Source organism: Octodon degus, unplaced genomic scaffold (assembly GCF_000260255.1).
Source record: "Octodon degus isolate 3935 unplaced genomic scaffold, OctDeg1.0 scaffold00012, whole genome shotgun sequence".
In the NCBI taxonomy this organism is placed as follows: Eukaryota; Metazoa; Chordata; class Mammalia; order Rodentia; family Octodontidae; genus Octodon; species Octodon degus.
Window position 1 is genome coordinate 12,198,230 of NW_004524588.1, and position 55,264 is coordinate 12,253,493.

Genomic DNA, 55,264 nt, shown 5'->3' on the forward strand with positions numbered 1-55,264 from the left:
ATAGCTTAGATAATTTTACTACTAATTTCTGTTGGTTTATTGAAAGGAACAGTTAAAGTTTATTTTGTTTTTTGCATGTTATTTTATTTGAAGGGAAGAAGAGGAACAGATATTTTTTCAAGTGGTGAAATGTAGGTGACCTTTTATGCCAATTTTATGACCTTCTATGGATCTAATTATTTCAATTTTTTAAAATTATGAAGTACACATGCACATTATATAGAGAAAGAGACAAGTCTTCCTGACATTTACGTCTACTATTTTCTTTATAGACTTATCAAATATTTGTATCATGACCCACTCCCCTGATCCCTTTCCAGCCAGTGACCAGGACCAGCATGTGAGTGAGTCTTTCCACATGCTCCCCCGCTTGTAGATCCCTTTCCAGCCAGATCCCAGGTCCAGTGTGTGTGTGGGACCATATATGTATTAATGGAAACCTCCTGCAGCAGACAGACCTGATGTGGAACCCTGTGGTAAAATTCCCTGCAGAAAGGCTAAGGGCCAGACCCACCCAGCTAATACAGGAGGAGAACATCTTGCCAAAGGTGCACAGAAGATTCTCTTACATGGGCTGCAGCAGGAAGAAGCAGAGCACAGCAGCCAGACCCAAGCTAGGCCCACCTGGATGAGGTCTAACTTGGTAGATCCAGACCAAGTAAGCTGAGACACTACAAAGACGTAATGGTCTAAAATACAAACCCATTACTTACAAAAGTTTGTCAACTGCTAAATATCACTACACATTGTTACTGTTCCTAATTGTGCTTCTATAAATACAAAACTGTACTTAACCATATAATCTCTTTTGCATAAGAATATTGATAGGTGCTAAGATAATAACTGCACCAAAGTGCTACACCTAAGGTCAGGGAACAGTGCTATACAAAATGACAAAGAGAAGGAGCAAAATGCATTCTCAGGCCTCAACCCACCGAGAAAAAATGCAAGAGACACCAGTATAGTAGAAGTTGGAAATCAAACACCTGAAATTTCTGAAATAATAGCATCTGAAGTAAAGAAACAACTGAAGAAAAGTATAGAGGAAATCAGATCTGAAATAATCTCTGAAGTAAAAAAAGAAAGGATAACTATAATGAAAGAACTAATAACTGCTTCTAAAGAAGACACCAATTTAAAAAACGGAGAATACAAAAATGATGAAATCCTTGAATGAGCAATATAGAAAAAAAATTGAATACATGAGGCAGATTCAAAGAGATATACCATAAATTAAAACCTCACTCACAAGGTGGTAAAACCACTTGAATGAAAGAAAAGATAGAGTTTAAGACCTTGGAACACTATTGTAGCTAGTGAAAAGGTAATAAAAGATCTCTTAAAAACAACTAGGATGCAGGAAAAAATAATTCAACATCTGCAAGATAATGCAAAGATGAACAATGTAACACCAATAGGCATCAATGAGAAATAACGAGTCAATACAAATGATATAAAAAGAATATGAGCAGAAGTAATAGCAAAAAAGCTTCCCGAATATGGGGAAACTATCTCACATTCAGTTAACTGAAGCATATAGAACTCCAAATAACATTAACCCAATTAAAAACACACACAGACATATAATAATCAAGATCACAGAAAACCATCACAAGGACAATATATTAAAAGCTGCTAGAGAAAAGAAACAGATCACAGTTAAAGGAAAACCCATCAGAATAATGGCAGATTTCTCTTTACAAACCATCAAGTCAAGAAGAGCATGGAGCAAAGTACTTCAAGTAGTCCAAGAAAAAAAATCCCACCCCACACTGCCATACTCTACAAAATACTTTTTCAAGTTTGATGGAGAAGTGAAATACTTCCATGACAAAGAACAATTAAAGAATATAATGATGACAAAGTCATCCCTACGCAGATGACTAAAAGATATTGTAGAGAGGCACCAAAATGACCACAACTTCAGGAAAGAGAATGGAAAGAACCCATCAAGAAAGGCAAACAACTAAACACAGGAAAAAAGAGGTATACAACAACAGGAAATAACGTGTCAATCATAAGTCAATACATATCAATAACAACCATGAATGTAAATGGACTCAAGTCACCAAATAAAAGAAATAGACTGGCACAGTGGATTAGGAAGTAAAATCCAACAATATGCTGTACACAAGAGACATCCTTAACTCATAGAGAAATTCATAGGCTGAAAGTCAAAGGATAGAAAACAATACCAAATGCCCCAGTACCTCAGAAAAAAGGAAAGATAGCAAACCTGTTTGCAGTCTGAACTTCAAACCAAGAATGATCAAATGAAATAAAGAAGGCCACTTCATACTGGTTAGGGGAAAATTCAAGAGGAAGAGATAACAGTCAAGAATCCCATACAAGAACCCCATAAATACATGGATATTAAATAACACCCACCTCAGCAACCAATGTTTTGCAGATGAAATTAAATAAGAAATTAAACAATATCTACAATTTAATGAAAACACAAGCACAACTTACCCGAATTTATGGGATGCAGTGACAGCAGCTCTTAGGGGGAAATTTATAGCTGTGAACTTACGTATTAGGAAAACAGAATGGACACATATAAATACCCTCATGCTGCACCTCAAACGTCTAGAAAAAGAAGAGCAAACCAAATCCAAAGCCTGAAGATGGGAGCAAATTATAAAGATTGGAGCAGAAATTGATGCAATTGAGACAAAGAAAACAATACAAAGAATTAACAAATCAAAAAGCTGGTTCTTCAAAAGATTAAATAAAATTGATAAGCCCATAACTAACCTCATTAAAAACAGGAAAGAAAAAACTCAAATTTAAGCAAAAGTAATGAAAAGAGTGAACTTACCACAAACCCTGTGGAAATTCAGAACATTAGCAATAGTTTCGTTGCTGTTTTTTCGGAAACAGGGATTGAACTCAGACCCTTGTGCTTGCCACTCCAGCACCTTAATAGCTATTTTGAGAATCTTTACTCTCACAGAATTGAAGACACAGAAGAAACAGACAGATTCCTAATAGGATACTAATTATCAAAACTGAATCAAGGAGATATAACAACTCTCAATAGCTCAATAACAGCCAATGAAATTTAAAATGTAATAAAAATATCTAACAACAAACAAAAACCCAGGTCCTGATGGATTCACAGCTGAATTCTACAAGAAATTTACAGAAGATATAATCCCAATACTACTCAAACTTTTCAATGAAATTGAAAAGGAAAGAAGTCTCACAAAATCATTTCTGTAGGCAAGTATTATGCAGCCACCAAAACCAGAGAAAGATTCAACTAAAAAAGAGAACTACAGGCCAATCCCCCTCATGAACAAAGATACAAAAATTCTCAGTAAATCCTAGCAAATAGAATACAGCAAATCATCAAGAACATTATACACCATAACCAAGTAGGATTCATCCCAGGGATGCGAAGATGGTTCAAAATATGCAAATCTGTAAATGTAATACACTATATCAGTAGAGCCAAATCCAAAAACCACAAGATCATCTCAATTGATACATAAGAGGCTTTTGACTCTCATTCATGAGAGTCAACACTCATTCATGTTCAAAGTCCTACAGAAAATTGGAATAGATCGCCTCTACTTCAATCTGATAAAAGCCAACTATAAAAATCCCACTGCTAACACAATTCTAAATGTGCAAAAACTGAAATCTTTTACTTTCAGATTTGGTACCATACAAGGATGTCCTCCTATTCAATATAGTTCTGGAATCATTAGCTAGAGCCATTGGACAAGAGAGAGAAATAAATGGAATTTGAATAAGTAAAGAAGAAGTTAAGATATCATTATTTGAAGATGACATGATACTCTACTTGGAAGACCAAAAAAACTCCACCTAGAACTAATACACAAATACAGTAGCATAGCAGGATACAAAGTCAGTACCCAAAAGTCAATAGCATCCCTCTACACAGATAACAAACACACAGAGAAATTAGAGAAACAATACCTTTTACAATAGCACCAAGGAAAATGAAATACTTAGGAATTAATATAACTAAACAAGTAAAAGATCTGTTCAATGAAAATTACAGTACTCTGAAAAAAGAGATTGCAGTGGATTTTAGAAAATGGTAACATATTCCCTGCTCCTGGTAAGATATTCCCTGCTACTTCAGGAAGAACCAACATTGTGAAGATGGCCATACTCCCCAAATTGTTATACAGATTTAATTCAATCCTTATCAAAATACCACAAACATACCTCACAGACCTAGAAAAATCATTCCTAAAATTTATCTGGACACTGAAAAAACCTAGAAAAGCAAAGGCAATCCTGGGCAACAAAAGCAAGGCAGGAGGCATTACAATTCCTGACTTGAAATAATACCACAAAGCTACTGAGATAAAATCAACATGGTATTACCAAAAAATAGACCTGAGGATCAATGGAATAGAAGATGCAGATGCAGCTACAAATGCACTCAGCCATTTTATCATCAACAAGGGGGCCAAACATGCTTAATGGAAGAAATACAGGCTCTTGAACAAATGGTGCTGGAAAAACTGGCTCCCTATGTGCTGAAAACTAAAGTTTGACCCAGGTCTATTACCATTCACTAAATGAAAGTCAAAATGAATTAAAGATCTAAGCATAAACACAGAAACACTAAGTCTCCTAGAAGAGAAAGTGGGTGGAAATCTTGAAGACATAGGGGTAGGCAAAGAGTTCATGAACAGACATCAAATTGCACAGGAAACAGTTGAAAAAATTAACTGGGATCTGCTCTTACCGAGAAGTTTTTTCACGTCAAAAGAAATTACCAACAAAGTGAAAAGACAGCCCACAAATTTGGAAAAAAATCATGACAAATAAGTACTCAGACAAAGGTCTGCTCTCTAGAATTTATAAAGAATTTAAAAACACTAGGGTCCCAATTTGCAGACCAAAAATTAGACAGATTGATGGGATAAAAAGATAACCAATATTTTGGCCCTAGCCCTCCAAGGTCTGTGAGGACTCAGGACATAAGAGAACCTCTGCTATGACATCCTGTAACTCAGTGGTGTTCCAAATTTTCTGATCAAGGAGATTATAATGTCACAAAGGAAAGTGACTGATGATGCATAATGTGCTTCAGAAGAGTCACCTACACAGAAAAATTTCTCTCAGGCTTTCACAGAGAGCAAATTGGTCGAGTAATGGGCGTGAGTCATCCAGATGGCTGACACTGATGAAAGATCCACAAGCTGCTGTACATGGTTCCAGGGTCAATCCTGAGGGGTTTTGACTGACCTTATCAGATAGCAAAAGTTACATTTTTAGTTATGTAGGTCTTGTTTTAACTTGGTCTTAACCACCCAACAGAAAAGTATAACCACAATGTATAAAAAGTAAAGCTGAGTAATATGCTGAGCTGTAAAGGGCTCAATTCAAGAACTTCGGTAATTGCCAGTTGTGCTGGTAACTCACTACTATTATGGACTATTGGACTATATTGACATATTTTGCTGGATTCAAGTAGCTACAATATTTGGATTGGCATCAAGTATGAAAAGACCCTTTAAAGACTTCTCCAAATACAGCTTCAACAGCAATGGAAGACCCATCCCTGACAAAACAAAACAAAAAGGAGGGATATAAATAAAGGAAGACCCATCTCTGACAAAACAAAACAAAAAGGAGGGATATAAATAAAGGACCATTTTGTAGTGAAAAAAATATATTTGTACATACAAGAAAGTTAGGCTAGATATACAGCTTTCTCTTAATTCAATGAGAAGAAAGGTTTGTACTAATAGTGTTTAGACAAGATATGTGTACATCTTGTCCTCTGAATAACTACTATGAAGACAATAATATGCAATGTATTAATTATTGTAACTGTCCTACTAACCTGTTTTTGAAACTTTTTCATTGCTATTTTATCTTTTTTTCTCATTAAAATGAATAAAAAGTAAAAGAAATATTTGTATCTCTAAACCATTTTTGCATATTTACTAGTTTAGGTCCATAGAAATATTTGGCCTGTTGTGAATTCTTCTATGATTTTTTGTTCAACATTGTAGTCCTAAGATCCATCCAGTTTTTAATGTATTTTTTTTAAATTTTCAGTATTTCATAGAGCACTCCAATATCTGACTATACAATACCACAGGTTATTTGTCAAATCTAATAATGACTGACATTTGCCTTGTTGCCATTCAATGAATAATGGTACTTTAAATATTCTTGTACATATTTCTGAATACAAAGAAGCTGGAATTTCTGTAGTTCACATAAGAGTAGAACTAGTAGATTATAAAACAGCACATTTTCAACTTGGCCAAGTGCTACCTTGTAGAGACTCAGAGTTTGTACTAATTATTTCTCACCCCAGTAGCATACAGGCATCCCCATTGTTCCATACTCTCACAATGCTGGAGAAATTCTCACATATTTCTTTCCTTTCCTGGTGAATATGAAATAATGTTTTTAAAATCCTTTCTCATCACTTTAAAGGATTTCTGTTCATATTTCTTAGATATTACTGCATTGTTGGTCATGTGTTGCAAATGTCTTCTCTCAGTTTATAACTTACTTCTTACTTCCAGCATGATTGCTATGGTTTGTGTTTGGATGTCCCCCCAAAGCCTCATGCACTTTTAAATGGGACTCTTTGGAGGCAGCTGAATCTAGAGTTTATGATTGATTCATGGTTCTGTGCTAGGATTAAGGATGCTGGGAAGAATAGTGAGTGATCGCTGGATCAGTCTACAGATTAAATCGGCACTGTCCTAATCCCAGAGACTGGATACAATACAAGGGGCAAAAAGAGTCTTGTTTCTTCTCTCTTGTTGCTTCCACTGTCTTCTGCCACCATGAACTGCTGCCCTCTACCATGTGCCAGTCTGCCTTGGAACCAGCTGAGTATGGACCGAAACCTCTACAAACTGTGAGCTCAATAAACCTTTCTTCCTTTAATTTTGGGTGTCAGGTATTTTATCTCAGCAACAACAGAAAAGTAACTAAGACAAGGATGGCTTTTCAAGAATAAATATACCTAACTTAATGTCAAATTTTGTACTCTTACCCTATTTGTTCTTTTATACTTTAAGTCTTCCTATTTGAAGCCACAAAATACTTTCTTTCTGAAAATTATATAGCTTTATTTTTCCTGGATTGTCTTCAGTTGACTGGGACAGCTGACCATAGTGTACTTAGAATCTTCATCTGACTTAGCCGAAGGAAATACTGGGGCTGGAGAGACTCTTTGGAATATTGTTAGCACAACTAGGAAGGAGAATAAAGGGCTTAGACCAGAACCACTGAAAAGAGTATCAATATGAAAAAACACTCAGAAAGAGAACAGGAAGAATTCAGCAACACAGGATGAGTACAGCTGACCCAAGATTTATTTTCTTCTTTACTTGTTCCCAACAACTTTCCAAGTTTTTTCAGGTGTGTGTTCCTTCTCTGCATAAGCCCAGGCTGTGTAAAGAACCCGGCTCCATCCCAAGCAGCAGCGAGTAGCCTCCACTCATTCTGTGAGCCCATAATGTGCCTCCATTCCTTTTGCGAGGGGTAACTGGAGAGATGGACAAATACAGAGTTCCTGCCAGAGCGTGGAGAGGTGGGCTGTCACTATTCTCATATGATTACTACAAAGACCTACTAAGATAAGGCATATGAAGTGCTCACCATGAGCAGGCACTCAGGAAACTGACTAGCCACTTCTCGATTCCAAATCAGCAAATCAGTAATGTAGGTCCAAACAAAAATATCTTCACAAACCTTAAGTAACCTCAGGTTTAGCAGTGCCTTTGCAAAACAAGAGATCAATAAAGAAGGAGCTAAAGTAAACAGTAGGGAGCACACAGGTTAGAAGGCATGGTGTCATGGGGGTGAGAATTGGCAGGTTGAGCTAAAAGTAGGATTAGACATTTTTGGAAATACTTAAACAGGATTGCAGAACATCAGATGGGATGATCAGCAGGCAGTTTTAAAAGCAAAATCTTGACGCCGGAAAGATGGCGGAAGAAGAGCAAAGAAAAAAGATCCCCTTGGTTCCAGAAAATCTCCTGAAAAAGAGGAAGGCTTATCAAGCCCTCAAAGCCACCCAGGCAAAGCAGGCACTTTTGGCAAAGAAAGAGAGGAAGGTAAAGGAGATCAGATTTAAGCGACTGGAATCCTTCCTTCATGATTCCTGGTGGCAGCGGCCTGACGGGGTGCGTGTGGAACGACTTGAAGTGAAACCTCGCGCTTTGGAAGCACCTGATGAACATTCCTTGGCCTTCGTTGTCCGCCTCCAAAGTATTAACGGGGTGAGTTCACTAGTACAGAAGACCATTGCAAGACTTCGCCTGAAGAAGCTGTTCAGTGGTGTCTTTGTTAAAGTCACCCCCCCAAACTCTCAAAATGCAGCGAATAGTGGAGCCTTATGTGACCTGGGGATTTCCACATCTGAAGTCTGTCCGGGAACTGATTTTGAAACGTGGACAGGGCAAGATTAAGAATAAGACCTTCCCGCTGACGGACAACACTGTGATCGAGGAGCACCTGGGCAAGTTTGGTGTCATTTGCCTGGAAGACCTCATCCATGAAATCGCCTTCCCAGGGGCGCATTTCCAGGAGATTGCCTGCTTCTTGCGCCCTTTCCACCTCTCTGTGGCCCGGCACGCTACCAAGAACAGAGTGGGCTTCCTCAAGGAGATGGGCTCACCTGGCTATCGGGGTGAGCGCATCAACCAGCTCATCCGCCAGCTGAACTAGTTCCAGAGACTGGAAGGAAGTATAAGGGAATCGGCGTGGCAGGCACCTCTCAGCACTGCCCAGTTTCAAGGAAGAGTTCCGTTGTTCCCCATCATGCCACGGCTGAAATCAGCACTTGCTGTGGAGGAAGAGGTCCTGTTTTGCTGCATCTTCTGTCCTGGGGCTCACTGTGGGTGAATGACTCAGAGCTGTGGACCCAGCCCAGAAGCGTACTTGAGTCTGGAGCCCCAGAGCTCTTTTGAAAAGACTGAAAATACAGTCACAACTGTCTGGAAAACAAGTGTTCAGTTGTGTCTGTCAGGAGGCCAGGTTCCAGCTTTCAGTGATACGGCTTTGTGAGGTCTCAGACTTGCGTGGCCCAGGTGGCTTTTGTACCTTAGCTTGGAACTGACTCAGTTTCTTTTCTCTACCTCAGAATTTGGGAAGGGAACCAGGCATAATGGCACACACCTGTAATCTGGACACTGGAGAGTCTGAGGCAGAAGTATCACTGAGTTTGAGGCCAGCCTGGGCTATAAAGTGAGTTCAAGGCCTGCGTGTACTGCATAGTGAAACCCTGTTTCAAAATGACATAAATAAGAATTTGGGAAAGGAAGAACCTCCTTCCTAAAAGCAAGGCGTTCACTCAAGTTTGTTGGAAATTTCAGGGTGTTCCTGGAGTCCTCTTTAGGACCTGTGCATCTTGTATTAAAAAAAACAACAACAACACTATCAAGACCAGGTGTGGTGGCGCACAACTGTAATCCAGCACTGGGGAGGCTAAAACAGGATCACTGGGGATCAGAGCATAGTGAGACCCTCGACCAAATACATAAAATTTTAAAACAAACAAAAAAAAAAAAAAGCAAAATCTTGAGTAAACCACCTTTTTTTCCTTGTTAACACAAGCACCATATTTGAGCAGTTTTTGATACTGATTTTAGTGTTAAGTGCCAGATTTGTTGGCATTAGGAAGCACACAGGAAGATGCCAGAAGAATACAGAGCCTCACAGTTTTTAGATGCTGTAATAAGGGGTCAAGAAACCTGGGATGTGAATTCTAATAACCTCTAAATCTGTCAACTAAATAAAGAGTAAAATCATGTAACTGCTTAACATCTTGTAAGAAAAGCAACTTGGTATTTTTGTTCAACTGGATGGGTGGCTTTGACATTACCTACAACTAACTTTAGTTGTTCTTGTTGCTGAAGAAGCCCAGGTGTCAGTGCTTGGAAATTTGTGGCAGCCAGAAATCCAGGCACTAAAAGAAAACCTAGCCATGTATCAGTAAGCAGGGACCTGAGCAAGGCCTCAAATTCGTGCTGTGGTTAAAGCTCTCATGGTCAGACTTTCATAGGTCATTTCAACACTGCAGAGAAGCCACAAAAGATATATAATATGTCCATTGCAACTTCAGTAAATATAAACTGGCCTCATTGGCTCATCACTTTGGTGAAGATTTCTGGATATAAAAGAACACATTAAATGACAATTTTAGATGCCATAATCATATTTCCTGGTTATAAGGGCTTGGGCATTATTTCTTCCAGTTGAATAATTCTCACTTTGAAAAACACAGGTGGTTGTTGGCAGGTCTTATACTATCCCATAACACATTGTTAGAAACTGAAACACAGTGATTCAAATTCCCTGACGACAGTGAGCCTTCACTGTGCTCAGCAATCGCCAGTGTTTCAATAAAGTGTGTGGCCCGGTCCTTGGATCAAATTTCTCTTGGATAGAAGTGAGTGGAGAGGTGGAGGGGTAAAGATTTGGGAATCTGAGGTGAAGGATTATTGCTTCCTCCATCCTCCTTATTTTTGACTTCTGTAGTAGTAAGACTGGAGGTGGTAGGTAACTTAATTTTCCTAGAAGATAAGGCCTGGGAGTCTTCACAGAACTATGGCAAATACTCAAAGCAATCTTTGCAGAGACCAAAGACTCTACAAATGTGGACACTTTATTATTCACTTAGTGACAGTCACTGTGCCTTGTATGAATTATCTCACTTTAGCCCTGAAAAAAAGATCCTAGGAAGGACCACATTATAGAAGAGGAAGCAAAGGCAGAGGAGTTAAGGACCTGGCTCACCATCACACGGCTAGTTCATTGGCAGATCCAGGACTTGAACCGAAACTCCGTTGTCTTAGATTCCAAAGTCAACATTCTTGACCCTACACTGAATCATTCTAAGCATATTGCCAGTGGATGCAGAGGGTTGTAAAACTGAGAATGACAAGTAACCCTGGGGCCTCTGGGTGCCTCTCAGTGCTGGGATACAGATCTTTAGATCATGTCTGTGGCATCCACAGCGAGCTGTAATCACAAGGTTAGCTTAATAAGGGATTGCCTTTCAGCCTTCACACAGGGATAATGCAGCAACATGAGCTCTGAGAATCCATCACCTGCTTGCCAAAAACTTTCAGAAACTAGCTGGAGGAAGCCTTAGATGGTTCAGAGATCCAAAGCTCACAACCCCACAGTGCAGACAGTGGCAGGCTCTCTGGACAGCCTCGCTCATGAGCGCCTGATATATTTGCCTTCCCAACAACTGCTTTTCTTATTGTCAGCTGTAGTGCCTGATTCTGCTCCTACCTGGACTGCAATAGACACATATCTGACCCTTTCTGGAAACTCACAGTCTCCTTTTGCTCCTTCTCAAATCATGCAGAGACCTTTTAATCTTCTTGGGATGAGCCCTTTTACCTTCGGTTCTTTGGAAAAGAAGATTCTATCATTTTTTTTTTCAGTCTTCCTTTCAGAGGTGGACGTAAGTTCTTTCTATTCCAACTTAAAAATGGTTTTCCTGGAGTTTAAGCTCTTTCCTTCTCATCCTGCTTGCATTATTATTTGGAAATTGGCTCCAGGGGAGGAGGGGGTGGCTGCACAAGGTAGAGGTGCTGTGTGGATAGACTGAATCCTGACTCAGACCCAAATTTTTACAGGTTGACAGCTGCTCGCTTATTAAAAAGAATGTTCTCCTTGTATCTCTATTTTTATACCCTCAGAGCATCACAGATCTTCATTGGAAGGGAAGCCAGCTCTCTCCCAAGGTGGAGCAACACAGAAAAATCATAGAAGTTTTAATCATTTCAGTTGGCTAGAAATTTTTCTTTTAGAAACAATCTTGCTTTCGAAACAGTTAATTGAGAAGCATTTACATTTATAACACCACAAGAAATCATCCAAGCTCGTGTGCAGTTGTGACAGCTGGAAAGCATTGTTCAGCCTTCTTCTCACATCAGATTGATGGAACCTTGTTGCCCCCTCCTTCCAGCCCTGTAAGCCTATAAACTACATCTTCTCCTGCTGACACAGCAGCATGAACTCTCCATAGCCACTTATTCCCATTTCACCTGTTAATAATGCCAAGAGTAATGTGTTTAGCTCCCTGCATACTGTGCCAAAATGTTTATATGATTCAGCTTACTTCAGAGTTTAAAGACAAGACATAAATCTTAAACTAGCTGTGTCTCTTCCAAATACTTGGGGAGCTGATTGCAACATTTTTGTGGGGAGAATGAGGCCGATTTTTCCCAACTATTTTTAATAAAGAGTGGGGTAGTCCCCAGGGGCTGCTTTGCTAGCTGCTCTGGGGTTATCAAAAGTGAACTGTTTTTGCAGAATGGGGCCAAGTATAAGTGCACCTTTTCAGTGAACTATCAGCTTTATTAGCAATGCCCATAGAATGAAAACTAAAACTTCCAAACTGAAAATTAGTTCATGGGGGGACAAAAGAAAATTAGTTTGTGTAAATACCTAAAGATTACATTTATGATCATTGTCTGAACAATAGGAAGCAATACCTGTATATCATAGCTTATAATTGTAGTTTGTATATATTCCTACGTCACTAAATTCTCATGAGAATTCTATGGCACACAGAAGAGCACCTACATTTTATAACTGACAAACTGACACCCACACTAGGTGACAATCTAGCTGAGCTCACACAGCTAGTAGGTGCCAGAGCTGGGGTTTGTCTTCTGATGTGTTTGCTTTTAAAGCCATGGCTCTTTCAATGGCACCACTATTTTATAAGATGGTGTAGTGCAAACATCAAATGTGCAGATATTAATAAACATGTCTAAAAGGGATTTTCTGTGGTTATCTGTGGAAACTTGATGTTATATTTTTCTCTTCAGTAGTTATAATACATATCAGCATATTAAAGCTCTGAGAAGTCCTGCAATAAAAAAAATCCTATTTAGTTTGATACAACCCTAGAGTCTCCAAACTTACTTGAGCGTGGTGCACTTTCCCCCTAGTGCATCCACAAACAACCAGGGGCACATAATCTGGAAATACACACATGGGAGACACCGTAAAGTCAGGTCACTTCCCATCTAGTACCAAATGTTCCTGGGGCTGGCTCCTATTTCCTCTTCATTTGAGTTTCCAAATGCTTTATATATGCATTTATACAAGCATTCTCGCTCTTGTCAGCTAGTCTTAATTCATTCACTCTATAATTCTTTGATTTTCTGAAAGAGATTATTTTTCCCCTTCTGCATATTGAGATGTGCAATGAAATGAAGCCTGAATTAATCAAAGCTCAGCTGGTTCATTCAGGTCCCTAAACACCACATTTGTGTCTGAAAGCCTGTCTTCAGTCCAGCAGAAAACTCCTCTCCACTTGATCCAACATCTTCATGAGACCCCACATAGTGACAAAGCCAACTGAATTGGTCACTTCCTTCAGAAAGTGTTTAGATGGTCTACATCTAAAATGATAATCACTTCTGGGTAAAAATGATCCAATGAATAAAGAATTGTGAATAAAAATATTTTCAGGAAAGACTATTGTTTACTAAATAGCTGAGCACTTAAAACTGAAAAAATAACTCTTGCTTACCCACAATCCAAATATTTGAAAATCACTTAAATTCTAACTTGAATATCCAATTTTCTTCCAAATACCAGCAATGTAGAGACACAGGCAGGAACTTTGAGTCATTAACTTCTTCCCTTTGTTTCTTCAACTCCTGCAGTTCATATTATGCTAACCTGAGTGCTTTATATTATGTAGACAACTTAGCTCTTTTCCAGAGACCTTTAGCTATAAATGTGAATAATCTTTTTATGGGCAAATGAGAAAAATAGAAACTAGACAAAACCAAGAAAGGATTAAAAAAAACTTGGAAGGTAAAAGTTGTTAAGCAATATAAATTTCTGTCTTTCTCTTTTTGTTTTTCACTGCTAACTACATTGATAGTATTTTTCTTTTCAAGGAATCCGAAAACAGTATTCAAATGTGACAACTGCAGAACCACAGCGAGGTGCATGCATCCCAGAAAAATCTTCTGAGACTCTAAATCCATGTGACATGAGTAGTTAAGAAATCTGAAAGGGTAAAAACGACCTCCTAAAGAAAGACATCTGAGAATTCCTACATACCCGGCGAAAATGTCAAAAACTTGCAGCTAGGAGTAAAAGATAGAATAAGATACAGGGTTGCCTTCTGGGGTAGGATATCCTCCAGGTCAACAGTGAGTCACTAAGAAAAATTGGAGCCCACAAGTCCCTCCTTCCCAACGCGCTGCTCTTGCCAACAGCTCTGGCTCCATCACCTCTGCAGGGTGTGGCCGCCAGTGTGAGGATCAGAAGCTGAGTCTAGCTGCGCTGGGGTTATAGTCCTGAAGTTTGCATTTCAACCTCAGAGGGAGGGAGCATAATTCAAATGTGAACATTTCTTAGAGATCAATGAATCCTGAGTGTTTGTAGAAGAACAAATGCTGAAGCGCAACAATAGTTTTCTTATACCGAGAACAAAATGAAATTCTGTCAACCAGCTAGACTAGGAAGAAAACGATCCAAGCCACATAATATGATAGTAACATAACTACATGCTCTGATGATTGCCCTGGTCATTTTACCTTCAGGGTGACAGTGATTCGGAGTAACAGTGAAGTTGGGTCACACCAGCTGGCTCTTTCGGCTGACCAGGCTGATTATTCTTGTGACTGAGGGCATTGTTGAGTTTGCTTTCATTGGACAGATCTGCATTTATGTCTCTTTGGAGAGAGCAGCATCTGTGAACACAATTCTTGCTTTTTCATGAGGAGTTGCCCGATTTTTTGATGCACAACTGGCAGAAGTCTGCTGTCGTAGCATCCAAAGCCAGCAAGGTCCCTGGGAGTCACAGAGGCTTCCCATCCATGCTGCACACAAGCAGGGTCAGGATGGTCACATCTGGCCACTGCAGCTCATTTATACAGCTGCAGCGCAGAAACATCAGCTCTGCTGCGCATGCTGTGTCCAGCACCCCATGGAGCCCAGGTCTCAAGATGAGAAGACGTCCATCTACAGCCCGGGACCCTCCACGCCGCAGCTGTTCACTGCTGACTAGGTGACACTGGGTGTTATGATTTGGGAGGAACCAGAACTTTCTGGGCCCTCAAAATCTCCCCATGTGCTGGCCCGGGGCCTGACTTTTCAATCACTAATCACTCCTTTGTGTTAGGGACTGATTTTCCTATCTTATTTATTTATTATTATTTTTTCTTTTTCTTCTTTAGCACAAAGAAAATTTTTAACATGAAAACATTTTTTTAAATGAATTTAGGACAGAGTTTACAAGGTGTATAGGGTCTCACTACGTAGATCAGACTTGTAGTGATTCTCCTGTTTTCAGCCTCCCAAGGCCTGGGATTACAGGTGCGCACCACCACGCCCATCTCAATCGTCTCAGTGCGCCCCGGGACCCGGGCCTGGACAACATGCCTGGGAATCGAACCCCAGCTTCTGATCTCTGCCGAAGCAGGAACATGAAAACATTTTGCAAGTTTCCTACATAATATTCTGTGGTTTACAAGTCTCTCATATAATATTAGCTATATTTTTAATGTCTGATGACTATAAAAAAAAGGCAAAACAAAAAAATCTATTAAAAATCTCAGTGGTATGGAGATGGGGAGATGGCTCAGTGGAATAAGCGCTTTTCTGGCAAATGCAAGGGCCTGAGTTCAATCCCCAGTTCTGAAAAAAAAAAAAAAAAAATCTGAGTGGTAGGCATGGTGGTGCATGCTTGTAATCCCATTACTTGGGAGGCTGAAGCAGAAGGATTGTTGTGTGTTCCAGGCCAACCTGGGCTACAAAGTGAGTTCAAGGCCATCCTGAACTGCATGGTGAAAACCTGTCTCAAAAACAAAGCAAAACAAAATTTAGTGATGCTTTTACATTGGAGTCAGATCTATTAAATTAAAATACCTTCATGTGTTTGAAAAACAGTCACCCATATATTTATGAACTATAGCATTTAGTAAGCCTAGAGACAAATATACTGATCCACAGAGGCTTAGTCTACATTCTTACTCCCTACTCCCCTACCCCCCCATGCCTCATGCTTTATCATCAAGATTTATGATCCACTGATAGTGGCCACTAAGCTAGCTGCCATTTTATAAGCTTCTATTCTGTGCAGTAGCATTTTGCTGGTACTAAATAAATGTAAACAGAAAAGAAAATCTGGGAAAACCTGGACTACATAAAGTCCAATAGTTCTGCTCACTACACGACTTCCAGAGATTTCCTCTGGGCATGCGCTTTCCATCACTAAGAAGGGAATATGAGTTATGGCTTCCACTAGCCCTCTTGATCTATGGTGGCATTGCTGAGGCACAGGCACACCTAGAGGCAGTGCTCTAAAAGTCCCTGGTGTGAGAAATACATGTTCACTGCATCATAATCTCTGTTGAATATAAACACATAAGTTTAGAGAGGGAAAATGGTAAGAGAAGTTGCTGGGTTTACAGCAGGAGGGTGTGCAAGGAAGAGTAGTGCACACCCGTGCCCTGAGCATAGCTTCTTTTAGCAAGGGACTTTGTTGGTTATAATTATTACTTCATAAGCTATTCCCTTCCTTATAAGAGTTTAAGAGAACAAGGGGCTCAGAGTCAGAAAATAGGGTGATCAACGGACTAGGAGCAGTTTGGTGTTTCTAAGGTATGTTCTCTAGATATTATAGAAGAAGAGTGTGTAGAATCAACAGCTGACCCAGGTTTTGTTTGTCTCTTCTGTGCTGCATTCAAAGCACTTTTGGTGGCAGGGCAGAGGTCTACTCCGTGAAATCAAGTGTGTCATGGCAGGCATGGGTTAGAGGTACCTTCCGATGACTGTGCAAGTCTCTCAAGCCAAACTCCCTCAGCCCAGGCATAGGCTGAGCCCTAATTCTTACCTTCATCTTCTTTATACATGAGATTTAGATTCCTGCTGAAAATTTTATTTAATTAATTAATTTTTTTTTTTTTTTATGTATTTGGTACAGGGTCCCACTATGCCGTGTAGTGATCCTCCTGTTTTAAGCCTCCCCAGTGCTGGGATTACAGGTGTGTACACCACCATGCCTGGACTCAGTGGCTGGTTTAGCATGCCCAGGGGCAGGGCTGGCACTGCATGTGGTGCTGGGGATTGAACACCCATCCCTATGCATGCCTAAGCAGGTGCTTAGTCTACTGAGCTATCTCACTGGCTCTCCTGTTGAAATTTTGATCTTCTAGGAGCAAATAGAAATGTCATTGTATGAGACTAACAAACATACATGAAACCCAAATAGGGTACTAGAGAGATGTGTAGAAAAGCAATGAACATTTGGGGACTAAGAGCTACAGTAGAGGGTCTTTCTTTCCTTTTTTTTTTTTTTTTTTTTTTTTTTTTTTGGTACTGGGAATTGAACTGAGGACCTTGTGCTTGCCAGGCCATGCCACTGAGCTATATCCCCAGCCCCTTGAGGATATCGCTTGACGGAGATCCAGAGACACCAAGGGAGCTTGTTGGCCTCAAGCTTACATAGACAAATTAGTTAAAGTGAAACAAAGGGAAGGGGCCGGGGAGATGGCTCAGTGGAATAAGCGCTTCCCTGGCAAGCGCAAGGGCCTGAGTTCAATCCCTGGTTCCACCAAAAAATAAATAAATATAAATAAATAAATAAAAATAAAATGAAACAAAGGGGTCCATCTGTGCTTACAGACACAAACTAATGTGATAGAGAAAATGCCACAAGCAATTCTTCAACCGAATGAATATATTAGGCTATAGTACTTTTCGGTGTTGAGGTGACTAGCAGAATTATTCCAATTTGTCATTCTTTGTTCATGCATAGATGCTCCTAGTAAGTATATCTTTGCCACTCATGTCTGTCAGTGGAGGCATAATTTTGTTTTATAGCCCTTTTACATGACATCGTGTTGATCAGTATTTCAAGAACCTCAAGCCAAATATTAAAACAAATGTGCACCACAATACGTTACTGTATATTTTCCTTATTCAGAAGGATAGGCAGAAAGTCCATTTGCAAAACATGTGTCCTTCTTCATGGTTTTATTATAATGTGGTTTTAACTTTCCATGCAATTAAAATGAAAATCATCCTAATTAAAGAGCTTGAACCAATGTGATGCTCTTAGTGAGGTGCTAAAACGTGTGTTCTGTCAAATAAGGGGGAAAAAAAAAGTAGCTCCCTTGGAGATTTTCTCCACTAAACTTGTTTCCTAATTGCTGCATGCCATTTAAATTGCTTAACTGTGCTTTTGATCTCAAATGATTCAGTTCAATTAGCCTGTAAAAAATTGTAGGTCTCTTGTGACAAAGAAATCTCAAAGAAGTTTAGTTTATATCAGAGGACACAAGTATTTTTTAAACTTTCACGGTAACTACTAGCTTTTCTTTTTTCTTCTTATCACTGCAACTCAATCCCATTCCATTTTCTGAATATAAAGCCTTATAGTTAAATTTTAAACCAGTGCCAGCTATCATTTATCAAGCAAATACTATATAACAGGCCGCTTACGAACAGTATGTCAGTTAATTATTTTAATTGTCATCTAATGTCATGGATATTATCTGCATTTTATGGATTAGAAAATGAGACTTGGAAACAATTAAGAAGTTTAGATTTAAACCAAATCTTTTATCACCCAAGTTCAAGCTTTTATCCACAAGGCCTTTCCTACTACGTGATGGCCCTTCAGATAACACCGCATCAGTATAATTGTCCTGTCCTTTCATTAAAAAGCTAGCAAGGGTTAGAGGACAGTTCTCTCTCTTTGTTGTACAATATTTTAAAAAATATACACAAAACTGGAGAGAACAATGTAATGAATTCCCGATTATATTCAATGGCCTATGATGCACGTATGTCCTTTTTCATTGATTTCTCCATGTCTTTTTTGGGAGCACTTAAAAGGTAAATTCCAGCCATATCATGTCATCTTTGAATATTTCACTATGTGTCTCTGTCTGGAGATTCTTTCCAACATGGCCACCATGTTATTATATCCAACCAAGTTATCTAATTACTAGTTTGCACGAATCAGGGTTCTACTGGGAAACCAGAGGCATAGATATCCCAATCAGACAATTTAAGAGATTTAATAAAGAGCTATTTGACACTTAGCAGTTGCTTAGTTTACAAAAGTATGGTAAAGGTGAAATAAAATTCAGGAGGGATGGTGCAGTAGCTGAAGGTTTGCTGTGATGGGAAAGTGTTATCACTCATACCTCTTCTTCAAGGAGACGAAGCTTATGGTAACTGGGGAGAATGGGCCGAGAGGAGAGTACTGGGGGAGTAAGTTCCTTAATTCTTCTCACCCGCAGAGCTGTTCACAGTGCCTCATTAGCCAAACTGAATCGTAACTCAGAGTTGTTGACTCCTGGTAACTCGAGTTCAGGGACTGGCAAATGTGTTCTATAGATAACCAGACTGGTAATAATTTTGGCTTTTTTTATGGGCCATGTTCAGTCTTTATTCCATATTCCTATTTTTCTATGTATAACCCTTTAAGATATAAAATCACTTTCAGCTTACACGCTGTACATAAACTGTATATAAACCCAGATCTCACTCACCATTCATAGTTCAACAACTTTTGGCTCATAGAGATCAGCTTTGGAAAAGCAGAGAGCATGGTAGGGTTCAGGGTAGCTCTGGAAAAACAAATGTGAAGCAATAGACACAAATGAGGATCCTACCAAGGTCTACGTGTCATGGTTAGTAGATTTTCCTCTTTATTCCATGAATTCCCCCCTTCTTTTTGATTTACAATGTTGATTTGTTGGATAAATAACGTCTTTGGTCATGGAGACAAAATATTGGTTAATTGCTCTTTTGTGGTATATTTCATTGCTTTTCTTTATATTTTCTGTAAACTTATAGTTAGATCTCTTGGCTTTATTAAATTCAGATTGAAACTTTTAGGATATAATCATTCAACATTGGTAGTTGCGTAAGTCAGCTTTCCTGTTGCTGGACACAAAATCAGGGATTGCCTTGGGGCCTGTATTTGATTCCTGGTCCTTTCATCTCTCAATATTTTAAAACTATGAATACATAGAGCATATCAATCAATTGCAAATACCTTTTTTGTGCTCCTTCTGTTGTCCAACCTTAGGCAAATAACACTTTTTTATCTTTTGATGGTTTGAAACATCAGAAACTTACCCTCTCCCAGTTGCTAAATCAACACATAAGCACTTCCACACCATCCCTGGAGGCTCCAGGAGAGATTCCATGCATTTTCCAGCTTCTGTTGTCTAACAAGATTCTAGGGTCAATGAATGTATTGCTCTAATCTCTACCTCTCTCCTCATGGCCTCTGCTTCTCTGTGTGTGTCTTCTCTTAGCCTTGCATATGGACAATTGTCATTGGATTTAGGGCTGCATGGAGAATGCAGAATTACATCATTAAAATCCTAACAATCTGCAAAGATCCCTTTTTCAACTAATATCATATTCACAAGTTGAAGGGAATAAAATGTGATATAAGTTTTTTGGGAGCCAAATTCAACCCATTATTGGTAGCTTTTTGTGATGTATTTTGTACTAAGCTATTAACAGAAAATGTGTTGTTGATTATAAATTATAATATTGCAAGTATAGCAACACTGATGGGCATTTTGTATCATAACATCGTACCCAGTAAGTGTTTACTGGTTACATGAAGTATAAAGATTACAAAATAGATAATAATAAAATAGACATAAACTAAAAAAAGTATGTTTGTTAGCACAATTATTTGGTTTTCTTACCATTTGTCAGTTCTCTTGGGTAGGAATGGAGGAAGAAAGTAGCATCAGAGACCAAGAAATAAAAAACGCATTGAAGAATTTTAATCCCATTTGGCAGCAGAAACTTCGTATCAAGCAAGGTGGTGACTACATGCAATATGAGCTACTATAGTCTCATTGGGAGGTTCACAAGTTCAAGGCCAGCCTGGGCAACTTAGTAAGACCCACAACTTGAATTTTGAAAAAAGCAGGGTCATGTATATTGGTGTTAGAGCTTTTAGAGTGCTTGCATAGCATAGCATATGCCAGACTGGGTTCGATATCCAGTACTGAAAGAAAAGACACAGACAGAGACAGACAGACAGACTTCAGTTGGCTTGTTAAATATTCAAGGAGTTATTGTTGTAAATTTGCTAAAGAAACATCATCTCATCCCTTTTATATAACAGTAGTACAGTTGATCCATCCTAGAGAAAAATACAAAGGTACTACACACATTTGTCTATTTTTTTGTTTTGTTTTATTTTTTGGGGGGTTGGAAAATTGTTGTGGTATATATGTAGATGTTCTGCAGAGCTTCGGGTGCTTGTAGGTGGGGTTTTAGGGAGGCGACTGGAGCGTGGTTGCATGATGCTCAGCAGTGGACTAATTCACTGATGAGTTTAGAGTTAAATGTGACATTGGGCAGTGAAGCCTGCTGGAAGGAAGTGGGGGTCACTGGGGGCCTGGCCTGGAAGAGTCTACACTACACACTAACAAAACCTCAGTTCAGAGGTCATAGCCCGACTCTTTGGGGAACTGTCCTTAGAACCTAACTAGCAATTGTTCACAGAAACCCCTACAATGTCACAGAACCTGCAAATATCCTCCTCAAATGTTTTTTATTTTTGCCAGGAGGTTTGTAAGTAGCCAACGGAGAGGGCAGTAGCTCTTCCTGCTGCTAATTGGCTGCTGCTCCGCTACCCTTCTCCACCAGCTGCACCAGCATTCCTGCTTCCGAGCAGGTTGCTGTCCCCAAGGTAGCTACTTCTAGGCTCTCACTTTTGTTCTTAATGCACCAAGATGCCTAAAATGCTGGCAAAATCCCCCGCTATAGCTAATGCTTTATTAATATATTATTGTATCAAATTACATAGCTACGAGACACAGCATGTTTAGGGTTGAAACTATAAAAAAAGGCATTCATAGGCATGTTTGTGATCATATCTGAAATTTGATGTTTATGGGTGCTCTAGGAATGAAACCCCTGTGAATTTCGGGGGTCCACAATATGCTGTCATCCAAAGGACATCATCCTACTTTTATTTGTAAGTGACATCCATTGAGGGTCTCCCTGCACAGACACTGCTGTCCTGGTCAGAGCCCCCGTCTCCCCCTTAAGGAACTATCTCCGTGCTATATCACCTATTTCTTCCTGATGTTGTCAAAGGGCCCTCTCATCTTCCAGTCCAGGAGCAAGCCCGTTAGAATGGCGAGCGCATGCATCATAAAGACTACTGGATGCAATGCCCCTACGTTCTTCACTTTGCAGGGACCTTGGAGATGAGCGACAGAAAGAAGCCCTGCCCCAGCACGGAAGGCTGCATCAGCAGTAGGTGAGGCTGGAGCTGCCTGCAGAAAGAAGGCCAGCAGGTCGGAAGGGGTCCTGAAGGCAAATGGGAAGAACCTTGAAGGGGAACTAGGGAATCAGCGGACACTGGAAAAAAGTAATGAGATACACATATTTATTTAAAATTTCAAATTCATCACCTGTCAATGAGTCCTTTAAAAAGTCACACTATGAGATTTTGTGTAAATTACCTTAATTTTGATTTAAATTGCTTTATAGGATTTGTTTTAATTTTGAGGCATATTTATTATTTGAATTTTGGTACATGTGCTAATTTTTAAAGGAACAATAATCCACTTACAGTAACAAATATCTAAAATAGTTTCTGTAACGTGGCAACATACCCTGGGCATCTAGGAGAGGCAGGCATGATGTCACATATTTTGTTGGTCAAAGCACAAAAGAATTGCATTGAGGAGTCACTGAATATAGTGCCTGGAGCTCAGAGCTTGAGGCTGTCATCCCACAGATCCTGACTCTGCTCTTCACTGGCTCTAAGGCTTGGGGAGAGTAAACTGCCTGGGCCTCTGAGGCCTCATCCACAAAATGAGTTGCAGTCATTAGTACTATTTCATGCCATAGAGTAACCATGAGAATGAAATTAGTTAATTGTATGGAAATATAAATATAAGCTGTCTTCAGGTAATACACCCAGATTTGTGCATTCTGAAAGCATTTTGCTCCAGCACTGGGGCAAAACCCATTTCACTTTTCTTTACTTCTGAGAGCTTTCTATTGAACATTAGATGTTGCAGGGAGCTGGAGTAAAATGTGTTGTGTACAAAGGAAAATAGCATTTCCAATCTATTATGAGTTAAAGACAAAATATTTTTTATTTTCTATTTTTTTAAATAACTTTATTGAGAAACAAATAGCAATGAGACTGTTTCAAAACTGATTAAAAGCACAGTTTCAATAATTAACATTGCATATTGTTGTCTTAGTGGTCATTCATTCAAAATACTTTTTAGGTACATAAGTAATCACATAGAAAATGATAGTGATGTAGAATTAGAATAAAATGTTCCCTGGTACCACACACAAAAAAAGAATAAACTGTTTAATTTTCTGTAGAATGAGATTAATTGTGATGTGTGTCTTTCAGTGGAGCTTAATTACACTTGCATTTCTGTGTTAGCCTCCTATACCTCACACAAGTTATGCAAGCAGAGTCCCTTCTTAACACATGTAATTAGTGATGATAAATGTAGGAAACAGAAAAGCACATCCTGTGGCATTGCCTTCTGAAAATGTTTCTGCACAGAGAACCAAGTTTTTGAAGTTCTCTACTTTGTTGTGGCCAAAGCACTACAGGAGAGAAGGTCATCACAGAATGCTTTTACTCTCCTAAAGAAGCCATTTGAGGATGTAATGCAGCTGCATAAACTCTGAGCTTTGACAAGGCAGCTGCGTGGAGCCTCACTGCTTCAGGGCTCTAGAAAGTCCTCTACATGGTCAGCTGCCTAATGCAGCTTGGTGAAATATCACATTGATCTTCCATTAGCACCAGGGTTTCTGATAAGCAAAAAGGAAGCTTGGGGTTTGAGGAGAACCACAGAAATAGAGATAATGGTTCATACAATGTCATTGGATAAATTCCACTATACAGATGGCGTACATCTGCCTGCCTGCCTGCCTGCCTGCCTGCCTGTCTGTCTGTCTGTCTGTCTGTCTGTCTGTCTGTCTGTCTGCCTGTCTGTCTGCCTGCCTGCCTGCCTGCCTATCTGCCTGCCTACCTGCCTGCCTGCCTGCTTGTCTCTGTCTGCATGTCTAGGGCAGTTCCTGTTCTCTTGGAGCATAGTTCATAGATCCTGGTTGAGTGACATGTTCTTAGTGAACATCGGTGCTACCATACCATAAAGAGCGAGAGATGGCAACATTATCTTGGGGCCACACTGCCAGAGACTCGTAATGCTAATGCCATCAAAATGATCCACCCTGACCCATTCTGATGCAATGATGTTAAAGTGAGTCGCTTAAGGAAAAGTCTAAGATGAGAAAGGAATTTCCAGAAATTTAGGGTGATTAGATCCAATCAGGCTCTCGTTGCCTTTTTCTAGAACTCAATTTCAAAGGTTCCTTTGTGGACTTAACACTTCTGACCTCCAAGCTCTTACCCCTTGTTCTATCTAAGCTTCAGATTCCTCTTGCAGAAAATGACACCATGCTCCCTAACTTACAGTGCTTTGTGACAAGTGAGGTAATTCACTTGCAGAATCAGTTCAGCAGCATGGCTACTCTTGTTGTGATGTTGTTGTGTCCTAACCACAGCACCAGCATGAGCCCCCTGTCCTGTTGTTATACTCCATCTACCTTCTGTTCTACCCTGCATTCCAAAGGCCAGATTCCTGTCCCAAAGACCAACTCCCCCAGTGAAAGGACAATGAGCACCAGAGTAGAGTGTTCACAATACCACCTGAGCTATGTCCCATTGAAGCCCTAGGTTATTTGGAGATGGTCCACTTGTGGTTTTTCTGGTGTGATTGTTAGTTCTAGCAAGAATGAGCAGCCACAGAGCCATATATTATTTTGTCATCATCTTCTTCTGGAATGTTCTGCTCACCCAAGTCTTCCCATGGCTGATCCTTTCTGTCTCAGTTAAAATCTTGCCTTCACAGGGAAGCTTTCCTGGTCATGTTACCTTGATCAATTCCCTGACCTAATCACTCTGTACATTATTTTCTTACATTGTGGGCTTCAGAGAAGTCATCACCACTGGGAAGTAACTTCCGTCTTTATGTCTGAGTGCAATGTCTATTTCAACCCATGACAATATCCTTGTCATGAGGACAGAGTCCTTGGCTTTCTCTCTTTGCTACATGCTCAACGTCTGGCAGAGGGCAGGCACTGCATACAACTTGTTGTATAAATGAAAGAATCAACCAACCATTCTAGTACTTTCCCTTGGCAACCTAGCCCTGGCAGACCTGAGGCATCCTCTGTGTGTGCAATGACAACCGGACACTTCTGGCCTTGACACTGTCAGACGGAAGACTTAGAGTATTTCACTCTCTTTTTATAGTGTGTGTGAGTATGTCATCAGCCAAATTCACTGAGGCCTTATCCCTACTTCACAAGGTGTAATACTTATGATTTGATAGTGGTTGTTATAATCATGCATTAGGGTGACTATAATGATCTCCAGGGAACTGAGGGAAGATACAAAGTGGTCTAAGTGAGAAGGAAAACCTTTCCCTGCCTACCAGTGCTATGGAGGTTCTAACTCCTGGCCTGCAGTCTCAAGAAGGGAGGCAAAAGACATCAATGATGTCCTTCCATTAGGGAGCCACCCTCAGGCTTCTTGCACAGGACCCTGGAATGCACACGACTTGGAATGAACTGAAACAAGTTCAGGAATGCTAAGGGAAGAATCCCACATATGGGGTCAAAATGAACAAGTGGCTTCACTGTAGGCTTAAGTTGTGCTGTTGCTGCATGGTGAGGATAGGATCCCTGATGAATGCCAATTGTCTCAGCAACTGATGACTCACTGGAACTGAAAACAGTTCCTGAATTCTTTTTTTTTTTCTTTTACTAGGGTGTTGTTGTTGTCGTTGCTTTGGTGGTACCAGGGATTGACTTAGGGCCTTGCACTTGCCAGGCAAGTGCTTATTCTACTGAATTATTTCCCCAGCCTCAAAATAATTGGGGTTTTTTTGGTTTTGTTTTTTGTTTTTTGTTTTTTTTGTTTTTTTGTTTTTTTGTTTTTTTTTTTTTTTGGTATTTAGTTCAGGATCTATAGGGTCTCACTACACAAATTGGCTTCATAGTGATCTTCCTGTTTTCAGCCTCCCAAGCACTGGGATTATAGGCGTGAACCACCATGCCCAGTCTCAATCACCTTCTCAGTGTGCCCCTACAGGCAGGGCCAGTGCTGCACACTGGGGATTAAACTCCAGCCTGCTGGGCTCTGCCTAAGCAGGTGCTTTAATCCACTGAGCTATCTGGCCAGCCCAGTTCCTTAATTCTTTTGATTTGGTTTTGCTGTCTCACTACTGCAAAATATTAAGTAGCTGCTTTTTTTGGAGGGAAAAGTCATGGCCATAGTCTTCTACATCCTGGAAGAAGAGAGCAATGAAATGTTTTGGCTGAAAAGAGCCTCTAGGATGGGATATATTGAGATTATTCTGATATTGAAATCTGGTAAAAGATGTGGGAGCCGAGGGCCTTCACCCCACTGGCAGGGACCTTCCAGCTTCCCCACTACTGTCTGGGCCTTTCCATTGCAGATCCTTGATACAGACTTGCATGACACATTGTAGTGGGCTCCAGGCTTCCAGGTGGATCCTAGAGAACACTGCCTTGGGATTTAGAAATCCTCCACTTTGAATAAAATTACCAATCTTTTATATCTATTCATCACCTGATAGTCATTTGGGTTGTTTCTAAGATTTAATTATGACAAACTGTGCTCCTATAAGTACAGGTACACATAAATCGCTGTGGTATGTTTTCATTTCTTCTGGAAAAATACCCAGGAAGAGAATAGCTGGGTGGAATAGGACCTCTAATCCTTGCTTTTTGAGGAAACTCCACAGTGGTTCCCATAGTGGTTGTCCCAATTTACACACTCACCAACAGTGGAGAAGGGTTTCTTATTCCCCTTAGCCCCTCTAGCATTTGTTATTGGTTGCCTTCTTTATGATAGCCGTTATTTCTGGGGTGAGATGGAATCTCAGTGTTATTTTAATTTGCATTTCTTGAATCACAAATGATATTATTTTTTTCATAGATTTATTTGCCATTTGTATTTCTTCTTCTGAGAAGTATGTATTCATCTCAGATTACTCAGCTATAAAAAAGATATGCTTGAGGCTTTTATAGGTAAATGGATGCAACTAGAGATGATACTAATAAATGAAATAAATCACACCCATGTTTGTAAACATCACATTGTCTCCCTAGTATAAGAATCTGAAACAGTAAATAAAATCTGAAAGGCACAATAGATATAGTGAAAGGTAAAGAAATTTTTCAAGTAGAAGGAACAACTGGGATGAGGAAAAGGAGAAAAAGAAAGAAAGAAAAAAGAAAGAAAGAAAGACAAAGAAAACATGTATGTTGTATAATTGTACTGTTGATTTATACTGGTCTATTGAAAGAAACAGATATTGCCGGATTTTTTTTCTTTTTAATTTTCTGGACCAATTTTGCATGCTTATATCTGGTAAACTGAACATCTAATTTGAAAGCAACAATATACAGTATGACAACCATGGCTGAATTCCCATCACTTTGTGAAATTCGGTATTGTTTCTAATTCTTTACTATTTTTATTCTCTTTAAAAAAGAAAAAAAAAAAAAAAAAGTGGGGAGATGGCTCAGTGGCATAAGCACTTGCCTGGCAAGTGTAAGGTCCTGAGTTCAATCCCCAGTACTGGCAAAAATAAATAAATAAATAAATAAATAAGAAAGCTCCCCCCTTCGAAGACCTCTGCTGTGATTTGCATATGGATACAGCTGATTGTCACTCCTTACGTAGGGGTCTCTGCTTCCTGTGCTTCTGGATAGCTGGCCCTCAGAAATATACAAGCATTGATATTTTGCATTGATTCAACCAACAAATCCTTACTGAATAGCTCATTTAATAATCTAAACTAAAAGATAAGGAACAACCCTGAATCCCCTACGAGGACATGCAAACTGCTTTCTCCCACGCAGTCTCGTTTGATCCTCAGAACAGACTTGCAAGATTCTTTGAACTGTACACAGTTCACCAGTGTTGTAAGTGAAGCTGAGCTAAAAGAGGGGGCAAACTAATTACTCCAAGAAGCCCAGTTGGACCTTTATTTATTTATTTATTTATGTTTTAATTTTAAAGAGACTAAAACAAACAAAAAATAATAAGAACAAGGACAACGGGCTGGGAAGATAGCTCTGTAGTCTAAGCACCTGCCTGGAAAGCTCAAGCACCTGGGTTCAATTGCCCAGTATTGCATGCTGGCCATGGAGACTGGGCATAGTGATGCATCCCTATAATTCCAGTGCTGGGGAGGCTGAGACAGGAGGATCACTATGAGGCTGAGCTCCGTAGCAAGACCCTATACCAAATAAATAAATAAAATAATTTTTTGAAGGCATTAACACTTTCTTTCCATAAACCTTGAAAAAAATTTCCTTGTCCTTTTTATTTTTTAATGTATTTAAAGAGAGTATAAAAATAATAGGTAAGACATTAGAAACAATATACACAAAAAAAGAAACAAAAGCTAGATGAAAAGTATTCAACAGTGGTTGTTATATTGTACATTGCTGTCTTCAATGTAGTTGCTCAGACTACAGATACTAGTATGTAAAACTGGCCAAAGTAAAAATGTTAAAAATTAACTGCTACCCTAAAAAAAAAAAACTGATAGAAATTAGCAGTATAATCATCTTAGCCATCTTGTGTATATACTTACATGATGTTCCCCTTCCTTTTTTCCTATCTTGTCTCCTTTCCCTCATCTCAATTATTTATTCCTTACATTCAACTTCTTTCCCTTTTACTATACCTATTGTACCTTTCAGATTTTATTTATTCTTTCAGTGGACCTCGACTAAGAACTCAACTCTCTCCTTACACTACACCTACATGGTGCAATCAATACCTTCAGGATAGATACAGCATGTAGTAGAGAATTTATTAATGAGAGCCCTTGTAAGAGATGACACACACCCTAGATGATACAGGGATCAATATTTCAGTGAAGAGCCTGCCTACATACATGTGCATATATGCCAGGAATAAACAGATTTAACTCAGGCCCTCAGACAATAGCAATGGTGCTAAATAAAAATGGCTAATAACCTATTTTTATTTTATCTATATTTCAAGGGAACATGGCTAAATAGAGACTACTCAGATAAATATGCTTTCTGCCTCACTTGGGTCACAATGCCCAGGCTTTTTAGAAAGAGGCATTTTTTTAAAACAAAACTTACATAAAACCAATACGTCTATCTGACACTACAGAAAACTGATTGCACTCCCTTGAACTCAGTTAGGACATTGTGTAGACAAGTGTTTAGTCAGTAGAGAATCCTGACTTGAGCACTCACTTGCTATGTCTTCCAAGTCTGGTCACTTCATCCCTCTGAGCCCTGGATTTCTGATCTACAACAAGATGGCACCTGCACTACATTAGAAATAGAAAATGGTAAAGTCTGTCGTGAGTTTTTTAAAGTAGTAGTACCTTTTAAAAAGTGTTAGTTTGAGAAAAAAGAAAACCTTATAGGGGCAGCGGAGATAGCTCAGTAGAGTAAGTGCTTGCCTGGCAAGTGCAGGGGCCTGAGTTCAATCTCTGGTTCTGCAAACAAACAAATAAAAAAAAGGGGGGTAGTTTGTTTCTGTTTCTATAATTCATTGGGAATATGCCTGTTTTAATTGATCTGATCATAAAGGGTAAGATGGGGTTAAGAAATCTACTGTCTCTTTGTATCTTGGACCTTTAGCCTTTGGATATATGGAAAATGAAGGCATGCAATTCAATTCACACCTTGATTTTTTTCTTTTTTTGTTTTTTTTTTGTTTTGTTTTTTGTTTTGTTTTTTTTAAGGAAGAGTATACAGTGTGTTCAGGGTCTTATTACTAGATCAGACTCCTAATGATTCTCCTCTTTACAGCTTCCCAAGTGCTGGGATTATAGGCGGGCACCACCATGCTAAGTCTCAACTGCCCCCTCAGTGGGCCCTGGGGGCAGGGCTGGCACTGCAGGCCTGGGGATCAAACCCCAGCCTGGGCATCTGCCTAATCAGACACTTTAATTTGCTGAGCTATTTGGCCAGCCCCATTTCTTTATTATTGCAAGACACACAAAACTGTGTAAATTCCCTATATTTCTGGAGTTTATAGGGCAATAAGAAGGCTTACAGACATATGTTTGAACTTTGATGTAGATGCAAACATAAAGCAACTCCTTTCCTTACATTGATTTTGCTCCTGAGTGCTGAGCTTTACAAATAGGGCTGTACCCCTTACCACTTCTGATGTCAATGGGCATGACTATGAGGGGGAAAGTTCCACGTTCACCAAGAAGAATCAGTTTGCCAGCAGGCATACTTGAGGAGGCACAAACCAAGTAATTTTTCTGATGAGGATTTAGCATTGGACTTCTAATAACTTTAAAGTACACAGGTAGAAGGTTGGTCCCCAAACCTAGATAAAAGGATTTTCCCACATTTGTGTTAGGGAGGGAAATGTTATCGAATCTTGAAAGTAAAAATAACAATTGCCTAACAGGCTATTGCAAAGAGTTTCATGTTTTCATTTTATAAGTTTTATAAGGCAATAATTGAAAACACAATAACAATGGCAACAATAAAAATGTTCATTCTTATTTTTTAAACAGTAATGGCATTTAGAGATGCTCTTTAAAAATCCAGACCTGGCTTTATGAACCCTAAAATAAATGGCCCATTTCTTTAACGGTATGAATATACATGGAAAGAAACAAATGCTTGAAGAATTAAAACTGGTTGAGATCCAAGGAGAAAGAGTTTTTTAATTTGTTGAAGCATAACGTATTTCAGCCAAGACAAGATTTAGGTTTCTGACCTCCAGCAAGACCCAGAAATTTGATTAACTCCATGTGGAGGAGAAAATGCACAGAAAGATGCTGAGTTAACTCCCTTGAGACATTGTACTTAGAAAGTGATTTTAGTCCCTGCGGATGAAACTTCGGAGAACGGACTTCTACTTGCACTTAAAAAAAAGTTCAAAGAGATAAAATTTTTATTCTCACTTCAGAACTGTTGTGGAGTTTTTTTAATGAAAGAAATAATGGCTTTACAGGAGCTCAGTACATTGAAAAACAAAATTAAACACTTAAAGTAAATGAAGAGAAAATTTAGGATAAATTTAGTCATTTGTATCATAGAGAAATTTTTTACATTGCAGTGGTGAACAAACAAAACAGTGGACGTACAGACTCACTATAATATAGCTATACATTTGCAAACGCTCAGCTGGGTTCCCCAACAGGCAAATGATTCTGCTCTTGGTAAAGAGTACTGAAGTAATTACATAAAATATTACGATGGAAAGGAGAGTTAAAGATCATGTAGTGAAAGCTTTCTATTCTTTTTAGTGATGGAAACTTTTATTCAAATGAAATACTGCAGGGAAGCTTCATATGTTATGTGAAATTGATCAAGATGAAGCTCTTTTAGTTAAAACAGAAACTGGGATCTTGGACAAACAAAGCTGTAAGGTTCCTTCCTCTGGCACGAAAACGAAGCACGTGAAAGTAAAGAAATCCTTGATTGCTTGGTGCAAGACGGCTGCCGGAGAGAAGCGGGAGACCCCCTGGGAGGAGGCAGAGATTGGAGCTTTTATCAGATTGGACAGGTGGAGTTTATGGTCAAGTGTGGTAACGGGTTTGATTGTGGAGCCTGGCGCACTTGGGCCAAAATCAAAAGAGGAAGTGCACGGTGAGCCCAGGGAAGAAGATGGAAGTCGGTCTAGAAGGGGCTCCTCCTCTTTGGCTTTGGGATCCCTGCACCATGCTGACTTGCTGACCTGGCGGACTGCATGGGTACAGACTCATCAAACGCCTAATTTAGCTTGTGTATGGAGCAGGACATCCTTTCACACACCCTTCCATCTGGGATAATCTCCACATGGCATTATGACCATTAGAGTTTAGAGCTGAAGTGATGGGCCCCAATCATAGTCAACAGGACAAAATTAATCCAGCTGCCCACCCATTTGTCCTTTTTATTTCTTCTACTGTATTCATCATCAATTTTATCATCATCAAATGTTTATTGGGATTTTTTTATTCAAATATTTTATATGTAACAAATATGTTTTCAACAAATATTTTAAAAGTGTAGTCATTCTTTAAAACTTACACAACATCGCCCTGAGCTCGCCTTAGCTGGGTCAGATTTCCAGTTGCCATCTTGACAATGCTGTTGACATGCCTGTCTTCCAACATGATATTTTTATGATGCTGTTTATTTGAGGAGATGAAGGAAGGCAAGTTACGATCCACTTGTGTCTCATGATGATTTGGCAAGAAGAATGGCAAATTGTTGGCAATTTTTTTACATGCTTTCAATGGCATATTAAGAAGAAACCAATGTTGTGCATTCAACTGAAAAAGTTTCTAAGTGCAGGCATAAAGATCAAAGGCTGATTTTTTTTTCTTTTTACAATAAGTTGATTGTTTGATATTAATGGTAAGTCTAACCATTTTTCAAAATAAGCTGCTTCTGACTATAATAGGAGGAGGCTACCTCCTTTCAATATTTGGAAGGCACATATAAGGCAAGAGTAATTTAATAAACATCTTACAAAGAACTTTTGTGCCCTTGTTATTGTAAATTGGCCTTTTGGACATACCATTTGGCAAAGATCTGCATTTTTCTCACTTGCTTCAAGTAAATAAATTCTTAGATAAAGCATTTGCGTAGAATGCTCTGTTTACCATAACTAATTATATCTTCCCCAAATACTGTATATGATATTACTCCTTAGGTTTGAGGAAAAAAGTTCCTTTTAAAACATGTTTGTCCTAGAGATCTTGCCTATGAAGATAAATTTATTTCTGCTTGCTCCTTTGAATCAAGTAAAGGAACTAATTCAGTGTAATTCACTCCCCATATGTGACTTTTTTTCTTTAGCTTTATTAATCTTTATGATATTTATATCCCAGTGGTTTTTGTTGACTTAGGGAATTCAAGGTAAATTTCACCAAAATTTTCCTTCACTACAACATGGGGCTCTGAAATATTTGTAGTGAAAGCAACAACAACATCCTGATGATTTGAATGGTAATCTTTGTTGATTTTTGCTTAGTTTTGATGTTTTTTCTTTCAATTTTTCCAGCTTTCCGGGTACTGAACAGTTTGCAGGATTCACGTGGGAGCCCAGGCTGCTTGCTCTGTGCCTCATTATGCTAAGCAGAAGCTGGTGTGAGCACTGCTTAGACATCACACCTAAAGTGGGCCAAATTCCACTTTTATCCCTATTTGAGCAGAGCACAAAGAAGGAGCAGGTATGATTGGGAGAACGCTGAGGGGAGTTAGCTGTGGGTTTGTATATGGTAGCTCTTTCTAACCCCAGGTCCTAGAATATGGAAATGAGTGACCTCCCTTAGGAAATAGTGAGGGCTCAATCAACCAGTGAATAATCACCAATTGCCAGGAAGAGTCAAAAACCAGTGACCCCTTAGATTTAGATGACTACTCTTCTAAATTTCATTGGAAAAAGCCAAGGCTCAGGTTGTTGGCAATGTACCCCATCACAACTGCTTGTTAACACCACCAGTCTGTGTCACCTGCACTCTAAAAGGAAGTAAACCTAGAAATGACATCTGTCTGGGTGGAAAACAGCATGTCCTTCCTTTAACATTGCTTTATCCCTTATAACACTCGCTGAAATTCAGTAGCTAACATGATGATACTGAAAAGCACAACTTTCACAAGCTGATTAGGCCCTAAGGGATCCACCTCCTTGTGGTTTACGGGCTTAATAAGAAGCTAGTGTGGGTTGAGCCTCTTACAGCTCAGCATATTAATATGGTTTTATGTTTTATACCTCATTTTATATTTTCCTGCTGGATGGTTAAGACCAAGATAAAGCAAGACGTCTATAATGAGAAATGTAACTTTCATGTCTGATAAGGTCAGTCAGATCCCTTCAGGCTTTAACCTGAAGCCCTGTATCACAGTTTGTAGACCCTTTGTCAGTGTCAGCCATGTGGTTGAGTCACAGCCAGTGCTTGACCAATTTGCTCTCTATGAAAGCCTGAGAGAATGTTTTCTCTCTGGGTAACTCCTACAGATAACCCACTACTATTATGGACTACTGGACTATCTTGGATTATTTTGCTGAATTCATGCACCTACAATATTTAAATGGCAAAGGAATGCCCATCTCTGACAAAACTAAACAACAAAAAGGATATAAATGAAGAATCATTTTCTATCTGTATAAACAGAATAGTTAGGATAGATATACAGCTACTTTCTCTTAATTCAATGACAAGAAAGATTTGTACTAATAGTGTTGGACAGGATATCATGTCTGCATCTTGTACTATGAATAACTACTATGAAGACAATAATATGTAATGTGTTAATTATTGTAACCGTCCTACTAACCTGCTTTTAAACTGTCTCATTGCTATTTCCTTCTCAATAAAATTAATAAAAAAAAAAAGAAGTGTGGGTTCTTTCCAATCTTCCACTTCTCTGGCATGTAAAGACAGTATTACAATGCTCTGGAGGATACAATGTTCAAAGTACCACCTATGAAGCAGGCTGGACTCTTGCCGCACACCAGACCGGCCAGCCCCCTGGACAGTGGACTCTCAGCCTCCAGACCTGCTCTTTATAAGTTATGCAAACTCATGGGCTTTGTGACAGCAGAGCAGAAGGGAGCAAGATATGTGCCCCTTACCTTCATGTCCTACGACTTTAGGTCTGCGCTTACATTTTTGCTTTGCCCCTCTTGGCCTTTTTCTGTGAGTCCTTTCATGCACAGACACCTCAGGACTGAGCACCTTCCTTAGGTCCCACATTATCACTCCCCCTCCAGGATTTTCCTGCCTTGGAATCTCAGCGTCAGTTCCGACCTTTTGCTGATCGCTTGCCACATTGTAGTCTACATGCGCTAGTCATTTGCTTACTACTTCTCCCATTTCTCTATAAGTCAATCCTGCTGCTACACACTGCTGCTAGTAGAGACCAAGAGTGTATAATTCCCACTGGGCTAAGGAAATGCATCCCTCAACTGGTTCTGCCACAAAGTACCTCAACCTAACTTTCAAGTTAAAATACCTATGCTTAAAAATCTAGTTTTAATGTTAAAACCTTATGTCTCTTTATAGTCACCTGTGTTGTCCCCCTGTTGGAGGGGTTTTCCCCCCTTTTCTTTATATGTTACATACTATATATTAAAAACATTAATCTGCCTTCAGTTATTCTGTCTTTGGGATATTTTTACTAAGGTACAGTATGCTGACATCCCATAAACACCTTGCAGCCTGCTTTCCTTTCCTTATTTTTCCTTTCCTTTCCTTTCCTTCTTATGTGTTTAGTACAAGATCTACAGGATCTCACTATATAGGTCGGACTCCTGTTTTCAGCTTCCCGAGGGCTGGGTTTACAGTGCACCACCACGCCCAGTCTCAATCCCCATTTCAGTGGGCCCAGGGGTGGGGCTGGCACAGCACTCCTGGGATCAAACCCAGGCCGTTGTGCTGTGCCTAAGCAGGTGCTTTAGTCCGCTGAGCTATCTGGCCAGCCCTCAGCCTGCTTTTCTGTAACTGACACCAATTGAAGATTTTTCTTCACAGACTTTCCTGTCCTGCTAATAGCATCCCTCTCTTTATTGAGGAATGATCTCTACCTCCTATTTTTGAATTTCTTCTTGGTGTTCAAGTGCCCCAACATATGACAGCCAATGGGCAGGCACTTTAGAATGCCCATCCCACAGTACCTTAAAAATTATGTAAAGGAAATAAAAGGAGATTTGTTATTTACACCATTGATGTTTCAAAGAGACTGAACTTCAGTGCTGCTATGAAGAGCCCTGGTGCTGCCTAAGTACTTTTTATTTCTAAAGTTCTTTCTTTGGCTTTGAATTGGGCAAATTGTTCTATGACAAAACGTTCTTTTGTACAATTGAACTAACCTGAGTTTTTCATAATACTTGGCACCCAAGAAAGTCTGGCTAATTCTATATTATATCCTCGAATGTCAAGCATTCTCAAATTTATTAGGAAAATTGCAAAAATCAAACCTAAAAGTTTTGGTCCCAGAATTTTACATAAGCTTTCTTTAAGAATTTTTATTTCTATTGGTACACGTGAGTAGTGCAAATGGCTACATTCATCATGGAGCATCGGGACGCGTACATAACACATCTAATTCTTCTTTTCTGCCCCGCTCTCCTCCATCCTTCACCTTGTACTCCCATGCCCCTCCCCCACTTCTTTATGCTGTCAGCACCCTTAGGCTGACGTTGACAATGGTAGATTCTAGAATGAGTAACCTAGAAATCAGGAGACTGCTCACTTGCCCTCAACCCTTTCACTTATCCAGATTGATAATACCAACTGGCCAAGCATCTTTTCCTGTAGAAGGCTTTATAGCGATTTTGGGACCTGCCTTCCCCTTTCTATCCCAACGCTACTTCATCTTTTGACTCCTCCCCTTCCCTCTCTTTCCCTTCTCTACTTCCCTCCCCTCCTCTACTTTTCCCCATCCTAATCTTGCCAGTTATAGCAAGATTTTTAAAATATTTATTATACTTATTAGTTTTTTAAATTTACTGTATTCATTAGCTTAACAGGCTTATTGTTTGTGAGTTTCTTGTTATTATTTAGTATATTTTACTGTATTTATTAGGGAAGAAACTGGAAACTCCTTGTGTTAGTCCTATATATGCAGCCCCATCTAGCATCCTGGGCAAGAAGTACCAAGGTCCAGAGACAACTATGCAGAGCGTCGGAATGATGTTCTACACAAAATGTGATGAAGTGATGGGCAGCGTCGTCACAGGGAGATGTGACATTTCTCCATACACATCCAAAGACTGAAAATAGTTTCTCAAACGATTCCTCATCATGAACCCAAAAAAGAACGGCTTTCAAACAATTCAGGAGTGCCAACGAGATAAATGCAGGCTGTGAAGGAAATCAATTCCAAACATTTGTTGAACAAGAGCTGAACATCTCAGATTCAAAAAGGCTAAATAGCATGATTTCAATGGGGTTCCCCAAGAAAGGAATCCAGAAATCTCTTTTAGAAAGGATATGCAGACTTCACTGGGGCCTGCAGCCGCCTGACCAAGGCTCAGCAGACAACCATGGATGGGTTCCGTGTCCAAACAGCAGTTTGCAGGTGGCTGCGCCAAGGAGGCGGAGAAGGCACCAAAGGATTCAGCCCGGGCAGCAGACAAGTTGGGGCTGCTGCGTGGTGCCAGCATCTGTAAGTGGTTCAACGTGCGCATGGGGTTCGGCTTCCTGTCCAAGACGGCCCGCGCTGGAGTTGCGCTCAACCCCCGGGTGGACGTCTTTGTGCAACGGAGTAAGCGGCAATTGAAGGTTTTCCGGAGCCCGAAGGAGGGTGAGGCAGCAGAGTTCACCTGTAAAAAGTCTGCCAAGGACCTGGAATCCATCTGAGTCACCGATCCTGGCAGGGTGTTCTGTATTGGAAGTTAGAGGCGGCCCAAGGAGAAGAAGACACAGAAGCGCAGATCCAAAGGAGACAGGTGCTATAACTGTGGTGGTCTAGACCATCATGCCAAGGAATGCAAGCTGCCGTCCCAGCCTAAGAAGTGCCCCTTCTGCTAAAGCATTAACCACATGGTGGCCTCATGTCCACTGAAGGCCCAGCAGGCTCCCAGCTCCCAGGGAAAGCCAGCTTACTTCCAGGAGGAAAAAGAGATCAACAGCCCTGCCCTGTTTCTGGAGGCCCAAAATAGAACACAGTGAGTGGGAGAATATTCTTTGCTATCAGGCAGTTTCAAAGAGCAGGCATCAATCGGCAGAGTGGAGAAAGTGGGGATAGGGTGGGGTGGGGTAACTGGCACTACCATGTATCTCAGGCCGGGGTTCCCAGCCATCACCCTCTCTTCCCTCAGTGGGGGGAGGGGGTGAGACAAAGGAACTCCAACCATGTTCTAGCCAAGTAAAAGTGAGGGCTCTGGAGGAACCACTCTGGAACCCGCATGCTTTACCTGAAGCTTTACTCCCAAAACAATAGGGAAGTTGTTTTCCTTTTAAAGAAGAATATATAATATTTCCCTTGCCAGGGTGAAATAATTAAGCACGAGACCAGATTGATGAACCCAATCCACAAGCTGCTACATTATATGAGAAGGAATCTTGGAGGAACACAGGGGCATTTTAGTTTCTTTTTCCCTCATAACCCAATCTTGGGATGTGGTGCTGGGAACTACTCCAAGAAATGGGTTGTGGGGAGAGAGAAAAAGGATGGATGGTACTGTAACATCCTGCAACTCCGTGGTGTCCCAAATTTTCTGATCAAGGAGATTATGAAGCCACAGAGGAAAATGATCAATGATGTATAATGCACTGAAGGAGAGTCACCTAGAGAGAAAACATTCTCTCAGGCTTTCACAGAGAGCAAATTGGCCAAGCTAAGGCCATGACTCATCCATATGGCTGACAGTGACAAAAGATCTACAAACTGCAGCACAGGTTTCAGGCTAAATCCTGAGGGGATTTGACTGACCTTATCAGATACAAAAGTTACATTTCTTGTTATATATGTCTTGCTTTATCTTGGACTTAACCATCCAGCAGAAAAGTATAAACACAAGGTATAAAAAGTAAAGTCATATTAAAATGCAGAGCTGTAAAAGGCTCAAGTCAACAACTTCTGACATTGCCAGTCCTGTGGATAACCCACTACTATTATGGACTAGTGGAATATATTGTATTATTTTGCTGAATTCATGCACCTACAATACTTAAATGGCAATGGATTACACATCTCTGACAAAACTAAACAAAAAAGGGGATATAAATGAAGGACCATTTTGTAGTGAAATATATATATGAGTTAGGATGGATATACAGCTACTTTCTCTTAATTCAATGAGAAGGAAAATTTGTACTAGTACTGTTTGGACAGCATATCATGTCTGCATCTTGTACTATGAATAACCACTACAAAGACAACAATATGTAATGTATTAATTATTGTAACTGTCCTACTAACCTGTTTTTAAATTATTTCATTGCTATTTGTTTCTCAATAAAATTAATTTAAAAATATTCCTATAAAAGAAAAAGAAAAAGAGTGATTGGGAGAACAGCTGCAAACCTGCTGCTCCTAACTCACTCCCACCTCTTTTGGAGCTAATGTGATTTTATTTATTTGCTCTTTTGGATAACTGCATCTTGGGTTCCACTTTCTCCAGGATGCCAACGGCACCATGTGCAAATGGCATATTTTGTGCATTTAACTTTTTTTCATAATATAAATACTCTGGCTTTGGATTTTTGTATATTTTAATCTAAGGCCCTCATCCTGCACTGTGTTCTCAGGTACATGAGCAATCTCAGGGATGAGTCGGCAGCAGCTCCAGGTCTACACAGCAGTAGTATTTTTTGTCTTCATCACTATGGAGAGAAAACATTTGGAGTGCATAGCCTATCAAGTCAACTACCTCATTCTTGCCAATTAGAGTTGAATCTTCTGCCATAGTACCCTCTTGAAACCCCCTCCACCTTAAAAATGTTTGATAAGAGACTAGGTTTTAAAGGGGTTGCCCCACGACTTGAACTTTGACTAGAAGATTGGAAATCTGTCTAAATAGAAAAGGTGGTGCAGAGAAGTTAGGAGAGGCTGGGCCAGGTAAAAGGCTCAGAAAAGAAGCACTGAGGGTAGATGATGTGATGATTGTTGTCTAATCCTAGGGGTATGGGGCTTGCTTTACGTATCTGATCCATCCTAGGCTAGATAGATAAGCCTAGCTTGACAATGCACAACAGGGTGTGTGTGTTTGTATTAAAAAAAAAAGTGAGTTGGTAAGGCTGAATTTTAAGGCCAATACTCTTGTGCCCATTCTGTGCTGGGCAGGAATGGCTAAATGGAGAAGCAAGGACTAAAATTATGAACCGTTCAACATTCTTGGCTTCCAAAGAGACCCATAAGAGAGGGCCTCTGTGGTCCCACAGCCAGTAACCTGCCCTGCTGCAGTAGTAATGAATAGTGCCCTGATAGCTAAAAAACAAAAGGGGGAGTTTCGTTTACATGCTGTGAGATCCCTGCAGACCTACCTCACTGTGTTGAGACGGGACAGATGCAACAGAACGCATTGGGTAGTGTGTGTCTGATCCTGGTTTCTTGTCTCCCCCAAATGCTGCCCCCCTCTTAATTATTGTATTTGTCTGGGCTTTGTAGGACTTTTGCTGAGTCTCTGATTTGGCGATGGCTAGGTAGCCTAGTTTGTGTAAGTATGTGTTGGCCTTTTCTCCATGTTCTTTTGGGGTTTATTGTTTATAAAATTCTTTTTGTATTGAGAGAAAATAGCCAAAGAATCTTTGACTGAAGGTTCTGTACCAGGCAAAAGGACCTGAAAAATAAGTTGGGGAGAATTTCCGCTGTGTTCTGGGGACCCCTAGATCCAGTCCTAGCCCAGGCCCGGTGAGTGTGTGGGAGAACTTCCGGCTACCCTGCGCCGGCGGGACCTACTGGTCCAAACCCAGGTGCAGCATGGGTGAGACCCTCTTCCACCCCCTTCGGACCTCCCCCACCAGTCCGAAGCACCACCCACACACACCCTTCCCGCCGAGTGAGAATTTCTGCTCCATTCTGGAGAACCCCAGATCCAGCCGTAGCCCAGGCCCGGTAAGTGTGTAGGAGAGCTTCGTTTCCCCCCTACTCCACCTTGTCCCCTTCAGACTCAGCTCAGGCCTGGCATACAGGCCTGGAGTGAAACCCTGCAGTTGCAATCCCTGCAGAGAGAGTAGGAGACAGAACCACCCAGCTAGTCCAGGAGCAGAACATCTTGCCAGAGGGGCACACCAGGTTCACTCCCAAGGGCAGCAGAAGGGAGGAGCTGAGCACAGCAGCCAGACCCAGGCCAGGCACAGCTGGATAAGTCTAAACTTTGTAGATCTGCACCTGAACTTCAGTAGGTGCTAAGGTTATAACTGCACCAAAGCTCTACAACAAAGGTCAGAAGACAGTGCTACACAAAATGACAATGAGAAGGAGCAAAATGCAATCTCAGACCCCAAGCCCACCCATAACAAGTGCAGAGGACACTAACACAGAACAAATTGGGAACTACACAGCTGAAATCAATGAATCAATGGCTTCTGAAATGAAAAATAAGTTGGGGGAGGCTCTTTTTGAAGTGGGGCTCTTGAACAACCTTTTGTAGTCCTCTTTCTCTTGTTTCCTATTTGAGACTAAATCTGTCCTAAAACCTTCTTCTCCCCCTAAAGAAAATTTACACACCCACACACATATCTAATTAATTCTTAAAGTATCTCTGCAACTCTTAAATGACTTAGCCAGAAATCTTGAAGGAGCAAGGATCCCTACCCCTTGTTCCCAACCTCCTGAGTCAAGACTGTTATTGGATGCAATTCATGCCAAACACCTGCTGTTTCGATGGCTCAAACCTACTCAATTTGTAATCCTAGAGAAGCAAGTGGGGTCAGGAGACCAGGACAGGGAGGATGAATGTATTTTCAAGTCACTCAAGAACTTTTATTTATGCAGGTGGAAGAAACTTATGTCAAAGTGGCCTCAAGATTGTTTAATAGGAGACAGACGAATGTAACTCCATGTTTACTGCTAGAAACCAAAGCTTTGTGTGAAATCTTGAACTTATGGAGAGGGATAGAGGGTGGAGGGTGGGAAAGTATATATCTGTTCTTTCCTTGAACCCTTCACATCATTCTAGGAACTGCCAGGACCAAGGCCCCTTGGGCTTTGGTAACCCCTTCACTGGGGTGTGTTTGATGGTTGACTTTGCTATACTTCGCTATACTTTCTTTCCTATTTTCTAGTCATTTTGTAACATGTGTGCTGACTTTTCCTTACTTTCTCCTTTCTTCGGGAAAATACAATGAATAAAAAGTCTTATTGGTACTCAAAAAAAAAAAAAAAAAGAAAGAAAAGAAAAGAAAGAAAAAGAGAAAGGATATGTGATGAAACTTGGATACTTATTTTTGCTGGGGAGACAATCATCTCAGCCCTACTCCCCTCATCCCAGTGCTAGCAGCCACCCATCACTTGCTCAGGTGCAGCCATGCAATGACCTCAGCAGAAGCACTGGAAAGGCTCCCTGCCATGAAGTGCACACAAGCTTGTTTCGCAGCAAGCCTCAGATACTGCATCCTGATGATGCTGGAGCAGGGATTCCTTCAGCTGTTTCTAATCCGAGGAAGAGTCAGAGCAGCGATGCAGAGAGTGACCTCACAGAGATGAAATTTCCTCCCAGAAATCCACAAGAATAGCTGTCTAGGGTAAGAAATTGCTGAAGCCAGTTCCATCAACCACATGTTTCCTAACATGAGAGAAGCTCCACTCTGCGCTATGGTAGCAGCACAGATTTGCTTCAAATGATGGGGCAAAACTTTTACTTTTGTGCTAAGAGACCTTTGCAGACAGATTCATAGTGATTTATAATGTGCCAGACATAAGCATCATTTCCAGTGAAAGAACAACAGTTGTTTCAACCACATCATTAGCAGTGCAGCCACCCAGGCCAGTACCCACTCACCAAGAGGCAATACCAATGGCAGCACTTAGTACTACTAGCCACAGGAGGGTGGGCTACCACACACAATGACCCACATCTACCACCAGCCTCTCCCAGAAAGATATACCACTGTCCAAGACTCCACACCCAGGCTCTGCTAATTTTATTAAATTAACTTCAAGATTTACAAAGCGTTGAAAAGTATTTGCCAATCAAATGGATGAAAAGGAAGAAGCAAAACCTCGAGCCCTCCATTGCTCTTGGAGAGTGAAACCACTAGTTCCGTGGACCCTGGAAACATGCTGAGGGAGATCAGCAGAGTGCAGGCATGAGCAGAGGGGCACTTCTGCCTCTTCTGCAGCAAAGTGAAGGGCCTGGTGAGAGGACTGTGCAGGGGATTGGAGGACTGCAGGCTGCCCGGACTGTTTCTGAATAGGGTCCATGTTAAATGCAGGGCAGGCTGATCTGCGGCCTTCAAAATCATTGCTTCAAAAATTGTCAGTGAGCTTAAGCTGTAGCCCACTAATTATCATTTAAATAAAGGGCAATTCACAAGTTTTTTTTTCTTTGTATTTTAGGGAAGGGTCTACAGGGTCCTCAGGGTCTCACTACTAGATCAGATTTGGAGTGATCCACCTGTTTACAGCCTCCCAAGAGCTGGGATTACAGGTGTGCACCACCACCCCAGTCTCAATTGCCATCTCAGCATGCCCTGGGGGCACCTGCTTGTAGGTGCTTTAGACAGTGTTTTCTTGAACAGTAATGCAAATGCATAGAGCAATGTTCAGGCAATAAAAACTGTACTTTGTACATCGTGACTTAAAGTCTGAGGATGAGATGAAGCATTCTTGTAACATACATCCATAATTGGCTTCACTCTAAATATGTCTTTCTGTTACTACAGTGGTTTCCTATGCTAGAGCCTTGTGCAAAAAGTTTCATTCATGCTGTGAATTCCCAGGGCATCTAGGTCAGGCTTAGCATGGGTAGATGTTTCGTGTTAGGAACTGAATGGACTCAACTCTACATTGAGCGGTAGATTAGACACTGTGTGTGGTAGAAGCCAGGGTGACACTCACATAAGAGTCACTGATGGTCTGGAATTAGTGTAGAGGTCTAGGGCTACAGCAGGCAAGCACGGGGACTGGCAGGTGCATGCACTTACCTGGCAGGCACCGCCCTGGATCTCCACCCCCAGTAACAGGGCAGAGTCCAGGGAATCTGATCCGCCACAATGCCAACAGAGACAGCTTTTTGTTCAGTGACTCCCGTTTCTAAGGTGTGTTTCTATAACATTTCATGGGGATAGCCAGTGAAGGAGAGGGCTCTCTCACTTGGCAGGTGGGCATTCTGATCAGAGTTCAAGAAATCCAGTGGCTAATTCTTTGAAAAGCATCAGAGAAAAGCCAAAATTCATAATGTCTTTGAAGTAGAGTGGTAAGAACATGCAGAAGAGTGAAGAAGTCAAATTTGCGTGGTCGTGGCATAACTGCGCTGAGCTAACAGCCGGGTCCTGAGCACAAATGCTCACTGCTTTGTGCCTGAGCCTGCCCTGTCCTTAGCACTGCGGGGATGTTGGGACCTGCAGATCCTTTGCTATGGGCGAGGAGGAGGCAGAGGCTGGAAACAAGGACGGATCAGAGAGGTTATTCTGGATTCCCCCCTTGCTTTTTGAGGCTGATTGTCTTAACTCATTGTGAATAACTTTTAAACTTATTCTACATTTTAATATATATTTACATAAGCAGTTGTAGAGTTAATATTTGCAGCTACTGTCACAGAAGTTCCCATTGAGAATGAAGTATAACTGGGGCCCAGAAAAATGATAAATGTATGTTTGTAGCAGTACAATACATAAGAGCTGAATCCTAGAGGCAGCCTGTATCTCCATCAACAGATGGTTGGATGGACAAAATGTGGTATCTATATGTAATGGAACACCACTTAGCTACAAAGAGTGACACCTCTGAGACTTTTGGAGAAAAATAGATGCACCTAGAAAATATAATGTTGAGTGAAACGAACCAGACAAGTTTATATACTGTATAGTATCTCTCATTTGAACAAGGCAAAGTATGAAGAAAATGATAAAGGATACAGAAAGGGATCAAAGGACAGATTTCTTGTAAGGAAATGGTCTAAGGGAACAAATTGAGAAGCATGGCTATTTTGACCATATTGGTTTTACCTGTTTGGTAGCAGGGAACATCATTCCATTTTCTGATAACCTCTTCAATCTCCTTTAGAATATTGCAGTTTTATTTGTAGAGGTCTTTCACTTCCTTGGTTATGTTAATTTTTAGGTATTAAGTTAATTAATTATTAGGTTTATTCCTAGATAGCATTTTACTTGGAGCTACCATGACTGGTACTGTTTTCATAATTTTCTTTCTTTCTTTTCTTTTTTTGTTTTTTGTTTTTTGAGTTTTTTTTTTTTTTTATTTTTTTTTTTTTTTTTTTTTTTTTTTTTTTGTGGAACCGGGGATTGAACTCAGGCCCTTGTGCTTGCCAGGGAAGCACTTATTCCACTGTGCCACCTCCCTGGCCCCCTTCTTTTCATTCCATTTACTGGTCCTATACACAAATGATAATTATTTTTGTGTTCTGCTCTTTTAGCCTGCTACTTTGCTGACGTTAGCTATTCTAAGAGTTTTTGGTAGAGTTCTCTGGATCATCTATGTAGAGTATCATGTAATCTGCAAATAATAACTTGGATTCTTCCTTTCCTTTGTGTATCCCTTTTATTTCTCTCTCTTTCCAAATTGTTCTGGCTAATGTTTCAAGAATTATATTGAATAGAAAAGATGATAGTGGATGTCCTTGTCTTGTTCCTGAATTTAGGGGCAATGTCTTTCATTTTTCCCCATTTAGTATGATTCAAAACCTTCATCATATTAATGACTGGTCTTTCTCTACCTGTTTCTCTTTTTTAGTTGAATCTTTTTCCAGTTTTAGAATCAGAATGATACTGTCTTCCATAGATTAATTTTGGGCCACTTAATCCCTTTCAATTTCTTTGAAAAGCTTCAGGGTATTGGTGATACAATACACTTGAAGGTTTTGTGGAATTCAACAGTGAATCCATCAGGTCATGAATTTTCTTTGGTTGGTAAATTATTTATTTTTGAGTCAATTTCATTGCTTATTATTGGGTTAAGTATATTTACATTTTCTCAAGCTAGTATTGGTAGTTTATTTGTGTCTAACAATATATCCATTTTTTTCAAAATTGTTAATTTTTCAGACTATAGTTTCTCAAAGTAGTTACTATCTTCAGGATTTTGACCATGTCTGTTGTGATTTAACTTTTTTCATTTCTAATTTCACAAAGTGACTCTTTGACCAATTTATCTTGCTGAGTATGGGGAAAGACTTATCTATTTTATTTATTGTCTTGAAGAACCACCTCTTTGATTCTTTATAGGATTTTAGTCTCAATTTCATTGCTTTCCACTCTCATCTTTATAATTTCCTTCCTTGATTTTGATTTTAATTTTCTATTGCTCCACAGGTATCTTAAGTTTTCTTATAAGGTTATATATTTAGACTCACTCTGTTTTCCTAATGTGAGCACTGTTTGCGAAGAATTTTCATCTTATGACTGCTTTACTAGTGTCCCAGAGATTTGATTAAGTTATACAATCATGGTCATTAATTTACATAAATTTTTAAATTTCTGCTGTGTCCCATTAGTTGTTTAGGACTATGTTGTTAATTTTCCAGGAGCTTTTGCCTTTTAAGAAATTGCTTCTATCATTGATTTCTATTTTCACTGATTGCACTATGAGGTGACAGTATGCAAGAGTTGATATCTATTCTTTTATATTTACTTAAGCAGGCTTTTCTTTTCTTTTTTTTTATTTGGGGGGGGGCAGCTCAGCCCACCAGGGGGCGGGGCTGGCTGGCATGTGGTGCTGGGGGATTGAACCGCGGTCCCTGTGCTTTTGCTAAGCTTGTTCTAAGTAGGTGCTTTAGACCACTGAGTCATCTCACCAGCCCCTAAGCAGGCTTTTCAGATTATGATTATGAATTTTATTTTGGAAAAAGTAGCACATGTTTCTGAAAAGAATGTATACTCTGTTGTACAGGGGTGGAATTTTTATAGATATAGATATAGATATAGATATAGATATAGATATAGATATATAGATATAGATAAAATCTGTATGTTTAAGGGTATGGTTCAGCTTTGAAACTTCTTTATCAATTTGTTGTTTAGTTGATCTCTGTGTGAAAGTGTGGCATTCAGGTCCCTTACTATGGTTGTTTTAATGATTATTTCATCTTTTAATTTTAGCAATTTTTGCTTTATGAAGATATGTATTCCAATATTTGGTGCATATATGTTTATCAATGTTATCTTTTCTGTTAAATTGTTCCCTTAACTAGTAGGTAGTGACCTTTGTCTCCTCTAATCCAAGTTTTAATATAAAGATTGTCATGTCTGATATTAGAATTACTACTCCTGCTTTTATTTAGGGTCCTGGTACGTGAAATGTTGTTTTCCACCCTTTAATTTTTAGTGTATGAATATCATTTTGTATTACATGTGTTTCTCGAGTGCCACAAGAATGTCCTTTGATCCATTCTGCCAGCATCTATCTTTTAATTGGAAAGTCGAGGTCACTAACCTTGGCAGGTATTACTGAGATGTGTTGGTTATTTACTCTCATTGCCTTCTTGTCTGTTGGTGTATCATTTGTTGCTTTTTCCTGATTTTTGTTGCTGTTTATACACTGACCTCATTGGTTTCTTCTTTATTTTTAACTGTGTCCAATTCATTGTTTCTGTTAAGAACATTCTTGAGTATTTTCTTCCAAGCTGCTTTAGCATTCCTCTATCTTCTGAAGGTCTTTTTCACGTCAATACCTTATTTTCCTATTTTGAAGTATAGCTTTGCTGGGTAAGTTAATCTGAGCTAGAAGTTATTTGTTCTTAGGGCTTGAAATACTTCCCTCCAAGCACTTTTGGCCTTTAGGATTTGTGCTGAGAAGTCTGCTGTGATTCTAATTGGTTGACCTTTCTTTGTGATTATCTTTGTGTTCCTGGCTGCCTTTACAATTTTGATGTTTTGCTGTTTATCTGTGAATTTAATGATATGCCGTGGTGCACTTCTCCTTTCATTGTAATTTTTGGTATTCTGCAAATGTCATTCTATTTTAAACTCTTTTCTTATGTTTGGGAGATTTTCTCCCATAATTTTTGCACATATCTTAATGAAGCCCTCTATGCTATCCTCTAGTTTTCCTCTAACTCTGATTAACCTTCGTTTGGTCTTCTTGTCATATAGTAGCTGCTGGAGAGTCTGCTCTTATTCTCTTACCTGCTTTTTGGCTTCTTTGAGCTACTTCTCATGATTCACTATTTTGTCCCCAATATCAGGCACACTATCTTCACAGTGATCATTTCTACAGTGTATCAAGTCTATACTTTTTGTTTTATTTTAGGCATTTCTGTTTGACACCTTTTTGAGGATTCCATAATTTTGTTGACTCTGTCATTGACATTTGGAACTGGTTTGCCTAGCTTGTCCAATTTTTACTTATTTCCCCCAAGTTCACCATGGACACATTGACTGTAATTGCTGTGAACTTTTGATTCATTTTCTCTTTGAACTCACCTATTTTCTTCATCTTTTAAAAGAACTTTTCATAGATGTCTGCTACCTGGAATTTGTTTTCTCTCTTTGTGACCTCTTGTCTTGGGAGAGTTGGGGGAGGGGTTCAGAGGCTTTCTATTTTTTTTCTTTCTCCATTCATATATATATATCCCTCCCTCTTCTCCCTTTGTGGGGTGTTATCACAGGTTGAGGACTAGAAAATGAAGTGAGTTTGTGGCTTATGTGGAGATTTTTATGCCTCCTTGTGAATAATTTTCAGGTTCTATGTCCAATGCTAGTATTTACTCCTATTTTTTTTTACCTTATTTTGACTCTGTCCCTATGTTTTGCTAAAGAAATGCTTTGATTCTAACAGAATCCACAGGTTCAATCTTACAGCACTTCTAAGTGACAGTCCTTGCAGTTAATCCCTTTGTGTCTATTCTCTTAGAACACTATGACAATTGCTTATTTGTGGATGCTCTAAAGTAAGGTAGGTGAGGCTGGGGGAGAACGGGAGGTGGTTGGATGAGGAGTATTAGGCACTCAAGTGAGGTTTGAAGAGGAAAGTAGTGACAGATAAAAGGTTGATATGGGTTCTGACTTCATTGGAGTATTTCCAGTTGAATTGAAGATTTAGTATTGAGAGTTTTCAGAGGATATTTTGTGAGGACAAGTGTGAAATATGGGGGGGAGGGGGTTCACTTTGTAATGGAGGAAAACCACATGGCTATCAGAACTTGCTTATAGAAAGAACAATGAGATAGCTAAGATATTGAAGAGCCAAAGGCTTAGGAGGGGAAGGATCAAGGAATTATACTAGTGAAGAGAGGAGTACCTGTGAAGCAGTTAAGTATGGTGACTTTAGGAACATGGAAGGAGTTTAGGGAACTTCTTCCAAACAAAAACATTTTTGGAAAAATACAGATATATGTTAATACTGTTTTGGGGATTTGAGGAGAGAAAAGTAGATAAAAAGCTGAAATGAGCTGGGGGCTGGGGAGACAGCTCAGTGGTCTAAGTGCTTGACTGGCAAGCTCAAGGACCCAACTTTGATCCCCAGTACCACATGCCATGCTGGCCCCAAAACCGGATGTGGTGGTACACACCTGTAATCCCAGACCTAGGGAGATTGAGACAGGAGGATCACTAGGAATCTGAACTGTGAAGTGAGACCCTCTATCAAATAATTGTTTTTAAAGGGCTGAGGGGAAAAACCTAGACACCTAGTAAATCAGAGCCAATGCACAAATACACAAGAGTAACAACCTAATACATTCATGAAATCATAAGACAACATAATATAAGCCCATTTCACTAAATAAACAAAACCTTAAACTAATAAGATATTTGATGGGAACAAAGATTAGACATTCCAATTAGATACTGTGTATGTGACTTCCAAGCAGCTTCTTTGCTAGGGAATGACAGTGCTCACCTTGCAAGAGCTCCTCTGATCCTGCTACCGAAATACTGGACTTGCTTCAGACTCAGGCCCTTTCTGCCAGGCTGCAGACATTCTTGCAGAATTATTATTTTCCCTTTGCCTCTTAGCTGGCAGAGTCATGGTTTTTGGGTCAGGAACACTTGCTGTTCCTCTCCCTGGGTGTGACGGGGGACTTGGCAGACAAGTTCACTGGCACCCAGTTGTCCACTGGCCAGGATTATTTCAATGGACTCAATCCAGCCACAGTAATAATAGGTGGATCTATTGCTGTGGGATCTATCAGGGCCCCTGTAAACAACCATTGCCTCTGGAGGGCTCCTCGGGGAGCAGTGTCTTGTGTTCTTACTGTCTCCAACTACAGAGGATTTTCCTAGTCCCAGCGTAGGGCTCTACTTCTCCATGAACAGAAAGTTATTATTTTCCCTTTGCCTCTTAGCTGGCAGCCGCCCAGCTGCCATCTGTGCACTGCAGGCTTCCCTCTGTCGTGGTGCTCGATTTCTTCTGTCTCACTTAATCTGATTTTCTTCTTCTCTGTCAGTTCCTTCATGGCTCCCAGGTATCCTTCACTACAGTTTCTCTCCAAGATACTGTTTTCCAGGCTGTAGTTACTTGCCTAGCGTAGTTGAGTTGCTTGTGTTCACTGTTCCCCGCTTTCTTCTTTGTTCCACTCTTATATGTTATAGTACTGCCTGATGTTTTGATAACACTTTTATATGTTCACATTCGTTCGTGTGATTTGTATTGTCCTACACAGTCAGTATGTGTACAGATGTTCCCACATTGTCACTAATGTCATTGCTCACTCTTCCCCCTCACATTTCACTTTCACCTTCTGGAAGAGACTATTTCTTTGTGAGGTTCAACTTTTAGGAGTTGCTTCAAGGACAGTCTTCCTCAGCAATGGAATTGATTTTGTTGTTTGTGCCAAAACTACTTTGCCCTCATTCTTAAATAATGAAGTAGAGGGTGGGCCAAACAGCTCAGTTGATTAAAGTGCCTGCTTAGGCAGATGCAGGGACCAGGGTTCGATCCCAGGCCTACCATACTGGCCCCACCCCGGGGTGCACTGAGGCAATTGAGCCTGGGTGAGGTGGCCTGCACCTGTAATCCCAGCACTTGGGAGGCTGTAAACAGACGGATTACTACGAGTCTGATCTATGTAGTGAGACCTTGTAGACCCTGTACTAAAATACAAAATAATAATAATAAATAAATAAATAAAGTAGAAACATATAAGTATAGACAGTGACTTGCTGTTAGCACATCAAAGATATCCTCTCTGCACTTATTTTAATGGACTTATATGTGATCTCAACGTTCATTAGATGAACACAACTGACTAAGATTTAAAGATTCCACTGTTACCTGATCCTAATTTATGTTTAATATAAAAATGTAATTTTAGATTATTTTTACAATGCATAGCATTTTACTTTTAAAACACAAAACTAAGTCCTTGCATTGGCTATTCGAATGTTGGTGATTCTTGTTGGATGTATTCCAAGAGTCTCACCATAAAGAGACAGATTTGCTCTTTTTCTATGTAAAATATAAATGACCTTGAAATCTCAGTCTTAGGAAAGAGCAGAAGCCGTACAGTAGAAGAACACAGCTCCACTATGTCAAGTTTTCGTTTAAAACTATCCAACATGCAACTACCTTAATGTAAATGTGCCCTGATAAACACATAATTCATAGAATAAAATTTAAACTAGTGCATAAAAACAGCAGATGTTTTTTACACAAGACGAGTTGAAAATGCACATAATGATTCTGTGTATTTCCTTATATCATTTCCATTTTTCCTATGTGTTTCTTCATTATGCCAGCAAGGAAGCATTCCCAGACTTTCTCTCTTTGCAAATGTTCTTTTTTTAACCTGACCATAATTGGCAAACATCAAATGAAATATCAAATTTAGTTTTGTAGTCCAGATAGCCTATAGACATTCTGGCAGTGACCTGAAATAAAAAATGTACTCCTGAGACTACTTTGAGATTCAACTTTCTTCCTTTTTTAAAGTCTCTTCTGTCCCTCTCTACCTTCCTCCTTTGCTTTCTTTTCCTTTCCATTTCATGAGTTGATGAGGTCACCTTTTGTTTAAAGTTGCAAAACAATCTTCTCTTTACAGACCCCTTTCCAAACACTCACGTTCTTAGATACTAGGGGTGAGGGCTTCGATATATGGATTTATAGGGAAAATTGCTCCACTCATAGAAGATAAGTTTCTCTCCAGAATCCAGGGAAGAAAGAATAAACACAAACACTTTTAATGTATTCTGCTCCCAATGTCTGCTGAAGTGAACAAAGTGACCAAAGGTTGCTGTGATGTCATTTAAGAATGTCTAAGCAGCGCTCATGTCTCTCTCTCAAGGTGATCCTGTGCCCATTACTTCACTTCCCTATCACATAAAAGTACTCCTTGAGGACTGAGGAAGAAAATGTGTATTTTTTTTATAAAACTCTATCATATTTTATAATCTTTGATGCTGCTTTTTTCATGCTCATCTCATTTATTTCTCACAAAATTACATGAGGTAAGTGGCATTTCTGTCCCTTGTTATATAGAGAGAAACTCAAATTGGAGGGTTCCAGAGCTTGCTGCAAATAACTAGGCTGACAAATGGGGCACCTTCATTGCAGGCCACTCACTGGAGTGAAAAGCACTCGTGCTCTTGTCTACAGGCTGTAGGCCTTTGTTGCTGGATCAAAACATCATTTACTGGATACCTTGGGGCCCCTGGTTTTGTCTCTGTAGTGAATGAGTATGAGTCTTTGTAGTGAGGGTTAGGAGCTTGCTTTGCTATCAAAAATACATGAGTGTGAATGTAGTTCTGCCACTTGCTAGGCTTGTTCTTTGAGTACATTTTTCTTTTATTCCTTCCTTTAGCAACGTTTTCACCAAGGATCAACTGCTGACTTAGGATGTGAGGATGGAGCAGTACACAAAAACAGATGCAAACATCTCTCTCATAGCACCTACAGCCAGCGAGGAAGATGGGAATAGATGGGCTCCCAAATTATGCCAAAGAGAGCAGCTGGGAAGAAACTGATACAGAGAAGAGTACTATGGAATGATTCTGGGGAGAAGGGAGACCTGATTGAAATGGGGTGGAGAAGGCCTCTTTTAGGAGATGAGCTCTGACCTGCACTCTGACTGGCAGAAAGGAGTGGAGGAGGAGAGTGGATAGAGGTTGGGTGAGATCAGTGAGCTCTCTACTCATGGACCAAAGGTCTAGCTCATCCTGAGCCTTACTAAGATGTACAGTAAATGGGAATTAAAGTTTTGAAATTTAAAAGGAATCTAGATATTCAAAGACCTGGGGCCAAGGGGAATAAATTCAGAGGCTCTAGGGCAAGATTACTTGAGGTTCAAAACACAGCTAAGGACCCAAGACTATAGCATAGGGGAGTGAAAGATTGGTGGTGGAACAAATAAACAAGCCAGACTACTAATTCAAGGCCTCTAGGTCAGGGTAAGACAGTTGAATTTTATTGTAAACCAAATCAGAATCTAGTAAATCTTTAAGCAAGAGAGTAACATCCAATTTATACTAAGCTTAAGTTTCCTTATCTGTAGAATTCTTGTAGTAACAGCAGCTATTCAATAGATTTTAAAAACACAACATGTTTGACAATAATTCAGTGCATGTCAGCTACTAAAAAGTGGCAGACATTTTCTATATATTTGACAATTTCAGTTTTTACAATGTTAATTTAGTCTTCCTGTATTTTTGGGTCTTTTTAAAATGTGGTATAAGGGGCTGGGGAGAAGGTTCAGTGGAAATAAGAGCTTCCCTGGCAAGCACAAGGGCCCAAGTTCAATCCCTGGTTCCATCAAATAAATAAATAAATAAATAAATAAATAAATAAATAAATAAATAAATAAAATAAAGTAAAATACAGTATAAATCTTTAAGCACAAAAAAATCTAAAAAATATATGTTATACTCTTCCCTTTCGGAGGTAAACATAGTTTCCCATTCTTTAACTATGGGCTACCTTTTGACTTCCTTCTAGGTGAAAAGGTAAATCCAAACTGTAAGGTTTCTGTATAGTGCAGAAACCTGAAATACACTGCCTGAACCAGAGACCAAGATAGCAACCACGGTGGGTCATGTCAAGAATATGTGCCCGGGATATCATGTAAAGACAATGACCTTTTACACTTGTCATCTGCTTCCCCAACACAATACTAAAATAGAGGACAAACAGAAGATAAAATAGAAGACAAATGAAGCATCTGACTAATGCTTCTCAAAACTATAGAAATCATAAAAAAAAAATAAGGAAAGTCTAAAATATTAACATGGGGCCGGAGATGTAGCTCAGTGGCATAAGCACCTGCCTGTCAAGTACAAGGTCCTGAGTTCGATCCCTGGTACCACCAAAAAAAAAATAAATAAATAAAAAATAAAATAAAATAAAATATTAGCATGATGGAGCCAATGGCACGGCCTGAGGAGAAAACGATGACTGAATATGAGATGATAAGCAGACTGGGATCCTGGAAGAGAAAAAAGGCATTAATTAAATGAACGTCTTTAATTCATGATAGTATATAGATAGTCATTCATTAATTATAACAAATACACCACACTAATATAAAATTTGAAAAATTGGAGTGATTGGTTGCTGGTATATGAGGACACTCGTTAGCACCTCCTCAGTATTTTAGTAAAAGTGTTCTAAATTCTTAAAATATTTTTTAAAAACTCAAGTGTACCATCTTCATCTCTACAAACCTTGGTGAATTGATTTACATACCCCACATTTAGAAATATCTAAAATTAGGACATTTGAATATGATGTCATAATAAGCACACTGATTAGAATATATAATACTCATAGTTTGCCTTAAAACTCTAAATTGAAATAGACACACAGATTTCTTACAGATCTCATTTTTCAGACTTCATATATAAAGTGTGGAGGTGTCTGCTGCTTTGAGACTCAGCCATCTTCATAGGAGAAGTGGAGAATTTAAGGTAATAGAAGTCGACGGTTTTTCTCTTGACTGTTTCTTCTCTTCATTTGGATTTTCTTTCTTTTCTTTTTCCTTTTTTGAACCAGGGATTGAACTCAGGACCCTGCGCTTGCCAGGCAAGCGCTTATTCTACTGAGATATCTCCCCAGTCCCTCCATTTGGATTTTCAATATGCTTCTCTCATTTATTCTGAAATCCCCAGCCATTGTTATAGCTCATCAAATTATATTCATCTTTCTCCTGGACTCCATGGCGAGATGACCTTTCCTACCTAACCTTGGCCACTTAACAGTGGCTTAAAGTTGGATGTGAGTACACTTGATCCTTGCCACTTCCTGGACATTCTCCCTCATAAACACCTCTTGTATAAGGTATTCTGTGTTCCTTTCCCTTATTCTGACCATGTATCCATGCCCTGAGCACCTTTAGGAACAGCTTATTAAAGCACATGGAACTCCCATTAGATAAGGTCCCTAATTGATGTGCAAAGTCCTCCAGACCTACCTGGAACAACCTTGCATTTGTTATTCTATTTGTTTCAGCAGCTTCCTTCCCTAATGAATGTTATGGTGCACTGCTTTTCTATGGCCTTAGTATGTTAAAATTTCCTTGAAAATGTTTCGGACTCAATTTCTTTTTAATTTTTTTAAAGAGAATAATAAAACAATAAAAATGATACAGAATTTCAAAACAAGATGATAGGAAATTAACAATGATTATCAAATTGCAATTATTATCAGATTAACAGACAGGATATAAGATTGATCA

General features: G+C 39.7%; 2 pseudogenes; both read left to right on the forward strand.

Annotated features, from left to right (window-relative positions):
* Positions 1 to 7,945: 7,945 nt before the first annotated feature.
* LOC101576289 lies at positions 7,946 to 8,741 on the forward strand (annotated as a pseudogene).
* Positions 8,742 to 37,085: 28,344 nt separating this feature from the next.
* On the forward strand, positions 37,086 to 37,709 carry LOC101569530 (annotated as a pseudogene).
* Positions 37,710 to 55,264: the final 17,555 nt, after the last annotated feature.